Genomic DNA, 62,189 nt, shown 5'->3' with positions numbered 1-62,189 from the left:
CAAAGCTGGTTGAACATGTTAACCAGAGCAGAGAGAAGAGTTTCTAACAACTGTTCCTGGTGACTGAATGCGGTAACGCTTCATGTTTGTCACACGAGAGCCTGAAAACAAGAGAACCAGAAAGTCTGAACTGTTTCCACCCTGCAGAGCCAGAGTTAATCACAGCCCGCTGATCAGTGTGCCAGGATGGACGTGATTGGTGAGTTGTGGTTTGAGGTGGATTTGTCAGATGGAGAAAACAGACGGATGACCTCAGAGGACGAGCGGAGACGGAGCTAAACGGAGGTGAAAATAATGAAAGGGACGATGGGATATGTCTCAAGCGGAGCTACGTAACCAGCCTTCCGGACTGCCTTTGTTTATTCTGATGGTGTTTACTTTATCCAAAATATCCCTTTGTTTCCAGCTCAATGTCAGAGCTCCACAGACCCGAAGCTACTTCCTGTTGGCCAAAGCGACGTCAGTGCAAACCGGCTACTGAGGAGGACGATGGAGAAACATGTCTCAAAAGTAGAGACAATAAAAGATTTGCACAATGCATGCCGTCTATAAACAAACCGAGTGTTTTCAGTGAAGCGTGCAGACCACAGAGTGTCCGAATGACTTCCTCTTCTGCAAGATCAAGTTTAACTCAGAATAGAGACAATGATAGTTACAGCATTCCTCCTTTCTTCAACACAAAAGTAAGGCTTCTGTCTTTTGCATCATAATGTGCGTTTGACGGTGATGTCATTGCGTTTATATGCTGCAGTGTAAAAACAAAGAAACATAAGCACTCTGCAATGATCTTGGTCTACAACATAAAAGCCAACGCACAAAATGACACGACCTTTTAGCTTACAAAAGTGCAGATTTAGGGATGAGAAGCGCTTCAAGGAATCACAATAAGGAAAACAATGTAAGAACTGAGGGACTATTTCCACTGCAGCGTTCAAAGGGTTAAAAAGGATTTCAGACATGACATTTCCATTCTGGCTCATGCACACTGCTGGTAACATCCACACAATGAGATTGGAGACCATTCGGGATCTGTGAGAGAACATTCTAGTATCAATAAATAACGTAGCAGGCCTTTCAGTCTGTATGTTCTCCCCGTGCACGCGTGGGTTCCCTTGGTTTCCTCCCACAGTCCAAACACATGCTCGTCAGGTGAACTCCTACATTGCCTGTAGGTGTGAGTGTGAGCGTGAGAGGTTGTCTGTCTCTGTCTAAGCCCTGTGATTGACTGGCAATCAGTCCAGGGTGTACCCCACAGCTGGGATCGGCTCCAGCCCCCTGCGACCTTCAGCAGGATAAGCGGTATAGATAATGGATGGATGGATGGGATGCACCTGCAGCTCATTTGTTACTGAATGGATTTAGAGACTAAGGCCATGTCTACGCGTACACGGGTATTTTTCCCTGCTTCATTTCTTTAAAAAACATCCACACAAGCACAGTTATAAAAAAAGCCCCGTCCATCAAAAACACGCACCAACAGCCGGCGATATAACCCGGTCATGCAAAGAAGAAGAAGAAAATCGAGGCCAATGAAAAGTCTGAAAACGTTGCTCCTGGGTCATCTGCGTCAAGATGCAATTATTGGTGCTAGTTCTGGCAGACTGTATGAAACCCTTTGTCATGGATAAATGACAACCCTCCCACTAAAGCTAACTGGCATAAGAATATTTGAGCTGCCTTCTTCACTCCTCAGAGGGACAGTTTGTGAAGACGTGGACTCCATATCTTACTTTTTCCAGCTCCACGGTGGCTTCAACACGTTCTCACTGACTGATTATTGTTCCCCCTTCTGTGCTTCTGCACCTTGCTTGTTACACTGTCATTATAAAGCCCATTTGTCGTCTGAGCTTTTACTGATGTGTTTTGGCTCTTATTTCTCCCATTGTCACTATTTCTATATGCTGATTGTGTAGTCAAACGTAGTCCTGAGCTCTTTGTTACTGTTGTGTTTGCAAAAAAAATTGAACAAAGTTGAGAAAAAAAAAGTCAAAAAAATCGTTTGCGGGAAGACGACTTGGCGGGCTGCAATGGCACATCGAGAAGGGGGATGATATATCCACATAGTGGATGAGTAACTGTACATACATGTGTAAACATGTGAAAGGTCCTGTTAGCAATGTTAGACGCGTCGCTGTTTTGTCTCTTTTGCAAGGACTCATTAGTGACGCCTCACGAAGGAGATAACGGCACACAGCCTGACGTCACAAACACAGCTTGCCCCGTCTACACGTCTCCGTTCCTAGAAGTCTTCACCCTGGCCCGGAGTTTTACAAAAGATCAGTTTTCAGTGACCTGAAACAGATTTGTGTGGACGAAAGGACGGATAAAGCTACGATTATGAAAAATACCTGTGTACGTGTAGACTTGGCCTACAGCTGCAAAATGAACAGATCTTTCACACCATTGACCGAAACTGATTTTTAGAGGATTTCTTTCCTACAAATGTTCCAAATTATCACAGCTGCTGCTTAAATTTCTCTTATTTCAGATACTTTTAGCGAGATTTACGCACCTTTACACAAATCTAAACTATGTTATAATGTTTATCGTCCTGCTGCAGAGGAGAAAAATTGTTGTACTGATGTTTTTGCATGACGGTCTTCCTCAGGGAAGGAGGGGCACTGCAGCTTAACACATATTAAATACAGGATAGGACACAGGTGTGGGAGGAGTGTTCTCTATGAAACTCACATATTAGCCTATAAGAGAAGCAAGTAGCTACCTGGTTGATTAGCCAATAAGTTGTCAAAAGTTCTGCTCGTCTTCGGGCCGATCATCCTTCAGATTACCTGCACAGCTTAAAGAACAATCCTGAAATCCTGTCAGCTAATCAAGACTCCCGACTTCTCTTACCTCCGTCACTTTCGCCCTTTGTGCCTGAGCGGGGGGAAAATGAAAACATCAAGCGCCCGTAAACACAAAAGAGCTTTTTATAGCCGCTCTGATGAACTTTAATCCAGCTGCTCTCGCTCACATTCCTCCCAAACTGTGACCTCCCGTGTCGCCGGCGTTTCTGACAGTTTACTGTAAGTCGCTATGAGTCACAGCAGCTGCTTAATGACTGTAACTGTGAGTAAATGAGACCTTTAAAGTCCACATTACTGCAGCTTTTCAGCAGCCTGTTGGGTACAAACTCACTTGAGACTTAAAGAATCAGCTGCCGTGCGTCCAATTTCACAATAACACAAACTTTCTCAACGGTGAGGGTACTCTTAAGGGTGAGCCTACATTCCTGGCATGACAGAGCTCTCCTCCTCCTCCTCCTTCCTGCATCACCCAAAAACAGACGCCCAAGCCATGCTGTAACACCCAGGGTTGCCGCCTCCCTCAGTGTTTAAAAATACCCTTTAATTTCCTCTTTGTGCAGCGAAACAGAAGCTGCAGAAAAGTGTTTTTAAGCCTGATAGTAACAACAAAAACAAGCTTTCAACAGTTTGCTGGTTAAAACTTGGCGCCTGAGATTAAAAGCTCACCTGTAGATGCTGCAAACCGACCAATAATAAGCAGCCTGGGGGAGGTTGGGGTCTCTTCTCGGGGGTCACCGCAGGGGTCATGGTGGCCCTCTGCGCCGTACGTCCGAAAGGCTCGAGTTCATTCCCTCTGTGTGAAACACAAGCCAGCCATCCACACTTTTATACAGCCCGGAGAGGAGAGGAGAGGGAGGAGGGATCGTCACCACCACAACACAGCGATTAGAGCGCAGAGAGGGAGGGAGAGAGGGAGGGAGGGGGGCGAGAGACATAGACACAGTGCAGAGAGAGAGAGAGAGAGAGGTTTTAAATCCCTGAGAGTTTGCTGAGCTCCTCTGAGGTCTGATCCTCTCTGGGAGAAAAGTCTCGACTCATCCACTTCAATCAGCCGGAGACAGGAAGACAGACGTAAACAAACATGTCAACAACAACAATGTCCATGTACATGTGTGTTTATGCGTGTGTGAGTACATCTACACTTACATACCCTGCATACATAACCTCCATGTTTATTTATAAAAGTGGATAAAGCAGACAAAAGGGAATTCTTTCAAAGTTACATATTCAGGATGGTGAATATGAAGTTAAGTGTGTGCTCTCTTTTACTGTGAAATACATGATAAAGCAGGCTCATAGAAAAGCCGTGTTTCAGCTTCCTGCACTCAGAAACACTCTGAGCATTTGATTCTTTGTTCTACTAAATTCTGTTTGTTTAAAGTTCGTTTTGTGCAAAAAAAAAAGCGCCCTGATAACATCACAGTCGTAAGCTGCCGCCCAGTTCAGGGGCTGCATCCTTCGGGAGGACGTGTTTGTCACAGCAGCGCTTCGAAGGCTGTCCCATTTCAAAGGCTCCTTCAAATACGGCCGACACATGTGTCCTCCTTTTCCACGTAGGATCCTTCGAATGCATCCTTCGCGGCCCAACATATCCTGAGATGTATTGTGGCAAACTCTCTGCAAACTCTCAAGCGGCCGAAGAAAAAAATGTAAAAGTTGGTTGAATAGCTAAGGATACAAATGTTTAAAAAACGAAAGGGGCCTTGAAACTTTTTAAACAAAATCTTTAAATTATACGTTAAGTTAGGTGACGTTATTTATGTTAGCTAGTTAGCCAGCTAGCTACCTCTTATGTGACGCAAACAGGAAATCCTCCGTACACCAGACAGAAAGATGCATCCTTCGAAGGATGCAGCTGCTGAATTAAGACACAGCTACAGTGAAGAATGTATGTATGTATGCTTTGGACATGGCCTGCTCTGTGTGTTTACAGTTCATAAAAGTTCATTGTAACCGTTTGGTCTCGTACAAATGTGCAGTTTAACTGAAATAAAAGAGGAGTCAGCTGTTCACGACATTTTTTGTGCTAGCCAAAATCAGCCTCCCAATTCACATTACAGTTAATGTAACACACAGATGCACCTAAAACAGCTAGCTAGTGAGTGCTATATCGTTAGCTGATAACTTACACGTGACTCAGCGACTACGTTCACATCTTATTTCCTCTGGTTTAAACATGAAATATAACGTCCCATTTAAAAAATGTATTAAGTTTTTGTTTGTTAAAGTTAAAAAAACATTCTGGAAAGTTTACAGTCAGTATATTTTAATATGTCCTGATCGCGTTGTATAAACGCCGCGTTGCCAAAGAACCACGCTGCTCAAGAATGAAATAAATCATTCTAAAAACAACACATTAAAGGGTTAAAGGAGCAACGTGCAGCTACAGAACCACTATTAATGTTTTAAAGCTTGTTTTTCTGTGTGCTTTTGTCCGTTCTCGTGCCTTTGCACAAAAACACACATGATTGCGGGTGACACAACACGCATTCCTTCCTATACCATTGCGTATAAGTACGAGTAAGAAGAGAGCCAGCTAGTAAACATGGACGTAAACAGCACTGCATTCAAACTTTTAAAATCTGCTCTGCATGTGTTTAATGAGAAAGGAATAAATTCAGCGTGAGACCATGAAACAGATCCTTTGAGCTCTCTGTGTTTGCAGAAGAAAGCATCGAATCCTTAGCTTTAATGATCTTCAGCTCTTTTAATGAAACATTAAAGGCACATTTCCTGATTTCAGATGGTATATTTTGATTTGGATGATGTGATAGGAGCAGTACGGACAGACATCATGAAATAAACAGTAGATTCTGCTTTTTTGGGAATTTTTCACCACTAAGTGCTCCATTGTTCCCGTTCCTTCTCTCTAATTTTGCTGCACATTTGAGTGGGAACCAGTTTAATAAGTGAAACCACACAAACTCACAAACTCTTGGGAAAATATGTGAACAGGAAGTCATCGGGGTCACATGATAACAAACATCTCTTCATGTTTCTGCCTTGTAAAGACACATCAGCAGAGTTAACCAGCGTCTTCACCTCCATGTGGAGCAGAGAGTCGCCGCACTGATTGAGTGACATTACATGTGGACCCGGCACTTTAACCCAGCCCGCGCTGAGATTCCAGTGGTTAGCCGCACATATTTACAAGCAGAAGACAAAAGTCAGCGCGGACCGGATCCCTGTGAGTCCCTCTGGTAAATATACACATGGATTTTCCCCTTTTTAACCGTGTTTGAGTAAATATGTCAGCCAAGTAAGAGCATTTCCACTGATGTGTCCGTCTGCAGGAAGAAATACAGAATAGTTTGTATTTTATAATTGGACAGGGCTATATTATGGAGGAGTGTACCACCCTCTACTTACAGTGTCATTAAAATATGAACATTTTAGATCATCCACATTTATTTATCATCACCTTCAAACATGAGAGGATGTTAGCAAAGAGGAGTAAGAACTTTTACAGACCTGAAATCTTTCCGCAGACTTTGTGTAATTTTCTCACGCTGCGCCTCGCCTGAAGTCCTCTGGCGCCCCCCAGGGGAGCCTCGCCTCACACTTTGAAAACCGCTGCCCTATCTCACACAGGCTCCGCCCTCTACTGGACTCTTTGGGTCCTACTCTCCTCCAATCACGTGCACGTATTCTGTCTGTCAACCCTTTTTTCTCTTCAGCGAGCGTTTTGCCCTCTGACCTTTTGCCACTCAGGGTCAGAGTGGGTGGTACGATGGCTTAGTTCGTGCTTCTGGGCGAACTGGGTGCATCTGGGCGTTCGTGCATCTGGGCTCCACCCACTGTACCCATAGACTCCAGTAGAGGGCGGAGCCTGTGTGATATAGAACGAAGGTTCTGTATTATAACCTTAGTTCTATAAGCACAGGCGGAGCCCTCAACCAAGGGACCCACTCCTGCAGCACTCGCTGAAGAGGGAGTCGGATAGCAAAAGGAAGTGTGCGCTGCCGTGTGCTCCATAGGTGGAGAGTAGTTCCCATAGAGTCCAGTAGAGGGCTCCACCTGAGTTTATAGAACCAGGCTTATAATACATCACCTTTCCTCTCTTCTGAATAATCAGTCACTCCATCAGATCTTCCCTCTCTTAACTCAGGTGTAATTCTCTCCCTGAACACACCTCACAGCACGTTGTCTGCAATGGCAGCCACTGGAAGTCTCCAACAGCGGTGACGGACAGTGGGAAGTAATCATGCACTTCAAGAGAGAGACGTTTGTTGACTAGAAATCAGAGGAACTTTGTCTGGAGACGACGTCTTTGTTTGATCTGATCTCAAAGACAACAGCTCAGTTTTCCTTCCAGGAAACTCGGCCTGGAGCGAACTTTGTTGTTTTCCATCTGAAGCTGCCAAAGAGTTCAGGAAGTACAAACGTCTCTCAGCCGTTAAATTCCTCTAATGAAGACGTAGTCAATAAAAATGTTAAGATGAAACAACACAGCATTAATGCAGCTGTTGTTGTGTTGTTTGCTCTTTTATTTGTGTATATATGTGATATTGATGGATGTCATGATGTCCTGATGTGATGTGTGATCAATGCAACTTCCCATCAAATAAAAGTGGTTGTAAAATACTCTGATATTAGTGCTCTTTTTTTCCTTTATGCATTAAATATTTGGGGTACAAACTTCAGCTCTGCAAGCTCAACGTTTAATAAATAATGACTGATGACCAAAACAAAAGCCAACCATGAATGGAGTTTCTTTTTAGGTCTGTTTGTTTGATATCCAGGACAAATATCCTCACGATCCAAAATGTCCTCACTTTTCCGAGACAAGTCGTCACTTAAAATAAGAAACCTGTTCTGACTTTCTAAAGTCCCGATCAGACAGAGCGCGTTCGGCAGGCTCTAAAACGCGAGGCACATCGCACTGACTTAAAAAAAAAGAGCTGTTGTTAAGGCAACCGCCGAATCATTAGCTGTCATTCACCTAACGGTTATTTTCTAAACTGACAAAACTGTTCCCATTCTTTTGGCTAGCTTAAATACTAAACCTTGTGTTCATTAGATGAGTTATATCTGCATTAAGAAGTGCAGGCGGAGGGCGCTTTCTCTGGCTTTGATGGAGGGTGAGAGGCTGTTCCCATCACATTAAACACAGGGAAACAGAGATCTGTGTGGGTACATGAGACCCTCAGAAGGAGGAAAGATCACGGCGATTCATTGATGTCGTCACCCCCACGGAAGGCCCGCCTCTCCATTCATCCAATTGGACAATGAGAAAAAACGCCAATGACGTCGGGCGCTTTTCTGCTTTGAGTGTTTTCAAATAGAGCCGCTCGGAGCGTTTCCTCAAAAACACGAGGCACTAAGCAACGCAAAAGCAGCGCGCAAAAAGCCTCTCATTGAAAACAACAACACACCCGCCCAGCAGCTGAAACACGTTCTGTCTCGGGACCTTAAACTGCAGCTGCAACTCAAACAAGCTTTAAACACAACAAATCTACCAAGACAAAACAGCTGAGTCCTTGGCGTCTTTTAGTTCCACTGAGCACTGAAAAACATTTTTTCAGGTCGCTGTGTTAGCGACTTGTCAATCACTGGTAGCCCCGCCCTAAAACATCCCTGCTTTATGGTCTACATGACTCTAAATGGGAGCATGATGTACAAAATGAACATCATGCTGTGTTGACGAAGACTTGAAACTAGAGATTGAGACCATAAAGTCATCAGGAAAATGTTTACTGAGGGAATAAATCAAGAGAGAAGTATCACACTTTCTCACAGACACGTGGAGTCGCCCCCTGCTGGCAACTAGAAAAACTGCAGTGATTTTAAACTGAGTCCACAGCTGCAAGAGGCTACGTGCACTTCTTCTCACACACGTTTTATGACACATGTTAATCTTTTATTTTCTGTTTCACCTGAAGAGCGTTATTAAATGCTTTCACTTTTCAAATGTGTCCAAAGATTCATTTGAACAAAGTAAACGAACAGACACACACGAACAGACACGCTGCACTTTAAACACAAACACTCCTCTTACGAATAACTGCAGACTCACAGGAAAACACACCTACAGACGGATTTCATAATACCTCTTCCCCAGTGTGTGTGTGTGTGTGTGTGTGTGTGTGTGTGTGTGTGTGTGTGTGTGTGTGTTTGTGTGTGTGTGTGTGAAGGAAACCACATTCCCACAGTGGGTGGAGGGGGGTTGGTGGTGGTGGGGGTTGGGGGGTGTATTTGGATTCCTCTGGCTCCAGCGTTGTGATCCTGACTGCAGATTCGTTTCCACCACCTCCATGGATGAAAGGCCGCTCCATCCCCTCACCTCCTCACCCCCCCCTCTCCTCCACCCGCCCCCGTCACCCCTGCACGGAAACCTCAGCGTCCCCGGCTGCGGCGGTCGGAGCCTCCTCACGAACATATGGACTGTGTTATGGAAATGTCTGCGCTCAGACTGCGCGGACCCTCCTGCTGCTGTAATGAAGCATCGAGTTGCCCGAGGAGGATCTGATGGTCGAGGGTCGGTCTGCGCTCGATACGAGCTGCATAATGTGGACGGCTTCGGGAGAAAATGAGCTGATTTCATCTGTTAAACGTGCATGACGCCTGCCGCTGCAGCCTGGTGGCCGACAGAAATTAAATTTGCTCTTAAAAGAACGGAAACCGGAAAGTGATTCCTGCGGCTGCTGCAGATGAAGGTCATCATCCCTTCATCATATTTAAACCACTGCTTCTCCTTTAGTTTTCAGGAGGAGCTCATTTTGCACGATTTTATCAATGCATCTTAATTTTTAAACTTTATGAATCATTCCGAGGTTGTTTTAAAGATAATGTCTTTTTGCCTTCATTGGAAAGGACGGTGCATGGAGCTGGGAATAGGGGACGAGAGAATGGGGACGGCATGCAGCCGGGGGTCGCTCATGAGAGTCACTTTGAACCACCGTTAGCAATTATCTGTTGCTCGGGGAGGAAGCACTGATGACGTTCTAGTACAGAATCAGACGAGAAGAGTAAACTCTCACGCTTCCTGTCACGCAGCACTTCCTCGCTGTAAACCTCCCATGAAGAACAGAAGGTTTATCTCATGTGAAGAGTTGTGTTTCTATCAGCCCATCACATTAGCATTTCCTTTAGCACAGTTAGTCTGACCTTTGACCTCCATGAACTCTACTCAGTCTGCTGTCTGCACGTGCTAACACATGTTAAACAGAAGCGTCCAGCTCAGTGACCTCTCCCCCAGTCCTGTGGTTTCCTTTCCAACGTGTCCGTGGAGTTCACGCTCTGTGTTTCACTGCCAGGTTTCCCCTGCACTCATGTTATTGTTTCTGATGCCATCCTCGCCCACCGACCTTACTCTGCATTTTACGGCCCTCGGGGAGCTTCACAGAGATGTCGTGTTGATGTGGGATCAGGATCTGAGGGGTCGACTGGATTCAGAATCAACAGTCTGACGCCAGGCTGCTCGGACAGCGGCCATGTTGGAGTTTTCACTGGAGGAGACGACAAAAGTCAGGGTTTAATTATTAGACGTCAGTGTACTTTACTACTTTTATAGTTTAAACAAAACAACTATCTTTTCTATTCAAACCTAATTGAGCTGTTTGGCGTCCTATCATCACAGAACAGCAGCAGTTCTTCGTCAAGTTTCTCCACCAAAGCTTCTATGGGTTTGGGTTATGTGAAGATTGACTTAGTGCAAGAATTTTCCAGGAAAAAGCCTCAAAGGCTGCTGGGAAAAGTTAGTGCCATCATCACTTAATGCTGTAGCACAGACTGACTCTTCCAGTTGAAATACATTGAAGTTTGGACTGAATGTGTAGTGTTGTGTAGGTATCCATGGCTCCTTTATGATGTGCCGAGCAAAGCTTCCCCGATACATAGTGGAAATTGGGGCGAATTCACCGAGAATGAATAACGATGTCTTCCCTTGGTGTGTGCAAGAATGAGACTCCTGGGTGGGTGGGAAAGGGGAACGTCCTCCCAGTGCAGGAACCAGCTGGTGTGGGTGGGATGGGAGCTTAGGAGGATGGGAACGAGCTGGAGGTGGGGTTGCAGTTCGTAACCACAGAACGCTGTCAACACGACTGTAAATTGTGTTTATTACTTTTCCCTGTGTAAAACCAAGAAAGACATTTGGAGAAACAAAAAAGAATGGCGGCCGCTGATAGCTCCATAAATTGCATCATTTGCCCCCGCTATCTGCCACGTCTCGAGGTCTGATTCATAAAACAAACTCCACTGATGATATTGAAGCACAAACACGGCCATAAAGTTTCGCAGCTCGTACAGTTTGCTCTTGTTTTGTGTCTGACTGTGGAAAGGAGCTGTCTGCACCTCCTCTCTCTGCTCTCGTGCCCGTGCACAGATCGATGGTGAGCAGGGAGAGGAGGGGGCAGCTCTTTAACAGTTTATTGTCCAGACTCGACAGGTGTTTACCATATTAACTCTGTAATGCAGCTTCATTTTTTTAAAACGAGTGCGCAACAGCAGCTCGCCAAATCCCCGTCCTGCGTCACAGCTCCAGACCGTCTGCACACACGTGGACAAAGTGACGGGGGTGAGCCTCGCATAGCCCCGGACTGATTGATCTCCTGATTATAATAATAATGACAAAATATTATTTACAGACATTTGTTTGGTCACACAAAAGGTGGACTTGACTCATGATCCGTGTAAACTCAGAGCGTGACAACCCTTATAACACCGCGCCACAGTTCCCACCAGCTCTCTGCAGGCGAGCTTTTGTGCAGGTTTAGCGGGAGCAAAAGCCACACAATGCTTTAGTGAATCAGACCTTTAGTCTAACATCACAGAGGTGTGAACAATACTTCGACACAACAAACCAGAAAAGAAAAGAATAAAACGTTTTCTCCCTCTCCTGCAGTCAGTATCAAACTGGTAGCAAAGGTTTGAGTTCACAGTAACAGCTGTTGGATCCTCTCCTCCGTCTCCACAAATTGTAATCCTAAAATGAGGAAATGATGTGTTCTCCACAGGGTCAGTCACCATTCTCTAAACAAGCTTCACTTCCGGCTGACTTGAAGAGGCAGTTGTGAAGTTTAGAAGTCGTATCCATCTGCATCATCAGTCGAGTTTAGAGCTCCTTAATTGTTTGTGTATGAAGGGGAAAAATATTTATCTGCTCTCCCTCCCGGTCTGTAATCTGCAGGAGCAGCTGATGGAGAGGCGATGAACTGCTGACACACAGCCAATTACAGCTGCAGGCCTATTACAGGTCAGACTCTGAACACGCTCTGTTCATTCAGCAGTCTAAACCACTTTATCTTAAGATCCTGAGTCTCTTTTCTTTGAATTTAGTAGCTATGGAGACGTCCTTTGTTCCCAGCTGCAAACACCATAGACTGTATAGTGTTATAAAATGTGGACGTAGACAACCCAAATGGTTCAAATGTGGCATTTTGACCGTCGCCATCTTTGTTTTTCAGAACCAGAAGCGACCATATTTGGACAGAATGTTCGACATCCAAGAGGTTAAGTTCAGTCCTGCCACTGAAATTGATTACGCCCTTAATTATCCAAATATAAGACTGAAAAGTGTCTTATGTTCAGGGTGACTGTAGACTTTTAAATGCCAATATACATACATACCGCCACATCTTAAAAATGCTAACAGTCTTAGCTAACAGATGCTAACAGAGAAATTGTACCGTGGTCCTCAAAGCGTCCGCTTCCAAGAGACTGACAGGAGAGCGTGTGAGTGTGTTACTGAACAACAGAGTGAATGTCTGCCCGTTACCAGAGCTGACATCCAGCATGTTTCAGGACCGCTCTTTAAACAGACCTCACTTCAATTGTTTAAAAGATTTGAAACGCTTTTTATTTCATTTAAATGTGGCAATTTAATCTTAAAGATATTGAAAACATGATTTTATTTTAAAGGTAAAATAAAATTGTTTTCTTTATAAAAACACTTTTATTTTTAAAGGGGAGGCGTCTTATAATCAGACCAATACGGTATTTAGATTTACCTCTGTACAGTTGTCATGAAGACAGAAATGACTGTCTGTAAACATGTTTATTACTGCTGTAAAATCTGACAGTTTAACATGGGGCCTAATGGGGATTGACTCACTTTTGGAGCCAGCCTCTAGTGGCCAATCGAGGAACTGCATGTCTGTGTTTTTCTTCACTGTTTTCAGTCCTGGAGGTTGCCCTTTGACAAATACACAAACAAATATGTGTAGATAGAAATTGTACTTTTTTTTACCTGTTTCTAAAACATGTTAAAATGTAATTATTAAAGTAACTCCACTTTTTTTCTGTTTTGGGGGAAGTCATGTTTTTTTTAATGTAGTTTGATGAACAAGAGAAGCAGAGTGACTGCAGACTTTCCCTTTAAAGGGCTATAATGAGCAAAAACTGTGTTTTGGTAACTTGACTGTAAAAATATTCTTTTCCTTCATTTTAAGAGAAAACATAAAACTCAGTCTGCACACGAGCTGAGCATCCAGAGAGACTGCTGACACAGGGCTGAAGCTGATTATGGTTATTAGTCAGAGTACAGGAGCTAAACCGAGTCTGTGGTTTGTGAAATTACAGGTGTTTGGTTTCTGTGTATCTAACAAATATTAAATTATGCACCTCAGGAGTTTGTTCTATAAAAAGGGGATATAGGATCGAGTGTTGTAGAGCGTAAACTCTTTAAATAAGACAAACACAAGTTAAAGGAAACATTGACATATTCTCTCTGTGCTGTTACGTTCAATGACTTTTTTTTTTCTCAGGTTTGTGATTATAAGAAGAAAAAACTCAGAGGACTGTGAATTGCAGATGCTGAGGCTGTTTATTTCCTTGCCTGTCAATCATTATAATCCAATAATAACACCGACAGAGACGAGCTGTCAAAGTTATTCAGCCGAGTCAGCTTCAGCTCAGCCGGAGTCGCATGAACTCATGTGAAGGATGTGACATCTGCGGCTGACAGTCATTGTCCACAGAGGATGCATCCTAATGCATCCGGTGAATCTTTTCAAAGGTCGAAATAGAAGCTTGTTGTTTGTCGGGAGGTGCTGCAAGAGACGGGCTTTGTTTTCCAATTCTTTATTTATGATGAGTCACGATTGATTTAAGGTTCTTTATTTAAATTTTGGACAGAGCTGGTCAAGGTGTTTCCCCCTGCTCGAAGTGTTTGTGTCAAGCTCGGCTAACCACATCCTGAGCTCATTTCTCAAGGCAACTTAAAGGGGAAATCCAGTATTTTTATAAACTGGTAAAAATAAGTTTATTTTTATAAACTTTTATAAACTTTATTTTTTGCGCCAATTCAAAAAACAGCAAAACAGCAACAAAAAATCCTTGTTTGACAGGTTCACATTGTTTTTCAAACTCTCTGACAACATGTAAGAAGAAGTAGCTTTGCAGGCGGTTTCATTCAGGTAGGATGCTTTAATTAAACCCCAAACAGCCTTTGCTTTCTTCAGAGCCACCAGACTCCATTGACAAAAACAGTAATTTTACTATCGCTGCCGTGATCAGGCGGTTTGTTCATGTTGTTTTGGTGTTTGGCTGGTGGCTTTGAAGAGAGCGATGTAGCTCGCAGCTGTTTCTGGATAAAAAGGAGTTTTCAGACAGTTTTATTCACACTCTAAGCCGGTCAGTTGCAAAAACAAGGACTCTTAAACTGAAGATATACTTGCTTTTAACTATGCATCCGCCTGTGCATGCGGCTGCTATGCTTTCTCTGCGTCTGTTTGAAACACTGACTGTGTAAGTCGAACACTACGTGAACGCGAGATGCAGTCTGCACATGAGCAGTAGGGGCAGTGTAGAGGCAGAGGGCGTGTGACAGGGTCGACACAGCAGCAGGGACAACAATGTCAGAAAGTTCTGAAGACAAGCTGATAGACCGAGTCCACAAACATCTGTACGATGTGTCGTTGCCGCTGCACAGAGACAAACATGCCTGTCAAACAGCTGCAGACAGATAAGTTCTGTTTTAGAAGTCGACGTGGAAATCTGCAAAACTAAATGGAAACAAGTCCGGGAGCGTTACGTCTGTGCACAGAGGAACATGTTGGAGAGACGGAGCGGGGACGGAGCAGACGGTGTGTAACAGTAACCTCCTCGAGTGTTGCCATGTCTGTTGTTTACATCCCGCACATACAGTAGATGCATACGGCCTGAGCTCTCTGGTGCGCCCTCTAGAGGTATCCTCCAGTAACACGCGTAGTGCACAGTATGTGAACAATTACGTTCATAACGCAATCACTTCTGTACGCGAACGAAAGGTTAAAATACAAGAATATCTCATGTCTCGATTTCAAAACTTTGTGTCCCTTTTTAATTTATTTAGATCCAAAATATGTCAGATAGAGCTCACGTTTAAACATTCTTCAATTCCGCTTTAACTACAGAGCTGTGACAAAAATAAAGATATTTAATGTATTTCCCCAAAATGTAAAACATTGACCTCATGCAGCTCTCTGATCCTCCAGCAGCAGCAGATGAGTGATGGAACTCTTTAGCTTCTGTTAAAGCAGAGTTCATTTCTAACCAGCTGACTTTGACACTTTGTGTAATCCACAGTTTACTCTGTTGTGACAGTTTGGCGTTAATCATGAACCTCCTGTTGCACCAGAAACGCTTCCTCCCTCCTCTCATCCTCCTAAACAGAGCTCGTCCCTCCCTTTCCCCCAGGACTATTGTTAAAGCGTTTGGTCATGTGACCCGCCCGCTGCTGCTCGCTGTGACTCATTTAACTGACTGTCTCCATCACAACCAAACTGTCAGCAGGCTGATGAAGTGTTCGCCGTGATGTCAGCATCATTACAGTCATTATACCGAGTTAAACAAATGGCTGTGACTGTCGACTGACTGAACTGTCTCTGTTGATTTATTCATCGTTTACGAAGGTTTTTACAGAAGAATAATGTTTATTTTGTGTTCCTGCAGGAGAAAATAAACTCCAGCTCAGTTTCTCTCGCTGAAAACACAGAGTCACAGACTTATTATATGAGCAGACATTGGGCACAGAAGAAAGTAATTAGCTGTGTCTGCAACAGGCTGAAACACAGTTAGCTTTTTCCAATGTTCTTCTCGTTTTTTGCCTCCTATTTTTAACTTCATGATGCATTTTGATCCATTTTAGGAAGCCATGCTTTTGATCCTGAATGACAGGCATGCAGAGAGATTTGTTGTGTTACTTGAGTTACACCCAATTTTGCCAAACTCTGCATATTTCATGTTTCTATACATCCTATAGGTTACCTGCTGTATTGGCAGGAGATAAAATACCAAAATAACAGCCAAGAATCACATTTATTTCAGCTTTTATATACAGGCTGATTTTAGTGGGACAAAAGTTTAAGCGCTTAAGTTAACAGTCTGTATAAACTGTATGAAAGATTCCAGTAGTTGACAGGATTTCCTATGAAGCCTCTGATTGTCTAAATTAGAAGCTATTATGTATGCACCTGTGTTTAACTCATGGACTGTATAAAAGAAGTGATCGTGTCCGCCATGATGTCACTCGTCTCGTTTTGCTGTCACCGTCAGAAGTTATCATGTATGATTGTTGTTGTTGTTATATATTTGGTTGTTTAGTTATGTATTTCATTTAATCCGTGCTCAGTGTCAGTGTTTTGTTACCGTCACAGTCCTGAGTTTGGTTTGAGTGTTTCCTGTTTTATTTTGTAAGTCCTGGCACCATGTGTGTCATGTCTTGTTTTACTTCCTGCCTTTGTGTGTTTTTCCCGCCTTTCAGAATGTGTGCTCTGCCCTCATTTTCTTCAGCTGTGCTGATTTGTTTTACCTCTCCCTGATTACCCCGTATGTTTTTAGTCTCTGGCTGTGTTCAACTGCCGCTGTGACGTTCCAGCGCTTTGCATTGTGGGATATAGTAGGCGAGGTAGACTGGTCCAATGCATACTGGAGATTTTCTCCGAATCAGTACGACATCCGGGCATTTGTGGCATCCTGCACATTTTGCTTTTGTTTACATACTGTAAACTACATTTTGGCCAAATCAGTACGTACTGCTAGTATAGTACGGTATTTCAAACACAGCACCAGTGTTCCTAACCGTGCTCGTTCATTGTCTTCCTGAAACCTTGTTCCCAGTGTTCCCAGTATGGATTTACTCCATGGCTCCGTCTGTGTTTGTTCTGAAACCTGGACTCTTTCAGTAAGCCCTTCTGTTTTTTGCCTTGTCTTTTGTTTTATTTAATAAATCATCAAGTCTGAATATTGCAATTAAAGGCTGCCTTGGTAGTGCATTTTCAGCATCATGCTGTATGGAAGGAGATCTGAAACTGGCGAATAAGGCCATAAAATTATTAGCAACCTGTTTACAGAGGTAAAAAAAACAATGAGAAGTAGTTTTCTTGTAGACTTCTACACAATCAGACTTTTCTTTGCAACTACTTGAGCCACCACCTGCTGGCCATAAAAAAGAATGCAGGTTTTTAGGCATTTAAAATCAAGAGTCTACTTTCTAGAAATGGACAATGATTTGGATGTGAAGTGCATCAGTATGGAAGGGTCAACTTCTTCAGTCAACAAATTAGCCTGGTTCCTTTGCAGCAACATTTTAAGAAACCCATTTTTTTCTTTAATTGAAAATCAAAGTCACGACTTAGACACACATTAGATGACCTTTACACAACTACTGAGCACTCATTGTATTTGTTGATGTTTGAAGTGAAAGTTTTCCAAGTTCTCTTGGAGTAACACCTAGTGGTCATTTGAGGAACTGCAGCTGTGTACATTAGCTGTTTCTTGTGCTAAAGAACTGTCTGGTTTTCTCTCTTCAGTGACTCTGTGGTCCTAAAGTGTCTTTTTGTCTACAATATCAGACACTTAATGATCAGACAGAGTCCCAGGAACATGATGATACACAGACAGGAGAAATGGAGGGATAGGAGGAGCAGGATATCTCCCAGCAGGCTGTGCTCCCGGGGGTGAGGCAGAGGGATGACGGGCTGAGGTGGGGGAGGAGGAGGAGGAGGAGGCCGTGACGGAGTCTGGGGCATCTCGCAGTAAACTCCTGTCCAGCCCTGGTAGCACTGGCAGGTGAACTTGTGCTTCATGTCCAGGATGTCGTGGTTGTTGAGGTGGCCTCTGACGTGGAAGCGAGGGCCTCTGGGTGCCGGGTTGTGATGGATGTGGAAGAAGCGGGGGTTCAGGTGCAGGTAAGCGCCCGAGTCCAGGCTCTTGCGGACGCACCTGCCGTTCTTTTTGCAAAGCGCTTTGCTGCACAGTTTGGCAGCAGAGGTGACGTTGATGACGTAATGTCCGAGAGGGCCATCAATGTACTTCTTCACTGTCAGGCAGTTCCTCTGGAGGCAGAAGACGAAGACAGAGTCGTTAGTCTGTAAAATGTCAAAGATCCTACTTGTGGTTTTCATGTTTTAAATTAAAAAATCTCTTGAGCTTGACTCCTAGATTTACAGCCGAGTCTGTTAAAAAAAGGAGGTAAAACAATCAAGTCCTGACCTCTTTGACACATAAATTTGACTGACTCAGCGTTAAAAAACAAAAAGCCACCATGTCCTGGAGTAAAGAAAAATGACATTTGTTTATATTTTTCTCAGAATAAAGAATAAAGAATGTATATGTGGTATGATAGGCATTCAGTTTAAGACTGTTCGATTTATCTCATTATAAGAAAAATGTAAGCTTTTTCGGGGGTCTCTTCATTGACTTTAAAATTAAAGCTCATCTCAAAACCTTCAATGTCATCATCACCAGACTCTTTGGTAGTGATTTCTTGTCTTACCTGGGTTCGTGCATACTCTGATGATCCCCAGAGAACAACTCCTGATGCTCCCAGGGCGGCGCTCTCCCCAATGGTGTGAATCAGGTCACTCTGAAACAGGTTAAAAGAGGCACTTTAAGCCAAGTAAACACCTGAATCCAACTGTAACCATCTAACCATCAATTTTTAGGACACATGCAGCAATCCAAATGATTCACTTCGTCTCGTCAAGTTATTGCTTATTTACTCGTGGCTGAGAAGAGGCTTTCTCTTGGTAGCTGACACTTGATACTGAATTATACTGAACACACCAAAGCAGTTTTACTACAATATACCAGTAGTATATATAATACCAGGGACAACCAAGGTTGTCATCAAGGTTGAATCTAATGATGGTAATTAGAGCTATTCAAAAGAGCTGGATCCTCAGGCACTCATTTCCTATTTTGGAGTTTAGCAAATTTTACCAGAACATGCCTGCGTCTTCTCTAAATTGCCCATAGATGTGGGTGTGAAAGGTTGTCTTTCTCTGTGTGTCAGCCCTGTGATTGATTGCCGATCAGTCCAGGGTGTAACCCTGCCTCTCGCCCAATGACAGCTGGGATTGGCTCCAGCCCCCCACCCGTGACCCTGAACAGCATAAGCTGGATGGATGGATGGATCACGTAACTGGCTTATTGTCGCTGTTAACATAAACAACATGGGAGTGGAACTTTTGGTCTTCCCCTTGTGTTTATTAGTGGTTGGCCAACTACCATTATTAACACCAATTCATCTGGAGTGAAACAATGGTAGGGGATTTAGGGAAGGAAGTACAATGTTGGTACAAAGATAATAAGAACAACTCTTAAGTACGACTCTGTTCCCTACTGTTACCAAGAAACAGTTGAAAAGAGTGAACGTATCATCACTGGTTGAATGGTCATGGTTTGTTAGCAGTTTTGCAGGAAGCCTCCTAAGTCAAACTATTTTAAACTAACCTCTGACAGAACCACAAAGGTGTAGGCGTAGAAAGGTCTGGAGTAGACAAACACAGGCAATGTGAAGTCTGTTCGGGCGATCGATGCAATCCTCATGGCTTCCTTGACCCGATAGTGGACAAACCGGACAGTGTTGGGGGAGGACTTGAGCTCATAGTCCAGGTAGATAGATGGGTAGAGGGCCGTACTCTCCTTCCAAAGCCACATCAGATGGTCGTTCCGTACGTGTTCAATGTTAGGGCATTCACCAGTGTACCTTTGAGGATGCTGCTTGTATCCGTAGTTATAGCAGTCTGGGAACAGGTAAAACCCCCACAGCCCATCAGGCCTGCGGCCTTCAGCCAAGGCCAAGGTCAGATTCATAAAGGCCAGCCCAGCCCTCTCAAAACTTTCCTTCGCTTCGTTCTCCACCTTGCTCTCCGGCCAGTGAGGGTGAAGCTTCCGGATCTGCTCCTTGGACTTGTTGCGGTAGATGTCCTTAGAGCCCCAGTTTCTGACCCACTGAGGCCTCCAGTTCTCCCAGTCAATGACACCCAAGCCTCGGAAATCCTTATGGGGGATTAGCTTGTCAATGTCTGCCCTGGCCTTGCTCAGGTGTTTGGAGATGCTCTGGTTCTGCGGTAGTCCCCCATTGATAGGAAGCCCAGAGTTGGAGTAGTATGGGTAGTATCCCAAATGGCTGTGGTAGAATATAGTGACATTTGGTCCACTTAGGGTTTCATTTAGGTTTGCTACAATGTCAAAAACACTAAGGTCCAAGTCCACTTTGAATCGAAGGCGGCAGGACTCAGTGGGAGCGTTCCACACAACAACAAAAGGCCGATGAGGGATCAGAGGTACCCGGGCTGGCTTCATCTGGTCGCCCTGAACTTGGAACTCTACTCCCACGCAAACCCACAAGGCCAGCGCCAGGAGACGAAGCTCCATCAGAGCCATGGCCCCTGATTCCTCATGGAGCAATTAGTGGTCCTACACAGGCAGAGAGGAGAATCAAATTGTTTGGAGAGAAAATAAACACATTATGGGGTTGAATGAGCAGAGATAATGTGAGAGGACACATTAGAGATGATCAATGAGGTGAATGCTCCAAATTCCACAACACAATAAAACACAAAGCTCCCCTGTTCTCAGAGGGAGCAGGACTGCGATAAAAGGATGCTGGTACAAATCCCAAAGTAGCAGTTATTGTGTGGACAGGGAGGGCAATCGGGATAAACTCTCCCCTCTCTGTAAATTCCAATCATTTAACAACAAATACAGCTCTAACTTATAACTCAGAGGTGCTTCTTTCAAAGTCAGAGGGTCCCACTAAACATCGTTGAATATAACATTGCTTGATAAAGAACCCGTCTATGTCAGTTTTTCCTGCGAACAACTGCAACCCCACCCTCTGTGTGCACTGAGAATAACAGCTAAGTCTCACTACAAAGTCGACAAATACAGCAGCTTAGTCAGTCGCTCAATACCTCAAAAAATAGGTACCCCTCTAGAGTCAGCTGGAAGGTGTCCTAACGCTTATTGTTTTGATGTACCATTTAGGTCAGGTGATGTAATATGAAAATCATGAAGGTCAGGTTTGGGTTCTGGTTGGGGGATGGATGGTTCAAACAAGCAAAGTTGGGGTTTTGGCCTTTAATCAATAGGACAGCTGAAGGTAGCCAGGAAATGTGGGGACCAGAGAGTGGGGGCACCAAATGATCAGCAGACCGGGTGTTGACCCTGCGATCAGTGCGACGAGGACTGTAGCCTCTGTATACCAACCAAGCTAAAACAGCGCCCCCAAGCAAAAGACTTTCTTCCAGGAGACCAGGATTTAATTCCTGTGTGAAACGAATAGTCAATGTTGACTTCTTTTAAGGAGTTGACTTCATTTTTAATTACCTAAAGTATGTTAGTTACGGAACTACTTATGTTAATTACATTAAATATGGTACGCAAGTGATTATTTAAACCCAAACCATAATATTTCTACTAAACTAAACCAAGTTGTTTTGGTAACCTAAGCAAACTCCGACCCTTTCATAGCGTTAACCACATGTTCATTATTCCAAATCGTGTTTCTCAGCAAGCTATATTTAGAAGGTATTGCTCATTAATAACTTGACAGATTTACTTTGAGAGCCTTACAAGAAGTTGCATATTTATTTTTGCTAACTTCACTGCAGAGCAAAACTCTCTAGGGCCCCCTGTAGTGCAAAACTGACGCTTCAAGAGTTCCTACATCATCGTAAGGAGATGGCCACTGACCAAGCTGCCGCATTTGAGGATTAGAGATTGAGAATGTGTTTACAATGCTTGGACGGACGAATGTTTTTGTTTTCTATTTTCAGAACTAAAGGCTTTATTTCTCAACTACAAAGCGTAACAATCCTTTTTTATTCAGTTACACATACAGTACATCTTAAGCCTCTTTGTAGCTCTGCCTTTTATTTTCTTCTCTGACTTTCATCCAAACGGCTCCTTCCAGCTTTTTTATGTAAGAGCTCCCCATATAATTGCCCTTGGCGCCCCCTCATATGCAAGTAATTCATAATTCAGTTTTTCCAAAGTCGGGGGAAAGATATTGTGACCCTACTCTTGGGAAACATGGCCACTGAGGTTGCCTCCAAGGAAGCCACGGAAAATCTCCCATCATTCTGTTTGTGGGATTGTAACTGGAGCAGCGGAGCAGGAAACCGCTGGTGGGCTGAGGCTTCTCCGATCATTTCAGCATTTCATTCATCTAAGGAAGCGCTGGCCTGGAGATGATGACTTTAATGGCACGAGAACTTTATTATCCCAGCAATCTTGGATGTGGATCAGTGAGTGGAGCCAGCTCTCCACTATGGAGAAGACAGAGGATGAAAGACTACTCAGAGTTAGAGTCACAAATAAATAGTCGAAACCTTTCCGTTAAAACATCTAAAGAAGGCAGTAATTTATCAAAATGTTTCTCCATGTCCGGCGCAGCTTATGAAAGCATTTCTTCTCGTTCTTGCACCAGTTTCATAATTCTCCCAGCTGCATGGTTTTTCTGGTGATCCAAGACAAACAAGTGCGGTGAAGCCACTCAGGCTGTCCTCTAAACCAGCCAAAGGCCCAGAATCTATGAAAACACCGCAACAGCAGACCACAAGAAAGACCCCCCAAACTGAAAGTCTGAGTCCAAACTGACACAGGAGACTCCGTTTTATGTTGTCCCAGACAGACACAACAGAATGGTAAAAAGCAGCTGAACTCAGCTAATTGGATCCAGATGAAGACAGAAGGTTAACGGTCGTGTGAGCTAAACCTTGTGACTTTTTGCCAAGCTAGTGGAGTGTGATGGTAATGCCAGTCAGTCAGTCCACCACAGTGGTCCAGACTGAAGTACCTCAACAAGTATTACCGCTGGATGGATTGCCATAACTTTTAGTTTGGACATTCATAGTCTTTAGAGGAGGAATTGTTCTAACTTTGGTGATCTCTTTACTTTTAATCCAGCACCATCATCAGGTTAAAATTTAGCAAGTGAGCTAAGCAGGTGGCCAAAACGTAACTAGCTCGCCTGTTGAGCTAGCCAGCTGGGAACTTGCAAGTGCGTGTTTTCTTAAATCTGCCAATTAGCCCCCTTGGTATTTTGTCCCCAGGACTTTACTATGTTTTCATTTAATAGATTACTAAAGAAGGGAAATCAAATCAGCACGCTGAATTTACCAAGAATTGATCACATCTAATAAAGAGCCCCGCTAGCATTGTTGTCACAGGCATATTCATCAGGTTAGCATTTAGCTCAAGCAATGAAAACCTTTACATTTTTTGAATTTATTGGACCATTAGCAAGTGAGCTAATGAGCTTGTTGACATTGAACAAGCTACATTGGTGAGCTAGCTAGCTGAGAACTTGCAAGTGCTAGTAAGTCACAGAAGATATTGACCTATTTTGTCTTTACTGGGCACTTTATTCCTCCTGGTAATTTATTTTCAGGAAATAGTTTACAATCAATGGAGTTAATGAAAAGGGGAAACGCTCAGCAAGATAACAAGCTTATGTTAGCTGGGTTTTAGGACAAATTAGCTCATGCTAGCATGCTAACACAATTAACTACCATGTTGACCATGGCATATTTATTGCTGGCATGTTAACATAGCTCAAGGTAATGAAAAATGTATTATCCAAATAGCAAGTGAGCTTCGAGGCCGCTAACACACCTTCTTTGTTTTTACTGTGCAATGAATTCCCCTTGGTGCTCTGTTTCAGGATTATACATTATTTTCATGCATCAAAGTGAGGAGGGAAAAAAGCTCTGCAAGTTATCGAGCTTACGTTAGCTGGATTTTATCTGTGCGTTTTAGCAGAGCTGTGTGTGCAGATGTGGTGATGCTCGGGGGTCTCTGGCGGGTCTGGATGGGTCTGAGTGAGTGTGTTTGATTCATGACCAGCTTTCTGGAAAATATGAAGCCATCCCTGAATTAGCAGTTAATGATCTAGTGTTAATGTCTAACAACCAGAGACAGAGTGACTGTCGCTCTTTAGCAACGCCGCACATTATGGAGTGTGTGTGTGTGCGTGTTTCTTTGTGTGTGTCTGTGGGTGGGTTTTAAAACCACAGAAAGTCTGAGTCAGCTGCTGATGTGACTCCCAACATGTACATAGAGTTTGCATGTGTGGAATTACAAATGTGGTTACAAGACAACTGTGTGTGTGAGTCTGTGTTTTTGTGGGTAAGGGAGATGGCTCTGCATTAAGGCTTACCACACGTGTCTCGATCCTTAATGGACCCTTAAAAAAAGAGACCTGATCTAAAACCAAGGATGATCAGAACGGTGCAGAATAAAGCTGAAGATAATTTGACCTGATCCAAACTGTCATGCAGAATAAATAATACCAAACAGATGGAACAGCTGGCATGATGCTCCACCCATTGGAAAAGAACAGCAACTAAAAGAGAGCTTGGACCAACCTGCGTTTTAACTCAAATGTGAGACCTGCAGCAAACCGACCAGACTCTACCAGACCTTGTTTGTTTGATTATCATTTGGACCCAAACTGTGGGGTTTGTGGCTGTAACTGTGGGATCTTGTTGGGTCCCTTAAGACCTTAAGTCCAGAATAAACACAAACTAAAACACAAAGGAATGCTATGAATTTTGGTCTTACTCATGTGTGCCGTGGGAATTGTTGTCAAATTATAACCCTGACTCTGCCAGATCATCCTCTCAACTGTCGAGCTAAAAAAATTCTAGATTTTTTTGTCCAGGATCCCTTTTGCCTGCTTCCCTGCCTGGTATCCCTGCACCTCTCCTGTCATCCATGTCTATGCCCTTGCCTTCTTTCCTGCCCAACCAGACCCCACCATTTCCCACCGTCCATGTCTCCTCAGCCCTGCAAGCCATCATCTCATCTCCACTTCATAGCCATTTCCTGGTACCTCCGAAGAAGCTTTACCCTGTCCCTGTCAATGTCCTGTATCGTGGACCTTTCTGTGTAGAGTTTGCATGTTCTCCCCGTGCATGCGTGGGCTCCCTCCGGGTACTCCGGCTTCCTTCCACAGTCCAAAGACATGCTCGTTAGGTTCACTGGTGACTCTGAATTGTCCTTAGTTGTAATGTGAGTGTGAAAGGTTGTCTGTCTCTGTGTGTCAGCCCAGTGATTGACTGGAGATCAGTCCAGGTGTAACCCCGCCTCCCACCCAATGACAGCTAGGATAGGCTAAATGTTACTGTTGTTGCATGTAAAAAGTATTTTCTGTGTTAAACATTTCCATAGCATCATATTTAAGACACTTACATAATGCATGTGCAACAGAGCAAAATATCCGCGGCCAAATTACTTTCAAATTTGTTTTAGATTTTCATGCTTCTCCAGTTTTAGCTCCAAGGCTCTACCAATAGCTAGTTAATGCGCATGTTGTTTGTTCTGTCTAACATGTGGCTGCAAAACATTGAGTAAGACTTTTACTCAAATATCACATGCTGAGCTGCCTCTGAATTTAGTCCTCGGTTTGCTTCAAACTAATCAGTCGTTGGATTGTCCACACGTCAAACAAACGAGTTCATTTGAAGCCAGTTGAGGCCTTTTACTCCACCACGCTCACACTGATGATATCTGGTTCATTCCAGGTTTCACTGGAGTCTTCATTATGTCCACGTGTGGTTTTCAGCTCTGCGGTTTCTCTGCTGCAGTTTCCAGATGTGATTTTACAGTTTTATTAACACCAGCGCTCAGACGTTTCACTGCTACAGCTATGTAAAGCTGCATTTCACATTTGACTGTCACAGATTGGTCGTTAAAGCTGGAGTAGAGAATTTACTTCAGAAGCATTTTGGCTATATTTGGTGAAATTCCCTTTACATGCTGTTGGGATCTAAAGAGGAATACATCTAAACAGCATTCCAATGATATTTTTCCTGGATGATATAATTAAAAGGCTTACCTTCCTTTACTCCTGCCTACCTGCCTGTGCACATGAATGAAGTCTTAACAAGCTAATGTTAGCGACCTAGCCGCACAACAATCGCAGAGGAAGGCATTTATTTGGTTTAAGACAAAGACGTGTCCTCGTGCCATTTGCATGAACTACATCTACACTCTAGCAGACAACCTGCATTATTGTTGCTTTTGCCAAACTCATCAGTTGCTAAATATAAAAACATCAATCTGAACACTTTAAGTGCAGTTTTTAGTAAGTTTGAGCATCAAAACCATCCAAGGATTTCAGTATAAAGAAGCCATCTCCCTCATGATACACTAACACTCTTGAGCCTCACTCAAACATCACACAGTTCACTAAACCGTCATGACAAACATGTGAAAGATTACATAACCAACAAATGGCAATAACAAACACTTTAAAAGCTACGTTGAAGCGACAAACAGCTTCTGTTTGAACTAAATCAGATATCTACAGACCTGCAGAGCCTGGGGTCTTATCTGACTTGTATGATGTTATGCTTAACACTTTCAGTAAGAGGGAGAAAAACGTTATTAAGAAGACAACATACCTGCTTGTCCGTGCCGTCTGTGCTGAGAATCACGGCCTCCTGTTGGATGATTTCCTCGTCTCTTCTGTTTTAAACCTTTAGATGCAGAATTTCTCCCTCTGATGATCGGCTGAATCCCAGTCTCTGTCCCCTGTCTCTCAGGTCCCTGGCTGAACTTGGGGGCACAGATGCCCCCCTATTGTTGGTTTGGCTCCTCCTCATCAGTGCCAAACGGGAAATTCTTATTCAATGGACCAAACAGCAAATGAAGTCCAGGCAGTAAACCAACCGGAGAACATTCTAGAGTCTGGTTTTGTATATTGCTTGACCATGTCTGAGTAACATTCATTTTGTCTGTTGTAGTATACAGCACATGTATAATGTGAATTCTTAGTTACACTCTCTGTAGTGGTACCAGAACCATAATTACACCCAAACAGAAATATTACCCACTAAAAGAAAGAATCAAGTTCACAAAACGCAGGTTATCCTTATTAAACTAAAAAACACTGGCGGACCATCACATCACCCGGCATGGTCCAGTTCAGAGCAATGATTCACAACGCAACAAAACAGTTTCAGAGTGTTGCAGAGAAAACTGCAGCGCTGTGAGCTGGTTAGCTGCAGAGCGTCTGAAGCCGTTGTGTGGAGTTGCAGAAGGTTTGACTTGTCAAATCTCCAAATGCAGTTTTAGAACTGAATGATGTACCTATTTCACTTCAGCCAATCAGGAAACAGCATAAGTTGGTGTAGGCGCCCTGTCTCTGGCGCTGCAGCAGCCACAGACGGCTCCAGATCCTCTCTTTCCAAACTCTCTGTCTTCGACGTTTATTAATCAATGTTACAGCTAACATGGTGAGCATGTCGCTTTCACTGTCATCCACTTCTTTTTAGAACGATAGCAGAAATCCAGCTAGATAATTCATGTAACCTGGGCCTAATAACGTTATATAGTATTAACACAGAAGTAGTGGGGTATGTCAGTGCGTCGTTGCTATGGAGACCATCAGCTGTGTCTGTGTGCGTTGCGTTGCGTTGCGTTGCGTTGCGTTGAACGGCCCAGATTTAGAGAAAGTATACTCGGCTTGTGGTTGGGATTACTCTTTTGATAGAGTAGCCTATTTAATGTAAGGGAGGCACAGTTCTGATTTAAATTAAACGTTAACTTAAGCTGGTTTGGAAAGACACACTCAGATTTTTTAACCAGTGCCATTGGTTTTAAAGTATTAAAGCAGGTCAGAAAGTTAATTGAGTCACGTTGAGTTAAAGTGAAGTTGTTAAAGGACTGAAGATTGTGTTTTAACGAGTACGATCGACGGTGAAATGACTGTTTGGAATGATCAAAGATATTACCAGTGCAGCAGCGTAAAACATTAGCAAAGAAGACATATCAGACAGGTCGGACCACCACTTTAAACAAGCTGACGTTTGCTGAACGTGAAGTACCGCTGAGATTGATAGGAATGTTAATGACCCTGGAAAAGGTGTTGTCTCCATGTCCAGTTTCTGTAACCTTCCAGCTGAGAAAACACTACACAGACTTCATCTCAGCTTCACATCAGCACATCAGAAATGTTCAGAAACTAGTTTTTTCGGCTGAACAAACAGGCGGACTCAAACCAAGGTTGACTTTATATCAGACTTCCTGAGAGCTGTCACGCAATATCACCCGAACCCAACTGTGGAGCAGCTAACATAAACTGTAGATACAATCACGGTGCATTCCTTCAACCCAAGAGCTTCCTGGAGCAGAACCGAGCAGAAACTGCAGATGCAAAAGAAATCCCTCTGAACTTTTACACTTGCTTTGTGCCTCTCCACCTGGTGCAAAACTTCAGACCTATCAATTTCATTTGGAGGCTAATGAGACGATTATCAAAGTATTGCTAGATAGGAAGTGTGGTACTGTAAAGCTGTACAAAGAGGGCACTGCAATCTGAAGTGCTATGACAAATGTTTATTCTTTACTTGCTATGATTGTGCAAGAGAAGATCATTGTTGCATTGTCTGAGATCCTTTTTTTGCATGTCCTCCAAAATGACTGCAAAAAGGAAGAGCTGTTTGGTACAAAATCAGATAGTTTTTAGCTAGCGATTATTGAGATGATTGAGATTTGTCATAAATGAAACCTTTAGAAGTCCCACATCACCTTTCCAGGATAAGCTGGATAGATAGCTGGATGGAAGTACGCAAACTTGTAGCTCACTGTTGTGCATCAACAGAGTGCTGTTTGTGTTACTGAATGGACGCTCCATTCGTAGCCTGCGTAGACTGTTAAAGCAGAACTGCGATGAGACAGTCTGGTCTACCCTTGCATCACCAAACGCCAAATCTGTCGCCTAGCAACAGGTAGCTAGCAGGATAACAAGCTAGCACAACTAACGTCGAGTAAGTTAACCAATTATTTTAAAGATAAATTCATTGTTGAATGTGTAACGTGTGCTATTCAATTGAGTTGAAACCAAAAACTTTTGTGTCTTCCTTCGCCGCACTTCTGTGACACAATCGGCCTTCAAATACGTCCTTCGAAGGATGCAGCCCCTGGCTTGGGACACAGCTATAGTTTGTTTTGGAGATAGTTCGCTAGTATCAGCTAGTAGCCATCGGATAATCTGGCTGCTTTGTCTTCTGCCTTGCTAGCTATAGTAGTTAAGCAATTGTTGTGTCCCCCTGCAGAATTGGGTCTGTATATCATTTGTGTTCTCTTTGTATGTTAGCTACCTTCTGCAGCAGTCAGAGCCCTGCACATGCAGATCAAGAAGCTAATTTACTTCAGTTAAGTGATGAAGAAACAGACACATGCATGCAGACACCACTCCAAGGTAATAACTGTACAAATATCCTATGAAGTTATATTTATGTTGGAACATTTTGCTTCCTTCGGGCCTGGTACCGAAGTTTCTGTGACCTCGTATCAGTCCGTGGATCAGGGAGGATTTTATTCTGTTGGACTTTCTGACTTGTTTTTCTTTGTCAGCAACAGCCGCTGTTCGTCTCTATACGTGCACTGATAAGACCTTCTGAGTGATGCCGCTTAACAAGCATGGGACTCTCCCACACTCAGACAGACTGCAGCAGAAGCTGAGCTGTGGACTGAAACAGGTCCTGCCAGCTGCAGAAATACTGGAACTGCTGAGCCGGGCAGGTGGATGTTAGTGTTGGAGACGCAGAGGTGGAGGAACAAGGGGAAGGGTGGTTTCCATAAATCAATCCAGAATGTTTACACAGAACAAGAGAGTATGTTAGCCTTCAGACCTCCTTCACACCTACAGAAACTTGGTGCAGTTCATATGATCAGCACTTTGTCACATAAAGATTGTAATCTGATGGATTTACACAATAAATGGGTCTGAAATAAACAAATTAGAGGTACAGTTATGAACATTTTGTATTCAGTTATCTCCTTTAGTCTGCATCTGCTTTATCAGAGTGCTTTGACGGATACTTTCTTCATGGATTCTTTTTTTTACGGAAGCACTAAACAGATATGCATCCATCGTTTTATTTGCTCCATTTTCCTGTGATAACGAGATAATCTCAGTTGTTTTCTCGAGATCTCGACTTATTTATCTCGTTATCTCGAGATAACAAAGCTGCTTTCTTGTGATAACAGGATAATTTTCTGTCACAACAGGCTGATCACTGTGATATTACCACCGAAATTAGCGCGTTGACGCAGGTTTTTCAGACCCGGGAAGACCCACTTATAGATGCAGATTGTCTCTTTTCCCATTGCCAGTAAAGTATCCTCCTGTCAGTCTCTTTTCTGCTGTGTCACCGTCTGACGTTAAAAACGCGCCGGAGACAGGGTTAGTAACCAGTGAAGATGTTACAGTGGTTAGGTCTTTATTGTATCTATCACTCATTCAGTCTGTTTATCAATCTCAGCGCCGACAAATTTGGAACGATGTTCGAGCACTGCTCAGACGGAGACCGGTGGAGTTTGTAGCTGAGAAGGAGTCGCAGAAGTTACCAACAGAGCAGAGCACCGTGCTGGAAAGGGGGGGGAGCTTAGCGTGTCGACACGGGTTTTGTGTTCCCATCAATGCCGATCGGAGCCGAGGCCATAATTACCCGGGTCTACTGCGGAGTCATTTTACCCGGTTCTGAAAGCTGATTGTAACCTTTCCTATTTAAGCAAAAAAGGCAGGTGTTAGCAGGAAAGAGGCTTCCTTTTGTTTTGTGCTTTTGCAGCTCTGGGGAGAAGAGAACTGAAGTGAACCAAGCCAGCTTTGTTATCCAGCGATAACAAGGTCCATTAGTCCGCCATGAGGGGGAAACCAGAAATTACTCATCACTGGAAAACGGAGTAAATAAAGTGTAAGGATGCATGTCTGCTTAGGGCCTCCGTAGTTTTCTACATAATATGTAATAATGCTATGGTCCTTGGAGGATTAACTGACTCACAGTGTTGGAACATGCTGGAGGGTTAAAGTAGAGCGTATCCAGAAGACCACACAGAGCGAGGGTGAGAAACCGGCCGGCTCAGGCGAGGGGGAGCACAGTATCATTTACATACGGGGAAATAACGCAGCACATTTTCAGATGAATTTGTTCTCACTGCGAGAAAGAGACAGAATGACAAAGGAGAGTTCAAACCCTGCTTAGTCTCTCTCCCTCCACGCTTGCTGCCTCTCCCCGTGTGAAGCGGCCGTGTTTGTCGGACTGTCTGATCTCTTTGAATTGACCTGTGAACAGGAAACAGCGCAGACAGACACGATGACTCCCATCATGCCGTTCTGCAGCAGCTTTGATTAAATTACACCGGCAGACTGAGAGAGAAGAGCCCAGGTTACGTCTGGGCCTCAGAGGAATATTCTGGGAAGAGGGCGTCGTTTCTTTTTAACTGGTGGATGAATTTCAGTCCATTATGTGAAGTAGAAAAAGTGCTGATTTTTTAAAATACATAATATCATCCTTTTCTTTCAAACTATATTGAGATACACGTTCCCTGCTCAGAGCACATTAGCCTTTGGTTAATAAGGGAGCTAAACTTTAAGTCCACCTAATGAACAATGTATTGTATGCAAAGTGTTTAATAGAAATAAAACTAAGTTGTGGATCATAGCACGTGGAAAAGTGAAGCTAAATTGTGAATAAACTGTTTTGTTTTAAAGCTCCAATACTTCAGTTTTGTATTTACTTCACTCCTCTCGATCACCGAGATAATATCATCTTTATTTAACAGCATGAAAATAAGCAAGAAAGAGAGTTTAGACACAGATCAGCTTCATGTGTGCAGGTTCTTGCAGAATGTTTTGCAGCTGTTATGAGGTTTGTTATTTTGACCAGATCTTCGATTAGATGTTGATTGCACGCAACAGAACTGTTTTTGTATGTCCCTCCTGTGTCAGTGATTTACCTGATCTCACCTGTGTTACAAACCTTTTGTCCCAGCAGCTGTGGTTCGATCATGTTTCTGCTCCGAGTGCAGAAGTCAGAGGAGAGGTGAGGTCGGAGAGCCCAGCATCTACCGCCATCTGGTGGTGACATCAGGGAAATACATTCAAATTTCACTCCACTTTAATACCTGAGATTCTTCTTGTAAAATTGTTGTATCATTTATTATCTTGTCTTCAACCACAGGAGCAGGAAATGTTATAAGTGTCGGGTTTCTGTGCAGGCGAAAACTTTCTTTTTATCTTTATCCAGAAACAGCAAAACTTTCTTTTGAGGTTTTTTAAAGGAAAAATCCACAAGCTGAAACAGATGCAGAGGAGAGAGCCTGGTGGAAAGTTCAGGAAGAAATATTCCAATCTGACAGAAGAGCTGCTGGAAGACTGATAGAGGAAGATCACTGCCTCTGTTTTGATAAGCATCTGATTCACTGCAAGTTTATAAACCCGAGAAAAGACGAATAATCAAATCCACCTCAGTCTTACAGTGACTGTTCTGCTGCCTCTGAAATCAACTCTTCCCACTTCTTCCCCTCACCATCTGTTCGAATTAAGATCATCATCGTAGTGTCTCTTTCACAGGTGTGTTTGAAACAAGATAAAATGAGTTGAATTTAATTCATGAGGAAAGAGCTCTTTTTCAGCCGCAGCATGGAGTCTCAGCATTACACTGGCATCATTTTGTTTAGAATGTTCAACACTTTCAAGACAACATAGCCATGATTAGTTAGAGAGACTCTAGTAATGGAAGCTGTAGGCTGAACTTGAGCAGCAGTGCTTCAAGCTAGATGTTAACGTTAGCATGCTAACATTCTTACAAAGAAGAAGGTATACTTTACTATCCCTGAGAGGAAATTCAATCACACAAAGGCCCGAAACACACACATGCACTAACAGGATCCCATGGACATTAATTGAGCGATGTCAGAGAGAGGGGGCTGCACATGGACATGCACCCCGATGGAAACAGTGGTGGATTCGGTGCCTTGCTCAAGGACACCTCGGCGGAGCCCAGGAAAGGAACTGACTCCTCTCCAGCTACAAGCCCCAATTCCACGCTTGGTCTGCACTGAGACTTGAGCCGGCCACTCTCCGGTTCCCAAGCCAAGTCCGTACAGACTGAGCTACCATCTACCCCAATCATGTTGATGTTTTTAAGGTTCAGTGTTTGTGTCTAGTTGTAATGAAAAATGCAAATGTTAGCATGCTAACGTGCTAACCTGAGAAGGAGTAAATGGAAAAGCACAGCTGAGGCTGATGGGAATGACTGAAGTAAGAGGATCACTTGTGGTTTTAAAATCTGTCCGGAGAGGAACATGAATGTGTGTTCCAAATTTCTGTTGGCAGAGGAGAGGTCAAAGGTCACAAAAGTAATTTATTAGCAGTGTCTCAGTTCAGGGGCTGCATCCTATCCTGTGTAGACGCAAAGGCCGAACTGAAATGAGACGGTCTGGTCTACGGAGGATTTCCTGTTTGCGTCACCAGCTGTTCCCGGCCTTACCCTTGTGTCAACAAACCTCCTGTCGCCTAGCAACAGGTAGCTATCTGGCTAATTAGCAATCATAACTAACGTCACGTAACTTTTTATTTTTTAAAGAATTTGTTTCAAGCCCCTTTACATTTTTTTTTTTACTGCTAGCTATTCGATTGAGTTGAAACCAAAACTTGTACATTAAAAGTGTACTCCTCAGCTGCTTAAGAGCCCGCCATCTCGTTCAAATTAATGTGCAATAAATCTCGGTATATGTTGGGCTGTGAAGGATGCACCTGATGGATCCTTCATTGCCCGGGAAAAGGAGGATGCATTTGTTGGACACATCTGAAGGAGCCTTCAAAATGGGACCGCCTTTGACGCACCGCTGTGACACAATCAGCCTTCAAATACGTCCTTCGAAGGATGCAGCCCTGAACTGGGACACAGCGACTCTCTTATGATTATCTGTACAAAACCTTTAGCTGATCTTTTTTGTAGATATTTCTAAGTACATGTGAAAACTTTGACCTGGTGGTGGCACGAGATGCAGCTACAAAGCTAAAAGTAATTGCTGACTCCATCCTGCTCTCCAGATGCTGCCCTCGTTACATTTTAAAGGCCTCTCGACGTTTCCTCCAGCACCTCTCTGAAGATAATCTTTACATTCTTTTCTTCTAACACCGGTTAGGCTCTAGGAATAGATACATCTCCAGGATGTTGTTGCCGTCCAGTACTTCAGATTGTGTCACATTGTGGAAAGAACACTGCAGCCTCTATGGGACTCTAGCAGGATGTCACTATTGTCACAAAGCATGTTCTGTGGTAGTTGTGAATGGTCCTTTAACTCCTCGTCTTCGGCCTCTGCTCCGTGTTTTATACAGCAGGGTGAAGAAGCAGCTGGTGTCCAGATTAGTTTGGTGTTAATGCTGCTGACTGGCTTTAACCCTGCAGCGGGACCTGCAGGACGCCACCCTCCACCGACATTTATCCATCTGCCACCAGCTCCTCCTGGTTTTAATTGTTTTGATAAGGCAGGTTCTGACCTTTACGTAACAAGTTAATTGAAGTTAATTTGTCCTGACTTTTACTTAACTTTTACATCAGAGCAGCTTGTTGCCTCTTTATTCAAGGATGCCAAGAAACCGCCAGTGAGAACAAGCTTTTCAGTTAACTTTTAATCTGTTTGACGTTGATTATCGTTCACTGTTCCTTTTCAAATAAAGATAAATAAAAAAATGCAAACATGACTACACGTCTTTCTAACTTTAAAGAAGGTTAACTTTATTTTAAGAGCTCAGGATCAGACAGAGAGAAATCAATCTTTAAAATCTGTTGAAGAAATCAGGTGAGCAGAATTTTTAAAGCAGCTATATTTTTTTTTTAGAATATTAACAATTGATGTCTACATGTTTAATACACAATAATTAGGCTATTTTAAATAATTTAACATTACATTATTTTTTATCTATAGTAGGTATAGTGTATTTAGTCTATCATAAGTTTAGTGCAGCATTATTTTTATATATTTGGCAGAAACTTTGAAGAGGCAACAAATCAACAAATATTCCACGTTTTATAATTTATTTATGACGAGAGACATCTTATTTACATTTTCGTCGACCATCTGGCTCCTCCCCGTGCTACGTCACATTTCCATCCCAATCCACGCGCTAAACCCCCCGCCCCCCTTTTCCCTCCGCAGAGCTGCATTCCTGCTGCCACATCGGACCGAACCATTCTGTTAGCGACGACATTTCAGCTGAACATCTAACCAGACATACTCCTGTCAGACAGTTTTAACTTACAATGAATTTTGAAAATCATCTCTGTCTGTATGTGTTCGCCAACTTTACTCTATAGTCAATATTACATTGGATACTTATAGAGTTCGTCCAAACCAAAATCCCCCTTTCCTCTCTCTTTAAAGTGGTCTGCTCCGTCTTGCTGCCATGTTGGATGTACGCATCGATGCTGCAGCTGCTGGAGTTTCCGAATGAAAGTTGAGCGTTTATCGGCGTAGAGACAAATAGCGAAACATTATTTTTGTTCATACAACACTTAACGGAAACGTTAAGGTTCTTTCTTCAGCAGGAGCGAGCCTGGAAAACACCCCCCGACCTCCTCCGCCCTCCAGCCTGGAGTCGGACTCAGCGGAGATGATCCGGTTGCAGGCCACAGCAACCGGAGCCCGCATGGATTTTCTGTAATTAGAAGTGTTTGCTGACTCCTTCCAAGGATAACCGCATCGTTTCGGAGTACACTAGAAGAATTCAGAGCCATGAACAGCCATCCGCCGCCCCGCAGGTCTGCTAACGTCGGCTCCATCCTCCTGACCCCGCAGGAGAACGAGTGCCTGTTCGGCTACCTGGGAAGGAAATGCGCCGTAAGTTTCCCAGTTTGTTTACCACCTGCAGGTTCCCAGAAGGTGCTGGTACATTCAGCCACACGTCATAAAAGACCACCAGCCTGTGCCTTTCATTACAGTTCACCCCTCATGGCTGATGTGATGCAGCAGAAACCTGTTTGGAAACGTTAAACCAGGGGCCCGGTGATGCATCAAAATCGGTGACCCTTCAGACTCCTTGACGTTTTCAGTGTTTACACATATTTAGATGCGTGTTCAAAATATGGCGACCCCATATATACATGGTTTGCGCATTAACCTCTGTTATATAACCTTAGTTTTAGGGCACAATTGGTGGACCAGATATGAATAAATTGTTGGAGCTTGGAAGCTGCAGTCACTGCAAATTTGGCTGACAGGTTTTCAAATACAGGTATTAAATAACTCCATACATTATTAAGGTTAAAACTTTAATGGTATGATAAATAATCCAGAAATCAATGACTGCATGTTACTCTTGTTTTATGTTAAACTATTTGTTTATATCAGTAACATTTGCCTGTATTTTACAATCATGCAACGACGGGTTTGTTTGAGAACTTGTGTCTTAAGAAATTGCGATGGATATTTTCTATTAGTTACTGTCTTTTTATAGACCAAACAGTTGAGAAAATAGAAGGCAGATTAATTTTCAATAAAAGTCATTTTTAGTGACAGCCCTGTGTTTTGTAAATGGTTTAACAAAATTGACACAAAAAGACAAAGTTTGTAGGCTAATATTTCGATATTGTTTCATAGTTTAGGTCTCTTGTTAGCCTCTTTTGATCTAACTGATCAATTAATTGATAAACTGCAGCCCTAACACCAGTAGTCCAAACTGACATCCTTTGGTGTGCAAAGCTTACTGTAAAACTTGAACACTGGGCATCATATCAGTCTGTTCTACACATCCTCAAGCACAACAGATGATTTGTGTTTACACCTGAAACTGCAGGAGTCCCTAGCAGGGCTCCAGGTGGGACACCAGACACATTATGAGTGTATTAACAGTTTATTTTAAATGTTCTTGTTTACTCAAGTGGAATTAGTCGTGGTTATAAAATGGATGACAAGTCAGTAAAGGTGCTGAATCTGCTACTAAACTGTTTTTAACCACTTTTATTTCTTGACCTTGATGTAAAAATAAATTAGATTTTCCGTGTGCGATGTTACATCAGCTGGTAAAATGTTGCTTCTGCAGGAAAATGTTGAGTTGCAGTATATTCTTCCACTTCATAAAGATTGGATGTTTTCTCGACATATGGTGATGGGACATGAAGCCACCTGTCTTTTTGATATTTATCACATTCAGCCAGCTGTTCTCGTGGACTTGGACACCACAGGGCCACTTCAATCAGCTTCAGACCATTTTAATTAAAGAGACTTTTTCATGTGAAAAACAACATCTGGGTGTTTCGCTGAACAGGGTCATATCCTAAAACATCAAATCATATCTGACTCAGAATTTCTCAGATAAGGACAAGGACATGAACTCATACAATGTCTACAGTGTGCTATCTGATCTGTGGGGCTGATGTGATGTGATGGTTGCAGGAGAGCACAGCAGGTTTTAATGTCAGCTGCTGCTGGTTTCATTAGCTGAACTAGAGCTTAGCCTGCAGGGAAGACTGCAAGGAGTAGTTACATGCAGGGTGACACACCTGAGCTCACAGGTCAGAACAGTCAAATTTAACTAACTTCCACCGCTTATGGCGATTTGTACTCACCAGTAGCGCTTGGCTTTGAACCTGAACTCGACGGTACGCTGACAGAAATGTATCTGAAAATGCAAACTCGCCCTGAAAGCTTACGTTGAATGTGTTAGACTGTATTCTCTTGACAAAGTAATTAAATGTATTGTATTACTTCCCTTCCCATACTATCCCAACTGCTAGAGGTCACAGGTCCAAATAACGCACCCGCACTCTAATGGAGCAGTGAAATGTGTGTGTTTGTGTGTTTCTATCGTGACCAGCGCTGATCGGCGGTCTTCAATCCACTTGGCTACTACACATATTGATAAGCAGACCCAGGACCGACCCTGACCTTATTTTGATATAACAAAACGTGGCCCAAACCCAAAGGGCCTGGTACTGTATCCAAGGGTGTGGGTAGACCAGTGAAGACTTCAACCAAACCCTACTACCTACCAGTGCAAGCGCACCTTAGAAAATCTCAGTCTAACTAAGTCTTATCAAGCATCTTAGAAGAGTTAATAGAGCTGCAATTGATCTTCTAACAGCAGCATGCTAGCTAACATGAGCCCGTCTTCTGAAAACTTGAACCTTAATTTAAGACTTTAAAAAATATTTAAATCCTGTGATATTGACTGTACTTTTAAAAGTTTAATATTACACTCATGGTTTCTTCCAGGTGTTGCCAGAAACGTGAAGCGTAATTTAACCGTTGTGGTCACCAGAGCTGGTTCAGGTAAAAGAGCAGTATTTAAGATAACTCGGTCAGACTTCATGTCCTCGTCCACGAGTGCACAGATGGAGGGCTTGTCCAGGGGGTGGGGGGTATTTCACAAAGAAGGATTAGAAAGTTAGACGGATATCTGCGACCACATTAAAGCTAAATCTGTTGATGCACATTTGCTCCTGAATATCAGATCTGGAATATTACACCTGGTGTTTGATTTCAGGTGTACATGTTGATGTTTTCTTTAAAGAAAAAACTCAAAATATTACATTTAAGCTTCCTAAAGTTATGTGGCTAATTTGCTAATCCGGCTTTGAGGAGATTGAGGTGGATTTATCTGGAGGCAGATTACATGAAAAGTTTTTGGAAGCACTGAATTGGACAGTTTGGATGTATGGCTTTTCAATCTTTTCACAACCATCGCCAGATTTGTTGGTCTCAAAATGTTATTTAAGCATTCACCCTGCTCATCTTTGTGATAGATTATTAATTGTCATTTATCTGACTGTAAATAAAGATGAACGACCGTCTCCTCTTGTACAAAGTTGAAGGGAAAATACCCCCCGAGCGGGCGCAGCCATCTTGCTCATCTGTTTCCAGAGTGTGTGCAGTAGAGATCGGCTGGTGGAGCCGCAGTATTGACGTCCCGCCCCTTCCTCTACCCAGACACACCTTTACCTTGTGTCCTCTTGTGTTGGAGCCCTCAGGTGTCCTTGCCGTGTTGGAGCCCTCAGGTGGGCTCAGTCTGCAGCAGAACAGCTTCTTGTGTCGGTCTGAAGCAGATATTCACGCTGATGGAAAGTTCAATGACTGTAGTGTTAGTGTTAGTTACGTCTCCTCTCGCCGTTCTTCCTCTACTCTGCTACTCGGGAACAGAACGCTGCAGGAGCCCCATTTGTCAACAGAGCTGTCAATCATGAGGCCACACCCCCTTTTTACAGCATCAAATAACTAATTAAAATCAAACTTGTCATAAAAATGAACACTTGGACATAAATCAGCATGATAAGAACTAATTATAATGACAGAAACCATGTGATTTTATAGTTTGACTCGTCCCATCTGTTAACATGGAGGAGGCGGGCTTTATGAGCTATACTGCAGCCAGGCAGCAGGGGGCGACAGAGAGGGTTTGGCTTCACTTTGAGGGAGCTGTCATGTCGGCCATCTTTTTATACAGTCTGTTTGTATTTGTAAGTTCTTTAAAGTTTGGTCAGAGATGAGATGAGGTATTCTGTCAGATATCTTATTTTCATTCGACCTGTTTTGACGAGTGTATCCTTGTCTGTGTTTGATTGACAGCAGCTAGCCGGCTGAGCTCCTGCAGGGGAACAGGAGACAAAGCAGACAAACTCAGGCTGTAACTTTAGCTTACATGCCGGGGGCAGGCAGTATGTTGTTTAGTGGTGAAGAAGAAAGAGAACCAAATGTTTGACTTGCGGTGACGTTTACATGCAGTTTTGTGTGTGCTACAGCTGAGCAGCTTCTTAGCCCTCTAGCTAACAAACTGACGCTAGCAGTCAACTTTCCCTGGTAAATATTTGTTTGGCGGCTTGTTTAACAAGTTAATGTGCAGGAGAAGACGTGTGTTCATGTTTGTAAGTTAGATAAGCAGGAGACTCCTGTGTGGTAGCTGACAGCTGCCTTATCTTATCCTGTCTTATCTTACTATATTAAAATGTTGTCTATTTCATTGGTTTAAATGAGGAATACTCCACTCTACACTGTTTATTATAAATGCATTAAACTTGGTACACTTGTTCAGCTCGGGGCCCTGCATATTTTCAGAAATGGAGCCATCACACAATCGATGCTTCTTGGCGGGCATGCGGGGCATTTCTTTCCACCATAACTAAATAGTGAATCTTGCATCATACCTCCTGCAGCACACAGGATAACACAGAAAAGATCTCATCATTGTAATATGTTTAGGTCAATAGGTTGATGTTGTGCAGAGTTTTTAAGGGCTTTTGTTTGCTGTCATTAAAAAGAAGAAACATATTTAATGTGATCAAAACACAAAGACGTCCTTTAAAATGTGTGTCAGTGATGGTTTGAAAAATAGTTAATGGAACAGTCGATGTATAAACTGATGAATGATCCAACATGAGCACTGCTCTTTGTGTTTGTGGTTATGGGATGCTAACTCGCTCGGTGATGTAACCTGTCTTGTGTGTTTATTGTTGCATACTTTCCCTCTGTGAGAATTTACAGACCCGAAATGAGCCTTTTAACAACCGACCTCTGACCTTTCCCGTGTGATGCTGAGTGGTGATTTCATGGCGAAAAGTGTTTCCTGCCGGGCCTCTGACCTGCAGTCATAAATCACAGAGGAGGAAACCGGCTCTGTGGCATTTCCTCTCTCCTCCCCCGGCGGCTGGAGTTACTTTGTCCTGGCAGAGGATTTGACACCGAGCGACTTCTGCAGAAAGCTCAAAACCACAAACCAGAACAGGCGGAGGACAGGACAGTGCTGAGGACAGCAGCTGGAGTCTGTTTCCTGTCATGCTGAATGAAGGTTAAACTCTGTGGAGCGATGCCAAAGACACTAGGTTTGAAATAAAACGCTTACTGTAAGATCGAAGAGATCACGTTCTGCCTCTCCATATTGGCCGAACAGTTAAGGACATGTAGCCCTTTTTAATACAGTGATCCGTAATGTACACACAACAACAAAGCAAGTTTCCACTAAAGGCAAAAATAACCTAAAACTAGAAGTTGTCTTCAGTCACAACCTGACAGATCTTCAGCAGGCAAGAGGCCGACGCTTCTGGTCTGGGTCTGTTTCTCTTGGCGTAAACGGGGCTCAGACGACAGCAGCGATTTGTACACAATGCAGCTCTTCCAGCAATCAGAGAGATCTGGTCTGGCGCTGAGGTCGGTGCTGATGTTGTGCCCAGATTATCTATTTCCATGAGGAGCTGACAAATGCAGTCTCAAACCTTCCAAAGAAGGGTGGGACAAAATATCGATACGGCAATATATCGTCGTCCTGACCGGTGCGATACAATTATCGACATGTGTCACTACTTCATGACTCCTCGCGGTGGCGCTTATGACATAAATGAGGGTAACGTAAACAAATTAATTGGCCAAAGACGTTAATCAGATATCATGATGCATCGTTATGATTGTCTTGCAATATATCACTGTATCGTGATATATTGCGTATCGTGTCGTGAGTTACCCTGCGGTTCCCACCTCTGCTCCCAAACGTTGTGCATTTCCCGAGTCTTCCCGATAACATGTTTGATATAAAGATTTAAAATATGGATGATTAAGTCGTGGCCCAGAACAGCCAATCAGAGAGACCGAAGGAGACGTAGCAGCTGATGGTGTTGCCATTCGCGGGGTCACATTAACTTCCAGTGGCTCTTGTTAGCTAGCATGCTGCTGTTGGTAAGATATTTGCAATGACAGATTCGTACTTGTTCCAGCTTCTCGCTGAACATTGACGGCCCCTTTGGAACGCGTCTCCCCGACCGTTCTGTTATCCAGACGAACTTTTGTTTTTTCTCACTGCAGAGCATCACAGCAGCGGGTTGTAATCAATCTCTGTTTACATCTGCTTCCTCATGAGATCACATGAGATTACACAACGTCAGGTGCGGCGGTGCAGAGCTTCCTCCTGCACACAGGATGATCTTTAATACATCTTGTACATGTTTGAGTTCAGAGAATATCTGAAACTCCTGTAGCCTGACCTTAGCTCCAATGAAGTTAAAATCTTCATGCTACAGCATCTAATTATATTTTGGAGCACAGTCTGCTTGTTGCGTCATGAAGAGCTGCTTTGGAAGCATCGTTAGTGCTAATAAACCGACCTTTAGTTCAACCTCATGTTGTTGAATCATCTTCTGTTTTTAGCCTCGCTGGAGACGTGGCTCTGGAATTAGCAGCGTTGTTTGGTCCAGATTAAAATATCTCAAATGATTTCATGGATTGCAATGAAATTTTATGCAGACATTCATGATGTTCAGAAAAGGACTTTGGTGAGCCTCAGACTTTACTTAGCACCAGCAGGTCTTAATCAGTGACATATCTCAGAACCAGCAGAGAGATTGGCACCGATGTTTGTAAAGACGTTCACAGATCCTGCTTCATGTGTTCTCCTGACTTATCATCACCATCTTCCTTCTCCCTCCTCACTGCTCTGATGCTCAGCAAGGTCAGCAAGGTCAGCCACCCTTTGGGTAAACCAGATGTTAAAACTGCACCATCAGGAGACCTGCTCTGTGGAAAGATGGAGGCCAACTTACAAAGAGTAAATGCATTGTGTTAAAGTAAAGTGTCTTTGTCTGTGTGAATGTCCAACTTGGAAAGGCTGTAAAAAAAAAGCACGTTTGTATCCAAGGCAAACAAATGCATCAAAGATCAGCGATGACTGAGCCGTCATAATGTCAGACTTGATCGTATCGTTTTATTCTTAATGTGTTAGAATCCATTGTGGAGAGATTTCCATGTGTAATCTGATTTCCAAAGGTCTCCGTGTTGCCTCAGTGACCTCCTCTTGTTCCTGAGCGGTTTGTTTGTCCTTATCGCTGTTTGAATGTTTTGCATCATAAAGGTTTCCTCTTCCTCGTTGGCGGCTTTGTGACACCTGCAGCTCGCAGGCTTGTAGCAAAGCACCAGCTGAGTCTGTAAAATCTGCTCACATAATGAAACATTCTCCTGACGGAGCCACTTCACCTCAGCACTCATTTCACCTGCTTATTAAATGTGTTTCATGAACCGTGCAGCCAATGATATGAACCCTCCTGTCCCGTGTGTGTTCAGACTCTGTGCTCGGCGGTGGTCCAGGTGTACGGGGCTGATCGGAGCTGCAGCTGGGTGAAGAGGTGCTGCGGAGTGGCCTGTCTGGTCAAAGACAACCCTCAGAGGTCCTACTTCATCAGAGTGTTCGACATCAAGGTGAGCGCCACGTCGTGCTGTCCTCAACACCTGAGGATCGGGGAATGAAGCGCCTTGAAGGATAGTTCAACATTTTCACTATATTTGCTTTATGGAGGACATTTTAACATATTTCTAACATTTATTTCTAACGTTCCTCTTGTCTCTACACGGTGTAAAGAATCCAGACTGTATCCATGAACTGTTGGGAGGGACTAACCAAGTTAATACGGTTCTTTAAACATAATTGGCGATCAAATGTGCAACTTCTAATGGCTCAAAGTGAATCACCAGCCACACATCTGTGTTTGCTGTCTGATGCTCGTACAGGCCCTGACACCACCAGTATCCTGCAGAGGCGTAAACATGCGACGGATCCTTCCTTCCTTGTGTTTGTTGATGTCACGTGACTCCTAATGTGACTGTGTGTAGTGCAGAGGAGAGCAGGGATCATTTGATGGTGCACTCTGGCACACTTAACATCCAGTACGGCTGCAACTAACGACTATTTTCAAAGTCATCGATTATTGAAACGATTAGTCGACTAGTCGGATAATTAATCGCACAACGATTTAATGGCTCTTATTTATCTCTCAAATGTAGTTGGAGGATCTTTTCATGTGCTGACTAACAATAAAGACAATAAATATTCTTCATTCAAAAATATCTTTTAATAAATGTTGCTGCTGATTTGACAGAGCAGGAAGAACAAGAGCAACATGGTGCGGCTGTAACTTTGGACTGTTGAGTTTAAAAGAGACGCGTCAGGTTCTTTCTATAGCGCTAAAGTGTTCTATCAGTGTTAAGCCAATACAACTCCGTCTATAGATAGCTAACGCTAGCTTGCTAATTATCTTATCTGTGTGAGTCTGCATCATCCACAAGTCCAACCTGCCTCATCTTCAGATGCTCGTGCATCACCGACGTGCTCCCGTGATAAACCAGCTCTTACAGATCCTGCAGGCGATCCTTTTCTTTGATGCAGTGACGCTGAAATGCTCTCAGACTTTACAGACTGTTTTTAGGACGCGATGGTGTTGCATCGGCCGCGGACGTTTTGCTGTGTTCACAGTTTTGTTTACCTGTTGCTTCCCGGTCGCTGTTTTGAGTGGAAACTGGAGCAGAGAGAGTTACGATGAGAGATGGCTCACCAATCAGCAACTCAGCTCTGTCCACACAAAGCATGAAAAGCACGCAATGACGTAACCAACTCATTATGTTGATTATTTGAACTAATCTTGCAACACTAACATCCAGTAATCCAAATGTAACACTGTTTAGGAGAACTGTTGACTTTCAGAGAAGCACTGACACGTGAGCAGCTGGAAGGAGGGAATTGAATCTACTTTCATGTGAAGGTGATTTTGTCTTCAGTGGATGTAAATGTTTCCTTCTCTGTGTTGTGTTTCTGCAGGAAGGGAAAACCATGTTCGAACAGGAACTTTACCACAACTTCTCCATCAGCAGCGCCAGGTCCTACTTCATCTCATTCACAGGGGACGTAAGTGTGAAGCTCTTTTTGTGAGATCAGCTGTCCTCGCTGATCTGGCTCCACTCTGTTTAATAAGGTGCGATAATCACAGCCTGTTTAGCGCACAGACAGGAATGTGAAGCCGCCGCAGAGCTCCTGTCTGCTCTTTTAAAGGTTACTGCTGTTTCTGACGGAGCAGAGAGAAAGAACAGGTTCTATAGGAAGTGCTGAAATACAACAAAGACACGAGGGAGCTGAAGTCAACACTTTTATTATCGCTCCTCACAAAAATCCCTCCAGGCAGCAGTTTATGTGTCAAACCTGAATTGAAGATGTGACCGAGGGCTTAATCCTAATCCGACTGTTTTAGATTTCTTTTCTCCGTTGCCTGAATCCCGGACACATTTTAGGTTGTAAATAAATGAAAAGTCGGCACTTATTGCGTCTAATCTATAGATCTATGATATTATAAGTAATGAGATGAATTGTAAGGACTTAGGATACATCAGCACGACTACATTTTCATTTTAAAAGCTTAACTTGCTACGTTAAAATCGCTGATGTGCTTTAGAAATAAAAAGTAAACTCTGGTGACTCAGATTTGATGTGAAAACGGGCGGCACAGGATATTTAAGTATCGCCATCAGGATGTGCGAATGTGCTGTAGTCACATCGCAGGAAGTGTGAGCCATCCATCCATCGTGTTATAGTGTCTTTCAGTGTGTGCAGGCACAGACTTCTGGAAACAATGAAGCAGACGCACACATTTGCTTGCGGATTAGGAGCATAAATAAAGACCCAATCAGACCGCCATGGTGGGCGCCGGGTTTCCAAAAGGTCATCGGGTCTTTTCAGTCCAAAACCAACTAACTAACTAGTAACTCTTCCACCTAACTGCAAGTCGAGTAAACAAAAACAAAGGTTAACTCGACGTGTATAAATTAGTTCTGCGAGGTGGTGAAGTAAGTAAGCTGTCTCTCTAATCATTGTCCCTGTCTTCCTCTCAGACGTGTCAGATCGGTCTGAACTTTGCCAGTGAAGAAGAAGCCAAAAGATTCAGAGCCGCCATCAACGACCTGCTCAACCGACGACAACGCAAAACTGGTGAGTTTCAGTTCGTCTTCTCGCTCTGCTTCCTCTAACCTGCGTGACCTTTTAACCTTTCACACCTGAGCTCACGCTGAAAAACACTCACCAGCTCTTCTGTTAACGAGACGCCTCAGAGCCGAACCCGTCGCTTCCACACATCCAGCTGCTTCAGAGAGAGATGTGCTGGGTTCATACAATGCAATCAGTTTGTTTAACTGTCTCAGGGTGAAAATGAGCAAAAGAAGTGAAAGCTTTTAATGGACAAAAATTAAATATAAGGTAATATTCAATTTCACAACACCTGAAATGTGAAATCAGTGCAGCTGCTTCCTTGATGATGGCATGAGTTCGGTTTCCTTCTGGTCTCTGCTGCTGTCTCTCTGCTGTAGTAAACCATCACTCTGTCTGTGTAGTAAACGTCTCTGCAGTGAGGCTCCTCTCAGCATGCCGGCCTTTTGAAGTGCACCAATCAACCTGGAGTCTGAAGGCTTTCAGAGCTGAGACACACACAACGTCTCTTAGCAGGGGGGCGGGTTTTATTTTTCCTCTCTTCTTCTACTAACGTCGACGACTTGTTGAACTCTCTCTCTGACTCATCGCTGACTTCTTTTCCACCTGAGGCCTTTAAACTGTTTTCTTCTTTCAAGCTGCCAAAAAAAATCTCACTAACTGAGCTTCAACTTGAGCAGCTCACCCTCTCCTCTCTCGCCTCCTAAAAGCTGTCAGTATCTTCCATCTTATATTTTTAGTCCAGCCTTGTTGATTTTGTTCCGAAACTATAATTATGTTAATTTTTCTTTTGCAGAGAAGAGAGGTGACCCTAAAAATGGTATGTTCAACTCTTATTTCTGCTCACATCTTAGAGTGGCTTTAAATGGCTTTTTGCACGTTATAAAAATATTTTTTATGACTGTTATTTTGTCATAAATAATAAAATAAAACTCTTTATGAAGCGTATTATTATAAACAAAGTGACTAAGTGCTTTACAGGCATAAAATATGCTAGAAGAATGGACGAGATGGATGAGCTGTTTCAGGGGATTAAATCAGGATTTTAAAAAGAATAAAACGAATACAGCAAACAGACAAATAAAGCAATATAAAAAAAGTAATGTGTATAATTTCCTTTGTGTTTACCTTGTTTATAAGCAAAACAAACCAGGATACAATGCACACAACAACTGAGCTACGTGAAGGCCCTGCAGCGCTCTGCAGCAGACTGGTTGCACAAAGCAGCTCGCTGTGTGAATGCAGAAGCCAGAACCTGATTAAAAGCAGCGCTCGTGCTCTTTGACTGTCTGTTATTTGCACGTCTGGATGACAAATACCAGGAGACTGGAGTTGTGGCGTTTCCTGACACGTTGGCGGCGTTGTTGCACGGACAGCGTGACTCACACGCTGACACAGAGAGGAGTCTGCTGCAGGTTAATCTGGTCAGCAGGAAGCCGATCTGGGCCATATGTGGACCACATGGCCTCTGTTGTTGTGATGCACTTTAGGCCTAATCTGTAATCCCCACAGTTACAGCTACTGAGTTTGTTTTGACTCATTGTAATTATTCCTAACTGAACGTGTTTAAAGAGCAGAAGAAGAGTGCGTCTGAATCAGCTTTAACTTTTTAGAAAGAAGCAGAATGCATGTGCAAGGATCCGCTCATTAGGCGAGAGCCAATGACTCTTATGTTTGCAAACATGCATGAAAGGTCTGCAGCGTGTGGCGAGCAGTTGCACAAACTTGCCAATTCACCCTAGTGGCCAGCCACGGTACTGCAACAAATAAAATCCAATATTGCCTAAAAAGCCTCTTTTTCCCCCCAGATATCCATAAAAGAGGCAAAGGGACAAACTGCAACTTCTTATTTGTATTACAAAGTTTTCTAACATTTTACCTGTAGATCTTTAATATTTGTTAAACTTATCTAGAAATGTGATCAATGATCTCTCTCCCCACAAATCAGACTGAGAACGATCATAGAGGGCAGAGGAGGCAGACGGCCCTCAACTTTGTGTTACCTTATTTTTCACTGTCAGTTGAGCAACACCAAACTCGGCCTACAAGAGTCACATGTTTTTAAAATGGGCTTTTATTAAAGTTCGTACGACTTTCTTCGTGTTTTAAGTCACGTTATGCTCCTTTAAAACTTTATCATTTAACCACATGAAGGATTGAGTTCAGCTAGGCAGCTACAGTTAGCAGCAGCTCTGCTCACAGCCTCAAATGCCCGCTGCAGAGCATTAAAGAAACACACTGCTGCTAAGAACTGCTTGTGAAACTACTTGGGTTTAATTACTGGGTCTGTTTATGATGGATTGATGGATGGAAACAGAGACGTTGATGTTACAGGAGCAAGTTATCCAAGCACCAGAGAAATATAAATACACGGTAAATATACAGTGTTGGTCCGAATATAAGACAGTTTTTTTTCCCTTGAAATACAGTAGACGGCGCCACTTATCTGTAAAGCGAGTGTTCCCCTCATGACTGAGGCCAGCCGTCACTCACAGCTACAGAGCCGGGGGGATGAGAGATGGAGAGGCACGGTGACCGTCCGGAACAAATGGCTCAAAAGTCGGCCAAGTTAATCGACAACTGAGGCGGAATAATGATGCTAAATTTAAGATAATTGTTATCAATGCAGCAGAGTCATGAAACAACTGTCAAGCAGCTGAGAAATACGATGTCACAGAGGGTAATGTCTGAAGGCGGCGAGCCCAAAAAGACTGTCTTAGCTAACAGTTATAACACAGAAAATCGTACCGTGGTCCGGCCGCTTCCAGAGGCTGACAGAACAGCAGAGCTGTCATCCAACTGTTACAAGACTGCTCTACAAACCCCACTTTGATGATTAATGATTTATCAACATTTTGAAAGGCATTTAATTCAATTTAAATTGATAAAATTAAAGTTATTATTATTATTATTATTATTAAATGTAATAATTTAATGTAAAATGTACTAATAATTTGGCTGCCGATAAAACCTTGTGAAGGATGAAAACTGAATGAATCCTGACCCACAATCAAGTTGAGCACCTAAAACAAACTAGCGGTAGCTTAGCTCGCAGCCTCTCCTGACTTCCTGTCTCAGACGAAGAGGAGCATCAAAGAAACACTGCCCTTTTTTTTCACTGTAAAACTGCTTCACTCTGGGTCTGGTTGTTTTGGGGAGGAGGAGGAGGCCTCTAAGGGGAATTGGACTACTGATCACTGAAGGTTTACAGCCTGCCATGGCGTTGCTCCTGCGTTGCTCCTGCGTTGCTCTGCGCACAATCACGCAACAAAAGTAGAACTGTGAAAATGCAAGTGGACTTGGCGTCTTTTTGACTAATGATTCAAATCTCTGACTGTTAAGGAGCAGCTATAGAGATCACGGAGAAAGTTTTCATCTTATTCATTGTGTCAGAACGTCACAGCGTGTTTGATGTCAGTGGTTAGGGAGGTAGAAGAGAAGTAATCATGGTAGTCTGACGGGTTCTGGGGTAAGAATAGCGTCTGTATCACATATCTCCCTTGTTAGAGAGTTTGCCTACACCTCAATGCCGCCAGGAACAAAGTGCACCAGAGCTTTAATTTCGGTCTGCTCCTCTGCAGCTGCGTCTGCACGCCGTCCCAACAGACTGTTTGCTTTCATTAAGCCGTCTGTCTGTTGCCAAACACTGCCGCTGTAAGGAGCAGGATTAACATGAAGTGAACAAACCCGCCAACTCTTCAATCAACTCGGTGGCTTTGTGCCTGAGATCGCTCTTTCATCGAAGTTTCTCTGCAGCGACACAGATTCATTCTGACATTTCAGCTGTGAAAATGAGACTAACAGTGGGACGTTGCTGCTCTGGATTTGCAGCTCTGTTCCGGAGATGTACCGTATGTGTGTGTCAGTTTTATTGTTCTTGTCCTCATTGTGAGAACATCAACAGAAGCTCTTGTGTAATGAATAAGCTGCTGGTGTCGGCACTTCAGGGATAACCCAGATTGTTTGGCAATCTTAAGGGATTGCCTCGGACTCTCTTGGTACCTGATGTGAACTCTTCAATCCAGCTGAAGCTCCTTCTCATGCTCTGCATCGACTGACTGAATGGAGAGGGCTTGAATGGATGCTCACTGTATCCAGCCAAGAAGAAAGTGAAGTTATAAGTTGTTGCTCGTCGGGTCTGGTTTCGTTTGCTCAACCTGGGCAAATGAAACAAAAGAAACCACCTGATTCTAAAAGCACCTGCAAAGGGTCAAACACACCTCTGCCTGAGCTGCTGAGCGTCTCATTGCTCTGGCTTGATTGCACGTATGCAAGATGGTGCAGTGGTTCGCTGCTGTCACAGCTAGAAGGTTCCTGGTTCGGACGTAGGGGGCCTTTCTGTGAGGAATTTGCATGTTCTCCCCGTGCATGCGTGGGTTCTTCCAGTCCACAGACATGCTCGTTCGGTTCATTGGTGACTCTAAAATTCTCCGTAGGTGTGGGCGTTAAAGGTTGTCATAATGAAGCTCCACCGTCATGCAGCCTTTGCCATTTTACATTGGACCAAGCAACGCGCGTGTAAAGCCGCCCCAGAGTGTGTTTCTACAAAGCGTTCCGGTGTTGTGGAAGCAAATCATGTACGAGGTGTAAACAAACAAAAACACACGCAGCGCTGTGCCGCCCTGGCGGCTCCGCTGTTTACGCAGACGCCGTTTCACCTCTGTTGGCCCTCTGTTACTACCTCCGATGCAGCTCAGAGGCCGGACGACTTCGCCCCACCGTTTATTTTCCAATAGAAGACGGAACGTAACAGAGGTGTAATATAAGGGGCTAATGTGTCAGCCCTGTGATTGGCTGTTTTCCAGGTGTAGCCCCGCCTCTCACCCAATGACAGCTGGGTCGGCTCCAGCCCCCCGCGACCCTTAACAAGATGAGCGGTACAGAAAATGGATGGATGGATGCAAGTGAGACTCAACGTAGGGAAAAGTTAAATTCACAAATCCAGTTGGAGGGAAATTAGTGGCATCTGCAGAGAGTTTGTGGTAACTGAAGTGCAGGATTTACACACGGTGACGTTCCAGTGATGATAATTTTACCTTTGTGTGCTTTTAAAAAAAAAAAAGTCTGTAAATAATACTATAAGATTATTATTATTTTGTCTCTTGCTGTTCAGTAGTGATGACGACAGTCTGCAGAAGCTACACAGGAAGGGATGAGAGTGTTATTTTACATGAAGGAGCTGCTCTTGCTACCTCACTGCAGCCAGACGCTGCGTCACAGACTGTGAAATAAACATCACACCTGTCGAGTCTGGGCTTCACAATAAACTGTTACAGAGCGGCTCCCTTCCTTCCCTGCTCATCGTCGACCTGGGTCGACTTTAACCCCATCAGCAAGAGAGTGCAGCTGTCACAGCAGAGGGAAGAAGCGCTGACGGCTCCTCTCCACAGTTCGATGCTAATAAAGGCAAATCGCACTGAGCTGCAAAACTTTTCCTGTTTGCGTCTTTTGAATTGCCGACAGCGGTCAGTGCATCGACAGCGCATCGGTGCATTTGACCACCAACAGCGCATCGGTGGTCACCTCCCATGCAGCTCTGCTTGAACGTTGGACACCACCCTGTCCGTCCTGGTCCTCAGGAGAAGGCAGATTTGAAGCCTGTTCATGGACATCCAGCATTCATGGGGAGTCCGGGGATTGTGACTGGGATAAGCTGTGGATTAGTTATGTCGGATGCTGCTGTGGTTTGTGGAGATTAGGAGGAATTCGAGGAGTGAGCGGTTCGGACCGCCAGGAGGGGGGGGACCGCCGGGCGACATTTATATCTAAAAAGATGAAAAGATCATAAAAGATCAGAGCAGACGGATGAGATGAGCATGAAACACGACCATATTCATCCCTGAATTACCAGGGATTACTGACGGTGTGAGAGAGTCAGGAAGGGTCACATATAATCCTTTCTACAGGAAGAACCAGAGTCTGAAATCCTTCCTGCGTCCCTCAAAGGATGCAGACTTTATTTTAGTGGCGTACCAATCCATTGGATTCAGTTTCCTCAAAAAGAGGCCTTAGAAAGTATAAAAGGCCCGGCTCGAAGGCTAGATGATGTTTATGCTGTAACTTAAACCTTCAAGCAGACAGTCAGACTTAAAGCATGACAGCATTTAGACAACAGAAAGGGCTGCGTCGGTAGGACTGTGTTGCTTCAGGTGCCGAGGAGAGATCACATACAATCAAGGAAGTCCAGTCTGAGTGAAATAACTACGAGTCTGAAGGCTGATCAGACAGACAGTGATTTTTATGATCCTTGCCCCAGGCCATCAGTGAAACAAAAACGACTGTATATTTTGCAAAGCTTGTTTGTATGCCAACAAGAAAACAGAAAGTTGTCCTGAGTGTGATCAAGAGGAAGATGGTCACAAGCCATCGAACAAAGCAGAGAGCTTCCTAACGTCAGCCAACAGCTCTGTGACAGACTGGTGCAGCATTCCAACAAAAATTGAACTCTGAACTCTCCCTAAATTAAGACAGTATTCTGTTGTTTAAACATAAACATGAACTTGTTTTCTTTACATTATTCGAGCTCTGAAAAACGTCTTTTTGACAGGCGTACAGGTTAGTTCCTCAGACCCTGATCTCTCTCCCTGCGTGCCCTCTCTGTCCCTCTTTGTGAGCAGGTCCGGCTCTGCACATGGCGACTGTGGACATCAAGAACCCGGAGATCAACAACGTCCGATTCCACAACTCCCACAGCCACCAGCAGCCGTACCACCTCAACAACATGCTGAGCCACAGCGGGCTGAACCGGAAGGACAAGAAGACCAAAGGCAAGAAGAAGAAGCTGACCAAGGCCGACATCGGCACGCCCAGCAACTTCCAGTGAGTCAACGTTGCATATTTAACCACACCTTGGAGTGGTCTGTTTTATATAATTGATTAATAATTTGTCTGTTGTCGTATCATTTAATCAACTGAATGTTTGAGCTCTAGCTGGGGGACTCACAAGCAGTGTTGGCTAACTGCGTCATCTCATTTTGTTACTGCGTTTCCTTCTGAGAAAAGTAACGTCAGATTACTTTTGCGTTACCAAAAATTAAACCCCCTCTGCGCCTCGTTACACGTGTGTTATATTGTCTGGACGGCGTGTCGCCTGCTGTACGTCTACCTTTGAGTGTATCCACTCTACCGTCTCTGCATCGCCTCATTTACAGCCCATAATCTGTAACACTTCAGCCTGATGGCAGGAATGACAGACACAGTATAACCTTTACAGCTCTTTATGATGCTAACAGTCTGACAGTGGATTGGTCAGAGGGGTCCAGTATTAGGCACAGCTGTTTCCATGACAACAATACAACACAGGCTCTTAGTCCCACCAGTGTTGTGGAGCTGTGTTTAGCTGCAGATGCTTCTTCACGTTTGAAGTCGAGCTCTTCACAGCTGACGAGCACTTCTCCTCCAGACACAGCTTACATTTCACCGTCATGTTGTTCTCGTGCCTTTCACCCAAACATTTAGAACAATGTGAATATTTCCTACAAAGTAAACGCCGTCCTCTCTGACAGCTCGCTAGCTGAATTAGCGTGTAGCAGAGAGCAGACGACGAGCAGAAAGCAGCGAGAAGAGCGGCGAAACCCCGCCCACCAGCAACCTGCAAGAAGACAAGAACCAGGAAAAGTAAACAGCCAGCAGGCTCTAACTAACGGGAGGGCTGTCACAATATCCTGACTTGTAGTTCCAAGTGTGGGTCAAACTTCAAAAACACCAGACCCTTTATTTCCTAAAATGCAACTCAAAAGTGTCTGTTATTAAACCGTCCCAGTCTGATTAAAAACCAAGTTACAAAAACTCCACCTCTGGTTTCTTTGCTGTAAAGCCAGAACAGAAAATTAAACAAATGTAGGGATAAAACCATTTTCAACATTGTCTAAAAAATGCTTGCGTTAATCACCACCTTGATCTCTGTTTTTAAGGCCTTTTGAGATTTTCTGGGACATTTTTTGACCTTCGGTCCTCTCAATATTTGATGCTGGGTGAAGCCGAGATACTTGAGTGGTTTCACTTAATTGAAGTACTCGACAAAGCTCCTCTAGAGACTCAAAAAGACTTTATGCAACTGATTTTGCAGGTTGAGAAGTAGCACTCCTCGTAACTTGTAAAATCAGCTCCTCTTTTTTTAACCAGAAACTCTTGAGACAACTTTGGACATCAGGCAAATGAAACCTGTCCAAAATGATGCGTCTGTGTGCAGTCATGGCCCGTCCTGTCTGATCCGACAGCAACACTCACAGTAAACATGTTGCGTTAGAGTCTGAGCGTGCTCAATGGCCACTCTGTCTCTGTGACTGATGTCTGAGTGTGTGTGTGGGCTCACTATTTAGCATGTGCACATGTCCGCCCACGTGCACATGCTAAATAGCTGCTGTTCTGCTGTATATTGAGGAGTTTGTATGTGGACATGTGTGTGTGATCTCACCACATATCTGTCCCGTCTTCTGCAGGCACATCGGTCACGTGGGCTGGGATCCAAACACAGGTTTTGATGTGAGTACCCCCTCATCACACACACACACACACACACACATTCTCTCACACACACAGAGCACAATAGACCTGTGTGTCGGCTGCATGATGAAATCGCACAATAGGCTCTTTTTGCTTCCTGCTCATATTCACAAACGTCTCGCAGCGTCTCAGAAGCCACACACAGACGGAACGTTCCAGAGGGAAGCCGACTGCAGCCTCGATCACCTATCAGACGACTTCGTACTGAACAAATAGATATAATAAACAGCAGGGCAGAAGTCAAATGGATGTCAAAAACAGTGTCAGAAAGGCCGTCCTATAACTCTAATTATTGCAGTTACAATCAAAAAGCTGCTGTGTCTTGTTGTGGCATAGAAAACTGTAGTTCTGTACTGTACCACGGCCCCCTCCCCTTTCTGTCGTATATTTAAAGTTGTTCTAACCAGATATCATTTATTAAAAGTGAAGCTACTTGTTCAACTGGTTTTTCAACTTTCGAACACACCACCTGTGTGGTCATCTCTACAACAAGCTCGATTCTTTGATCCCAGCAGCTGTAGTGATATAAAAAACGTCCTCCTCGGATCAAAGTGTGTTTAATAACTAGTTTTGTGATTTGCTGCCACAGGTGTAAAACCGTCCCTCCCATAGTAAGTGCTGCAATCATGCTGTAAGTATCTCCATCTGTCGGCGCGTTACCAGATTTTAGAACATATATTTCAGTAAATTTCAACTTGATGCTGTGCCGTGAAAGTCGTTCAGCATTTAGATTTTCTGACTTCCCTGAATGCATCGTAAGTGATGGCTCCGCCCTCCGTCTCATGTTACAGTAGTGTTCTTCTCCTCTTGAGGACAGACCTGACAAAGCTTCATGTTGTTCCTAATCTGCATCATGATGTTGTTCTTTCAGCAAACTGAAGAGCCGTTAATTAAAGTCGATCACAAGAGAATCTGTTTCTGTTTGGGCTTCATCCCGCTGCAGTCAGCCAGAGTGCAGCCTCTGTGTAACTTACTGTTTACAGTGAGACTGAGACTCAGCACAGACAGATGAACGGGCGCTCCTCCGGGGGATGGGACGAACCAAGAGATGACAGCGTTTATTTAGCAGACTGGAGGGGAGAATTTCACTTCTCTTTGATCTGAACACACGGTCGCTTCTCGAGCTGCTGACTGGACTGTGAACAATGCAGCGCACGGAGGAGGAAGTCACCGTTGCTCTGTCTGTAGTTATAAAAAGGAAGCTGTTTATGAACCCTGACTTGTTTCTTGGAGCAGCTGGAGCTGCTGATGCGTGTCACCGTTGATTTCGTTCCTCTGATGAAAGTTGTGTTCAGACTGACGAGCTTAATGAGCAGGAGGCTTTCATTCACAGCTTCTTAATTGTCTCTGCTTGCCCGACTGAGCGATCACGCCGAACGACCCTGATAACACGTCACTCCTCACATGTCAGTCGCACATAAGACGGTCCCAGAATGCACTGCAGCGTGACAGCAACAAGAGGTGGAAAGGGATCATGCAGAGCTGCAGGTTCATATTTGATTTGATGGAAAGCAGCAGAGTGGTTCTATTCTCTCCTCCTCCTCCTCCTGTAGTTTCACCTGTTGGCCACCAGGTGTCACACTGACACTGTAGTTCATCTTCTGTGCACAGGAAGAAGAATCTCTCACATGCATATGAAGCAGAGCTTAGAGAAGGCAGGAACTCTTAAGTTGTGATTTAATAAGACTCGGTGAGCACATGTCACGCTCTGTGAGGAGTCTGAGGGTGTTAAAGGAGCCAAAAACCCTCGACAGGTGCTGCACAGATCAACACGAAACAATCTGATTAACAGTTGGACAAGACCAGGACATGAATGGAAAGAGGGAAGGAACATGAAATGAACTGAGTAAGGATATTAAGTTTAGCACTGAGTGAAGCATCAATTTTTTAGATGATTTCTGATGGTTTCCGGAAGAAAATGAACCACTTAGCTTGTCTTTGGTATTTATGACTTTAAATAAACTTCAGGAAGACGAAGCAAAAGGTGCAGACACCTTCTCTTACTCTGAGGAATATAAACAAGGGTTCGTCTTCGTCTCCTGTTTTGATTCATTCTGGCAGCCTAGCTTCCCGAGCTGTCAGTGTCTGTCAGTCCTCCTCTGTGGTCCAGACTGAAAATATCTCCACGATGATTTGATGGATTGCCGTGAAATTTGCCGCAGACACTCAGCTGACACTTGTGGTCCGGAGTGAAGTAACTTGACAGCGCTCAGATGGATTGCTGCAGATATTAAAGTTCCTGGAGGGTTAGTTTCTAATGACTTCAGTGATCTTCTGACCTGCTGGTGAAGAGGAAGAGTTTCACTTCTTCCATCAAACAGCTCCAAATCTGTGTGATGGATTGGCTCCAAACTTTTTGGTACAGGTGTTCGTGGTTCAAGAAGTTGCATCTCACTAGCTTCGGTGATCACCTGACTACTGTGAGGGTTTGAGTTTTTATAGAACTACCTCGGTACCTTTTGGATGGATTGTTATGAAATGGTAACATACTTTTGTGTCGCCCTGGGGATGAATTATATCTTTGATCTCGGAGCATAATAAGATCTCTTTTTGTGATCAATTACCTACAAAACTAAAGACGTTCCCATCAGCCTGATGCGTACACGACAAGACTTTGGAAAGACTGACGTTTGACACGCTCACCTCTGAAGACATTTGAGTCACAGACTTGGGAATATTTCCCATCATGCTCCTGGCGTAAATTTACAAGAAGAAAAACGTATGATTGAGAAGAAACGGAAGCAGCTTATTGCCACAGCTTCCCTTAGCATACGAGCTAGCATGCAGCTGGCGAGGCATTTCCTGTCTATACTTTAAACCTTAACAGGTTCACTGGAGCTAACAACTGCTGCCACCAACGCCGTGTCCCGACAGCAGGCAAGCATCCAACTATCTTGTTTGCTGCTTCCTGTTTGGTGCTGGAGGGAGAACGGCCATTGGTTGTTGACAATGATCACGTCATTGAATTCCACAATCTACATATGCCAATGTCAGGGCTGTAGGTAAAATAGGGTCTCTTCACCCAGAGCCAGATACTGCACCTCCCTTCATCCAGCCTTCCACACAAGCTGCAGACTTTCGAGGCTGTTTCAGTGAAGCTTTACTTTAATTAGTCAACAGTATTTGAGCTAAAAAGTTATTTTTCTCTGAAGAACAAGCTCGACACAAACTTAGAAACCCACCAGTAGGCGGAATCAGTCCATTGTATGTTTCTAAAATTGTTTTGTAAATGTTGCAGCTGAACAACCTGGACCCTGAACTGAAGAACCTGTTCGACATGTGCGGCATCTCTGAGGCTCAGCTGAAGGACCGAGAGACGTCCAAGGTCATCTACGACTTCATCGAGAAGAAGGGAGGCGTGGAGGCGGTCAAGAACGAGCTGAGGAGGCAGGGTGAGAAAACACACACACACACTCAAGCCACTTTCCCACTGGTCAAAAAACCCACTAACACCAGTTACACCCACCTTTTTTGCTTAGTGGGTTCCCGGGTCGAATGACTCTGCAGTAGGCCTGGGTAATTATCGTGTCAACCCGGGTTTTGTGTTCCCATCAATGCCGATCGGAGCAGAGACACTAATCTCCGCCCCCTCTCCGGCGCGATGCTATGCTCCGTCGGTAACTTCTGCGACTCCTCGTCATCTCAGCTACAAACTCCGCCCGTCTCCGTCCAAGCAGCGCTCAAACATCGTTCCTAATTTGTCTGCGCCAAGTTTGATGACCAGACTGAACGAGTCATAGATCCAATAAAGACCTAACCACCGTAACATCTTCACTGGTTACTAACCCTGTCTCTGGCGCGTTTGTGACGTCAGGCGGTGACGCAGCAGAAAAGAGACCAACAGGAGGATACTTCACTGGCAATGGGAAAAGAGACAATCAGCATCTATAAGCGGGTCTTCCCGGGTCTGAAAAACCTGCGTCAACGTGCTGATTTCTGTGGGAAAGAGGTATCAGATGCACCTTTCACGTGTCAAACTGTTGAATGAAGCAGTGCAGCATTTATTAAAGGCTGAAGCCCTCTAGAGTGTGACCTCACAAGCCCCCGCCTGAGTGTGCAGCCATGAGACCAGTCCTCTTAGGCAGATTACATCGAGCCCCTCCATATTGTGAGGTAGCAGGGTCTGTTGAAGTCTTTAGATGCATATTATTTAACTTTATGCCGTGGCCTATTGTTTAAAAAGCCAACTAAATGTGTAATAATGGGCTTGATATCGACTCGAGGTGATCAGCATTTTATTGAGCCCTCGTTATTCCTGCAGGTGTCACAGTTTAACCGAATCACTTCTCCGAGAGTTAACCTTCTTTTCAAACTAAAACAGAGCGACTTTTTCATGAACTCATTTGAAATCCTGTCACAGTTTTATCTGGAAGCATCACGTCCTTCCTCTCCTGTACTTCTCTATCAGACAGCAGGTTTGAGGTGTGCACATTAAACAGAATTCTCTGTCCGACTTTCTTATTCTCCGTGACAGACTCTGCTTTCTCTGTCCTGACTCTCTCTCTCTCTCCATGTTTTATTCATGTTAAACTGCACCGCTTGAAAGCAGGAGTGAGGAGCGCAGTGTGACCGGAATGTGAATTTAGGGGGAAATAAGTGCGTAAATCTGAATCTGAGATATCTCGTCTTTGAAGAGGTAGAGAGAGAGACAGAGAGAGGGGGGACTTTATGCGTCATGGTTCATTTAAAGAGTCGTCTCGGATAAATTATAGGTATTTAAATATTATTGGTCATCAGTGAATGTTGGCTGACAGTATTCTGACTTTATTGGGATGTTTTTCTTGTAAAGTAAAGGTCGGACAGAAATGTGACTTTATTCTTACGGTCTTTTTGCCCATTAAAAGTTCTGAAAAAAGCCTATTAAAATATTCTAAAGACACTTTTAACATCCTGACAGTCTTTTAGTCTGACTAATATTTCAGAAACCAGTAACAGTCAGTTTTCTGTCGAATGCAGAAAGTATAGCATCACAACCTCACTTTTCAGAAGCTGGTTTAAGAGGCTGTTTTGGCCAACGGCGAGGACAAACATGAAGCAGAGATGTGTTTCTGTCAGAGGGGTAAACCTGTGGATCAGCTTTGACGAGGAATCAGAGAACGTGTGGTTCACTTCATACGTTTAAAATCGAGCTTCCTGCAGCTTTAAGACTCAGTGAATCTACAGGTGGAGGTGACGTTTGTCTGATGTCATCTTCAGGTGTTTTGATGCAACCTTTTTATCTCCTCCTGCAGCACCCCCTCCACCTCCGTCTCGTGGTGGTAGTGGTCCTCCTCCTCCTCCTCCTCCACCCCATCACAGCACAGCTCCACCTCCCCCTCCTCCCCCATCCAGAGGGGGCCGTGGAGCCCCTCCTCCCCCTCCTCCGTCCAGAGCTCCTGCTTCAGCTCCTCCTCCTCCACCTCCTACCAGACCAGGAACTCTGGGCGCGCCGCCTCCTCCACCTCCTCCCAACAGGGGAGGTCACCAGCCCCCGCCTCCTCCGCACCATCACCACCACCAGCCTCCCCCACCTCCGCCTCCATCACACGCTAACATCGCCCCTCAAGCCCCACCCCCTCCACCACCTCCATTGGCACAGCAGTCTCCAGTAGGCTCCGCCCCTGCGCCACCGCCCCCGCCTCCTCCTCCACCTCCTCCTCCCGGCCCTCCTCCCCCACCAGAGCTGGACAGCATCAGTGGAGGCGGAGACTCTCCTCACTCGCCGAGCCCCGGCGGGAAGTCGGCGCTGCTGGAGCAGATCAGAGGAGGAACCCAGCTGAAGAAGGTGGAGCAAAACAACCGAGCGCCGGCCTCGGGCACGGGACGAGACGCCCTGCTGGACCAGATCCGACAGGGCATCCAGCTCAAGACCGTAAGCGCACCACAGTCTGACTCCCACGTAACAAGTGTCCTAAACATGTCTGAATCCATCTTGATGTGAATCTACCTGTGATTATAGAGCAAAAGAAACACCTGATTGTTCCTGTTACAACCTGGGTTTCATCTTTGTGTGTGTCTCCAGGTGTCAGATCATCCAGAGTCCGGCCCTCCAACGCCGGCTCCCACTGCGGGCATCGTCGGAGCTCTCATGGAGGTGATGCAGAAGAGGAGCAAAGCCATCCATTCCTCAGGTAACTGCTGGGTCAAGGGGATAGTTAGCCTTTGCTTTCTTAGAGTCGGATGAGGTTACTGTCTTGATGTATTTTGTGTTCAACTCTTTTAGTCTCTTATATTTTAAGGGAGGCTGTCTTGTTTTCGTATCTGCTATAAAAACTCGGACACGTGGGACAGCTGTGCTCCGTTTGTCTGCTGATTTAAAGTCTTTTAGCATCTGAATTTTTAAGCACTGAAAATGTGTTTGTTGGGTTTTCTCCTCCCAGACGAAGACGAGGATGACGACGAGGACGAGGACTTTGAAGATGACGACGAGTGGGACGACTAGCGTCCCTCCTCGCCTACCGTTGACACTAAAATATCTTCTAAAAATCTTCCAGCATCTGACTAAAACTGTAATGTAAATGTTGTATGAATTGGCTGTATATTTATTTTTGCCTTTTTTGCTTTTTGTTTTTTATGATAATTAATCTGTGCAATACCTCATCCGTTCGTCAAACACCCTCATCGATAGAGACTCCACACTTTCCCCCTCGGGACATCCTGTTGTTAGAAAGCACTTAACACTCCCATCAGCACAAAGCTTCATTTTATTATCAATAATCAATCATATCAAACACTAGCTGCTCCACTGAGAGGAACTGGAGGCTTCATGTGCTCCTTGGGAAGTTTTATCTTGTGTTGATTTCTTTGTGTTTTCCTTCCTCGTCAAAAAAACTTTAAAGGGAGACGTTGGTGCGACCAAACAGGCAGGATCCTCTTTGTGTTTGACAGTGGTCCGTGTAAAAGCGAGATAACACTATTTTCTTACCGTGCTTCTTTTCGTACCTCCGAGTTTCCTAATAAATCGTAGTTTAGTTGTGTTCTTTTTCATGAATCCTTTTGACCAAAATGCAGCGGCTCAGTCGCCGGAGTTTCAACCTTTCATTTTCGATGAAATTAAAGCCGTTTATTTGCACACAGTTTATATGATAGTTCAGTTCCGTGTTGTTTCTGGTGTGCGTTTGTCACATGTTTTTTTATTTCATTTCAAGCAGGTCAGGGTGCAGCTTTTAAGATACTTAAAGTTTTGCAACATCGTGACCTTTAAATTCAGCTATAAACACGACTGACGATGTTTCGGTTAGCGACTTTCTTTTGTTTAATACAAAAACTACACGTTATCTTACACACACATTCTGTGGCATTTGTGAAATAATGAGAGTTTTGTTCTTAATGTCTGGTTGGTTGTTTTTGTTGTGACATCATTCCGTTATTTCCTGCAGGAGGAAACATCAGCAGCGCTCTGGTCGGTATTTCAAACAAATATCACGTCATGCACAAATGATAAAAACGTATTCATCCTCTTCCATCCTTCAGTTACAAAGTATAATTTTATGCAATGCGACTGTAAATGCCTCCTAATGGAGAATAAATAAAAAAGCAAATAATAATGAACCAAATGTGGCATTTGCAAGCAGCTTGTGGGTTCGGCGATGCTTGTGATCCTCCGTCTGTAAACGGTGTAAAGAAGTAACCCACGCTCGTTTTAACTGTTCGTCTAAGAGTTTTTACCGTCCTCCAGCGAGGCTTAATGCTGCATCGAGACGCCGAGATACTGACAGCGAAAACCTGTGAAAAGGGCCGGGAGGGGTGGGCGGGGCAATGAGAATACTAAATTGTATACTTAAATAAATGTTAATATTTACAGAGAAATGTGTCTCTTGTTCTTTGTTTCTACTTCTGTCGGGGAAAGTTCAAGATTCAAGGTGCCTTTATCACTCGAAAGAGAGAAATATGGTGTAGGCACACATCTTAAGAGTATACTCTGATCATCAATGACGTGACCACCTGCCTAATATTGTGTAGGTCCCCTTTTGCCGCCAAAACAGCCCTGACCCGTCGAGGCATGGACTCCACTAGACCTCTGAAGGTGTGCTGAGATATCTTGCACTAATTAGTGAGCAGCAGATCCTGTAAGTCCTGTAAGCTGCGAGGTGGGGCCTCCATGGATCGGACTTGTTTGTCCAGCACATCCCACAGACGCTCCATTGGATTGAGATCTTGAACTCGTGTTC

The 62,189-nt window shown here is 44.0% G+C and overlaps 3 protein-coding genes across 4 annotated transcripts in view; 1 reads left to right on the top strand and 2 right to left on the bottom strand.

The window, feature by feature from the left end:
* hyal4 (hyaluronidase 4) overlaps positions 1–3,555 on the bottom strand; it is a 15,613-nt gene extending 12,058 nt beyond the window's left edge. The window contains exon 1 of the mRNA XM_069687224.1: positions 3,474–3,555. The gene's annotated coding sequence lies outside the window, so the exon portion shown is untranslated. The remainder of the gene's footprint in view (positions 1–3,473) is intronic.
* A 14,011-nt stretch (positions 3,556–17,566) lies between these two features.
* hyal6 (hyaluronoglucosaminidase 6) lies at positions 17,567–20,396 on the bottom strand. Its single transcript, XM_069686804.1, has 3 exons — positions 19,461–20,396; positions 18,502–18,591; positions 17,567–18,061 (listed from the first exon to the last, which is right to left on the bottom strand). Exons 1-3 carry the CDS (start codon positions 20,394–20,396, stop codon positions 17,567–17,569), a joined length of 1,521 nt encoding a protein of 506 aa, XP_069542905.1.
* A 14,832-nt stretch (positions 20,397–35,228) lies between these two features.
* wasla (WASP like actin nucleation promoting factor a) lies at positions 35,229–61,759 on the top strand. 2 transcript variants are annotated; one of them, XM_069687159.1, is made up of 11 exons: positions 35,229–35,654; positions 42,852–42,986; positions 44,380–44,466; positions 45,444–45,540; positions 46,331–46,354; positions 52,152–52,353; positions 53,976–54,018; positions 57,278–57,431; positions 59,271–59,890; positions 60,041–60,149; positions 60,399–61,759. In XM_069687159.1, the coding sequence occupies exons 1-11, from the start codon at positions 35,550–35,552 to the stop codon at positions 60,458–60,460; spliced, it is 1,638 nt and encodes a 545-aa protein (XP_069543260.1). In that variant the 5' UTR covers positions 35,229–35,549; the 3' UTR covers positions 60,461–61,759. The 2 variants fall into 2 exon arrangements, with proteins under 2 accessions (XP_069543260.1, XP_069543261.1); XM_069687160.1 differs by lacking the exon at positions 46,331–46,354.
* Positions 61,760–62,189: the final 430 nt, after the last annotated feature.

Source organism: Semicossyphus pulcher, unplaced genomic scaffold (assembly GCF_022749685.1).
Source record: "Semicossyphus pulcher isolate SPU_LCO1_2020_fin unplaced genomic scaffold, fSemPul1.0.p SCAF_8, whole genome shotgun sequence".
Classification (NCBI taxonomy): domain Eukaryota; kingdom Metazoa; phylum Chordata; class Actinopteri; order Labriformes; family Labridae; genus Semicossyphus; species Semicossyphus pulcher.
Note: the sequence above shows the minus strand (reverse complement) of the source record. Positions and strands in the feature narration are given on the sequence as shown.

Coding starts and splice junctions, on each gene's coding strand:
- wasla (XM_069687159.1), top strand. CDS start 35,550: ATGAACAGCCATCCGCCGCCCCGCAGGTCTGCTAACGTCGGCTCCATC. Junction 42,987..44,379: donor TCAGAGTGTTCGACATCAAG/GTGAGCGCCACG, acceptor GTGTTTCTGCAG/GAAGGGAAAACCATGTTCGA. Junction 46,355..52,151: donor GAGAGGTGACCCTAAAAATG/GTATGTTCAACT, acceptor CTTTGTGAGCAG/GTCCGGCTCTGCACATGGCG.
- hyal6 (XM_069686804.1), bottom strand. CDS start 20,396: ATGGCTCTGATGGAGCTTCGTCTCCTGGCGCTGGCCTTGTGGGTTTGC. Junction 18,592..19,460: donor CCTTTGTGGTTCTGTCAGAG/GTTAGTTTAAAA, acceptor AACCTGTTTCAG/AGTGACCTGATTCACACCAT. Junction 18,062..18,501: donor CAGAGTATGCACGAACCCAG/GTAAGACAAGAA, acceptor TTCTGCCTCCAG/AGGAACTGCCTGACAGTGAA.